The sequence below is a fragment of the Gigantopelta aegis genome, chromosome 10, assembly GCF_016097555.1.
Source record: "Gigantopelta aegis isolate Gae_Host chromosome 10, Gae_host_genome, whole genome shotgun sequence".
Taxonomy (NCBI): domain Eukaryota; kingdom Metazoa; phylum Mollusca; class Gastropoda; order Neomphalida; family Peltospiridae; genus Gigantopelta; species Gigantopelta aegis.
The window spans coordinates 78187690-78259778 of NC_054708.1; the positions used below are offsets into that span (position 1 = coordinate 78187690).

Genomic DNA, 72089 nt, shown 5'->3' on the forward strand with positions numbered 1-72089 from the left:
AACTTGCGTGCGTGTGCGTGTGCGTGTGCGTGTGTGTGTGTGTATATGTATGTATGTCTATATAATACCAAACGAGCTTGCCTGTTCTACAATGTTTATGAAACGATTGAACAGTTTTAGAATCACATGCAAGCTGGTTCAGTATTGTATTTATTACAAACCAACTACAAGCAAGCCGCAAGCAGATGTCAAGAACTACTACAGGTTATTTTTCTGCGAATTGGGTCAGCAAATCATCTACGTCACACGTAAACTTTAACAACGTCACAATAAGCAACGAGACATCAGCAATGTAGTTTAGATTTTGGTGCGAAGCTTGCATTAATTGTCAGTTAATGAGGTCGAGTCGAGTTGAGTAAAGTATTAACGTGCACATATGCCACTAGAGCTTCGTGCACGCCTGTTTCGGGCTTAACCTCTGACTTTCGCCAGTGACTAAGTCCGGGTCGGGGGGGGGGGGGGGGGGTAAGTTTGAGGTGGGCAGAATTTGGAATAAAAACATTTAGCGGTCACTCAAAGACCTAAGTCCTAAAGCGAATAGCTGCATTCTACACATGACTGGACTAAGAAATTAAAATCAAAAGTAGTTTTGAGTGCTCGGCCTAAAAGGTTTTAAGGTGATTTGAGCAATTGAGCGGGCGCCAAAGTAAAGTGCGTTGGACTATTTATAAAAAAATAAACATAATTTTTTTTTAAAGTCCAACTAAGCCCAAAAAAGGAGGTTACCTGTCCTAGGTAAGGTTGCGCCTCGGGACTCATGGCGAAGTGATGGTCTGCTCAGGTCTGAAGTTAGTGAGTGCTTCAGTCAGGATATCTTGGTTTCGTTCTACGACTCCTTGGTAGATGTCTTGAAGCACCAGCTTGAGAATACGATGTAGAGTCGTATTATCCATGACTGGGTTCAGAAGTCCCTGCCTGAACAGTCCGTCCCGTTCCGCGGTCACGTAGAGCTGGTCTGAGTGCTTGGCTCCCTGAATCTAGTACTTCCCTTGTCCATTTGGAAGTTGGCGCCAAAGTTGATCGCTCCACGGACCCCTGCAGGTGATGTCGCCCTCTACTGCCTGTCGGTACGTCGCTGGCAGCTTGTCACAGACGAGAGTCCACTCGGGTCGGTCGGGTGTCTTCGGTATGGTGGCCGCTGACACCTTCCTCCTCTTGGACTCCCGCTGGACCGCCGCTGGGGCAACAACAACCGGAGGCGCTGGTGGGCTCGCAGGCGGGTCACTAATGACAACGTGCCCGGTGTCCATCCGCGCTGGAACTGATGCAAGAGGGGCCGCCACTGTCAGTGGAGCTGACAGCTTTGGCCCCTACCCCCGGGCCGCTCCTGGCGAGTGCTTCGGTCGAGTAGATGGGGGCGGCGACGCAGAAGGAACCGTCACCGGTGGTTGAGCCACCGGTTTTGGATCCCCCCCTGAACCGCTCCTGTCGGTCTCGTCCTCCTCTTCGGAACAGGTGGGACCGCCCCTGGCGGTTGAGCCGCCAGGTTAGCCCCCCCCCCCCCCCCCCGGGTAGCCTTAGGTCGCCTCCTTCTTCTTCCGTTCGCTGAACGTCGCGTTGTCTCCATTGTGCTCAATGCGGTACTTGGACAAAGGACCAAGTACACGCAGCACAGCCCCTAGGGTGGGAGAGAAATCAGCACGTTCTCACAACACAACTGCATCGTTAGAGAGTCAGCCTAGAAGTGGTTAATGAGGTGTTTAAATCCAAAGTAATGACTAAATTGTTGATCGGACCAGCAAAAATTGAGCTGAGTTAAAGGGACATTCCTGAGTTTGCTGTAATTTTAAAGATGTTTTCGACTAACAGAGACTTTTTAACGATTGTAATTACATATCAAATATATTTTCTGCATAAAATATTAGTGGATGTATATTAAACGTGTTTCTGATCGTTCTTATATTTATACTAGGTTAAATTTCATTTTATTTCCTAAAATAAAAAATTTCGTACATACGAAATTATTTGAAGACAAAATCCAGTTTGGGCTTCTTACAAATATTAAAACAACCAGAAACACATTGTATATACAGATACTGATATTCTAAACAAGAAAATATATTTAATATGTAAGTTTAATCGTAGAAATATTTTAGTTTTCGGAAACATCTTACAATGCAGCAAACTCAGGAATGTCCCTTTAATGGGATTGATTAGATGTGACGCTGACATTTTGTGTATGGGGCCGTAAAAAAAAAAAAAAAAAAAAAAGAGTAGCAGTTTGATGACAGCCTATCCTATCGCAATTTAAATTACACTGTTTTGTACAAACATGGTTAGATACGTTAATAATCTCTGAAAAAAACATTATCCACAGCAATTTGGCATTTAATGTTTTCTTTTGTTCGTAAAAAGGACGCGTCATGCACCGTTTAGGTTGCCTTTCCATTGGTGCGGTTTTACCTATACGGTTATTTCTGCCGCTTAGCGGTCAAAATCGAATGCGTTGATTTACATTGACGTTTTTCCATTGACACGGTGCTAGCCGTGCGGGAAAAAAAAGTCGATAATGTGTCGATTTTTATGCAGCCGTGCGGGTCGAACAAAGGGGAATCCATAAAATGACGTCATTTTGGGGGTATTATCTATGATTACCCATCTTCCGCACATGAATGTTTTAGTTAATTTAATTTAATTTAATTTTCAAGTTTTCGGAGTAGCCATTTTTAGCACTCTTCGTACAATCGGCGAACAAACGTTCACACATGAGCAAATTGAAATTTAAACTGACTTTTACTTTTTACGATGCGGTGAGTTGTTCGGTCCCTTTTACCCATTGCTGCCTGCGGATCTGTGATGGCAGTGAAATATAATCGGTTCTGTGTGACTGTTGTATGCAAGGGGCTAATAAATGTAGGCTGCTTAATATTAAAGGCGCTCAATCACAGATTTAGTGGGATTATTTCTCTAAATATGGATTATAAATGACAATTACATTAATTTGGAATACCACGCCTTGCTATTGTATCACCCAGAACATTTTAATTGAACCATGATTGAGGGAATCCCATGACAACCTGTAAGCAGCTGCATTTTAAAAAATTGGAACTCTTTTATTAGGAATCTGAAACGTACGACAAAACCGAGTATTGATGTGGCTATATATACGACAACCTTTGAATTGTATATACAGTACACGACCGCCGTAGAGACTTCAAAACAATTTAAAATATATTATTTCTTGACAACCCCCTCCCCCCCCCCCCCAAAAAAAAAAAAAAAAAAAAAAACCATACACACACACACACACACACAAACAAACAAACAAAACAAAACAAAACAAAAACGGCGAATACGCTGAAATAAAATAATAAATAGCTGGAATATAAACTCACGATTTGTTTATTATTATTATTATTTGGTTTATTTATTTGGTTTTTTGGGAGGGTTTTGGTGTTTTTACGGAGCTATCGTACACAGGACCACTGCGTGGCGCGTGTCCAGGAATTTTAAGCAGGGGATTGAGCAAGCGATTATTATTATTTGATTTTATTTTTTTTAATTTATTTTGGGGAAATGAGGGGGAGCGAGGGTTATTTTGTTGTTTAATTTGTTTGTTGTTTGTTTTTTGTTTGTTTGTTTGTTTTTGTTCTGGGGTTTTTACGGAGCTCCTTACACAGTACCACTGCAGACGCGTGTGCAGGGATTTTAACATGGGGGGGGGGGTCTACACGAAGGCGAGCGAAGTTTACAAAGCTATGAGACGGCCCCTGTAACTGCTGCACAAGGCGGAATCGCCCAGTGAGCGATCACGTGATCTACGTCTCGAACTAGATCGCCGAGCTTTGTAATTATGGCGACGGAGTGTCACGAAGCGTAGCTGAATGTGGGTGCTGTCGGATTTCTTTCTGTAGTATGTGTATTAGTGATTAATATGTGGATTTTTTTTTTATCAGTTAACTCGAAAAGTATCGATGTAAAGGTATTTGACGTCAAACATAGGATTGGTGTGGTATTAGAGCGGGAATCTTTGCCAACTTTTTGGTTGTCAGGAATTGCCAAAAAAATACATAGGTTGGTCTCTGACTGCAATGAGAGCGTATAACTGTCCAAATGTCTGTCTAGCTCTCTTACAGTCAGAGTACTCGGGCTAGGTGAGGGGTCGAGACATGTTCCACGAAAAATGTATCACAAAAAAAAATTGCTTGTACAAGGAAATGGGTATGTCCCTGCACAGACAAATAAACATTGTGGCACAATCATTGTTGCTTAATACACAACATAATGTCCTCTAACCGTACCGATCTGCGAAACTATCTAAACTGTTAGTACTGTTACCGAATCATAGTTATTAATTATGCTTATCTGTAACAATAATGGTACATTGACGGTTCGAAAACAGATAACACGTTTCCTTCCGACTGTTTCCAGTTACAAGTCCCCGCTGTTAGTTTGTGTACTGTCCGTAGTTGGTGTGTATTTATTTTCTTTTTCAGATAATCTCAGAAGCTGGTAATGTTATTTATTTATACGTATTCATTCATTCATATATAATAATAATAATAATTATTATTATTATAGTACTGCATGGGCAATATTACGCTATCCATATACGGTAGCAGGGTAAAATGAATATGGCGCCATACCCAAATTTTATTGCAGATTTAATTTTTTTAAGTTAACCTTGACAAAATTAATGACTTTATTATTACTGTGTGATTTTCATAACCCTAACCCCACACCTAACCCATATTATTTCTGGGGGATCCCCCCCCCCCCCCCCCCCCCAATACCCCCTATCGACTGCTGTTGCATTCAGCAAACACATTGTAAATATTTAATTTCATAGCGTCATACCCCAAAAAATTCTTTCCGGCAGAAACACTGGGTACGTGTCTATGGAAAACGTACACAAAAAGGATCCGCTAGATTCATATTAAACCCCCATTCCCCTGTTTGTACTTAAAGTAATGTCGGAAATAGAATAAAACTGATTTTCGTCGATTATGTCTTTATGTGTTATAGTCTGTTCCAATAAAGTGCTCAAATCACCTGTTTACTGACATCTTTCTTTTAATTTCAAGAGTAAACACCACCTTGTACATCAGTGAGAGCCAAAACAAGTAAATGCTAAATTATTACTAATATTTACATGTCAGTTTAATATGAAAGAAATAATCGATGAAAATCAGTTTTATTCTATTTCCGACACTACTTCAGTATGTATTCCTCTTGTTCCAAATGGTTCGGCAATATGGATCAATCAAATACTTATTTAATGCCTATATACATTTTTGCTGTGTTTATAGGCAGCCCTCGTTTGTGGAGGCCATATACACGGCCGTCGTATATATAGCCACTTCGTATATGAACACCGTCTAGTTCACAGTATTCTTTAAAGGGACATTCCTGAGTTTGCTGCAATTTTTAAGATGTTATCGACTAACAAAGACTTTTTGACGACTGTAATTACATATCAAATATATTTTTCTGCATAAAATATTAGTGGCTGTATATTAAACGTGTTTCTGATCGTTCTAATATTTGTACTAGGTTAAATTTCATCTTATTTCCTAAAAAAGGATGTTTTCGTACGTACGAAATTATTTGAAGACAAAATCCAGTTTGGGCTTCTTACAAATATTAAAACGACCAGAAACACATTGAATATATAGACCCTGATATTCTAAACAAGAAAATATATTTAATATGTAAGTTTAATCGTAGAAATATTTTATTAGTCCGAAACATCTTACAATGCAGCAAACTCGGGAATGTCCCTTTAAAAATGTAGTAATTCCTATTCCAAGCCATTTGTAATTACCCATGGGGTTATGGCATATTTTATACAATAATAAATTTGACAAACTGAAAAATTAATGCGATGTTTAGGTGTTTAGATTTTTCCGCGAACAACAAACGATAAATTTATCTGTACATGCAAAGGCCTAACTAGTCGAATCGTCGTCGTTTAAAATGCTTCTGTTGCTAAAATAAATTAATGTATAAGCTTATTATCATTCAGTACACGTTTATATATCTTTTTATAACTTATTTTCATTGTTTTATCTTTCGATTTACCCTACGTCGCATAGGACAGTCAAGCGTTCTCGTTACACGAGCATGGCAAATTGTTTTGACATTGCAGTTATTCGGGGGTTGCCCATCACGTGACTACAAAAATAATACGTCATACCTTTTCGCTCCAAATAGCCGTTATGTTTTCCAGAATTATGGACTGTTGACATAATTCAATTATTTTTACAAAATATCTGAAATTAGTGGGTTATGGTAGTTATGTAGATGGTTAATAAAGTACTTTTAGCGACAAATCAAATGTATATATTTTAAGATAATACTTTGTTAGGTCATTAATTAGGTCAACCATCCGTGACTGAACTGTAATGAACTGAACTTTATTTACACTCAGGCCGTAGTCTACGGCATATGAGGATATATATACATACAGCAGTCAATATAATTGTAACAAGATGGTGGGTGTACATAAATGTACATAAATACAATAAATAGGCCTACATATTAATAAATACAAAAAATACACAGAATATCAGCCAGAGGATTTGAAAGTATTCATAATTAGATTACAAAATATAGAAAGTTTTCTAAGGACACCAGCTTTCTTAGAATTGAATAATTTATAAAATTTATATATATTTGGTTTAGACTGACAGAAAGATGGTAAGTAACGCTTTCTTTCATTCTTAAAAAACAAACATGTAAATATCTGATGAAACTCATCTCCGATATCGTAATTATTACACAATGGACATATTCTATTTTGTAGTGGTACATTTTTCCATCTGCCCGTTTCAATTGGAAGATTATGGTTTGATAATCTGAAGCGTAATAATGGACACCAATGTTTTCTCTCTATAATTGTGATGTATGTCTCAAATTCAACAGTATTTTTAAATAATTTATAATTTGAAGCTTTGGATGAGTTATCAATATAAGTATACCATGATTGTAAGTATTGATCCGTAAGCTTTGTATTAATATACGTTGTTTTTACACCTACTTATAACTAACGCCTTGTATGAGCAATACTATTTGCCGCCAGCTGAAGTCTAAACTAAACAATAACTCAATCGCGGTTTATTTCCTTCTAGGCTACCTATGAAAATTGTCAGATTATTGTTTACAAAATTAACATCTATTATTATGTTAAAGAAATGTATAAATTGACGAATGTTTTCAATGTTAAAAATCTTGCCAGATTTTGCCACGTGACAACACAAACGCACATGGCGATCGACATTTAAAAGTTTATTGTCGTCAATAAAAACTTCTATTGTTTTTTGGAATATAGGCAAGTTTTGTTAATATTCTTCAAAATGACACCTATTGAAGATAGTTACAGCCATTTTAAGTATTAAACTATTCAATATTGATCTTCAAAATTGTACGATTAGCAGACAGTTCTACACGTGAAAACCGTACGAAGTGTTTCAATAATATAGTTTAAGCCTTCATTACGAGATGAGGCCTAAACAAATTTAATAATAATAATAATAATACTGATAAGGCATGAGTTTGAACCGTATCCCCCCCCCCCCCCCCCCCTACAATGGTTAGGGTAGTTTTAGGTATAGGGTTAGGATTAGTCTTTAGAGTCTTTGATATAGTGGGGTACTGGTCGAACTCTTTTCCCTTTCTCTTCTTTTTTTTTAAAGTTATGGGGCTACCAATTTGTACTGAGGACTACTAGATTTTATAACCTGGTAGCCCGGTGGGCTACCACTAAAAAAACTTAAGGTCAAGGCCTGAAGACATCGTCTTGTTATGAAAATACAGATATAATTTGTAGTAACATATGACGCTGATTATTTGTACTAGTATGTACTATGTTAATATAATTTTATGACTGGGTGAGTCCACTGAATTTACCAGTCATTTTTCAGTTTTATATACCAGTGGTATTTGCCCTTAGGATTGATCCCCGTCGTTGGGTTCATTTGGGCTAGTTCTTTCCAGCCAGTGTACCACAACTGGTCCGTGAAGTCGGCGAGTTTTCTCTTTCATCATTTGCGACGCCATATAACCCCCATTAGAATGTGCTGCTTTCGTCGTTAAATGAAATAGTTCTGTTTTCCTCATTCCCAGTCTGGAGCGCGATGCGGTGTTTGTTTCGCTTGTGCACGCTGCACGCTTCTCGTTTCGACAGTCTGCACCACCAGGTTGGATTCCTTTTAGCGATATCCCTTGCCTCAACGTCATTTCTCCGGCTGACTATGTTGACTTGTTTTTTTCGTGACTCGTATGACGGTCATTCTGCAGAACGCCACGGTTGTTCGCGTTTAGTCTCTACATGTCCGAGCCTGTCCTAGCAGCACTGGAAGATAGACCGCCCCACTCTTAACAAGAAATAGGAAGCGGGGTCTGCCCCTACTACTCTTTTCTAGACTACTTTGTTTTATTGTGATACCATCTCGTATCCTCCGGAGTCGGGCCCGTCCGCACTACTATACCAACCCATGACGACTGGACTATACCCTAGTCTGATTCTCTCTCTCGTTCGACGGATCCGGCTTCTCAAGATCTTTATTTCAGCACAGCACTACACGTTCAACGTCTATTGGCTGTCAATCTAGGGGTATTCCTGATGCAACCCACCTCGTCCTTACAAGCTGTGCACCCTAACGACCTTAACGAGGCCACTCACATGAATATATAGATCGGACTTTAAACTTTTAGGCCTTCGTTCAAAAGTTTATGTCGAAATTACTTTCTTTAAAAAAATATATATATTAAATAGTCCGATTCTCTCTTCTTTCTCTTATTTATTTTTGGACTGTCCTTCTAAAATGCTCCAAATTATATAAATATTCGACCGAGCAGTCAATTATTTTTATTTTTGGCTTGTAACTTTTTTTCTTTTCTTTTTTTAAATTCTATTAACTTGTTTACTAATTGCTATTTTTCAAATTCTGCCCATTTTCAACTCTACACCCACCACCATGCTCGAAACTCTAGTGGTATATGAGCATGTAAAATTATTCGCACTCGCACTCTTCTTTCCTTCAGTTAGGTCTCGCTTGGTTACCTCTGGACAGTGGAGTCACCAAAGGTAGATGCACAGGATATGAATACGAGTAAATTTAGATGGAAACTTTAGCTAACTGTACTCCCAGTTGTAATTTCCGCCAGCTGATTCCTTTGTTACAGAAACAGCGCTCGCTCGATGCGCAGTCGGTTTGGGATTGGTCCCCGTCGGTGGGCCCATTGGGCTATTTTTCGTCACAGCCAGTGCACCACGACTGGTATATCAAAGGCCGTGGTATGTGCTATCCTGTCTGTGGGATGGTGTATATAAACGATCCCTTGCTGCTAATCGGAAAGAGTTGCCCATGAAGTGGCGACAGCGGGTTTTCTCTCAATATCTGTGTGGTCCTTAACCATATGTCTGACGCCATATAACCGTAATTAAAATGTGTTGAGTGCGTCGTTAAATAAAGCATTTCTTTCTTTCTTTCCTTTGTCACAGCTAACTAGCCTGTCAGACAACATTCTGGTTTCCACAAAGTATAGTTATATTAGGTTACTAGCACGCCTGTGACGGAGACAGACATTTGAAAAGGTTTGTTTGAACGGTTATTGGGCTACGCCTTAAATGTCGACAGTACATGACAAATACTCTAGGGTGTATACTACCAAATCAAATCCCATAGGCCACAATAGTAACATATGTGGCTAAACCTCATACCTGCAGCGTATCAACCGAAATAAATACCACGGATATAAATACTACCACCCCTCACCTTTGAAGTGCATGAGGTGGTGGTATTATTTTCGTTACCGATTTGATCAGGACATTGTGTCGCCAAATACTTTGCGAAATAATGCCATATCTGCAGAAATGAAAGTTGCTTGTACTTTGCGGTACCTGGCAACAGGTAAAATGCAACTTTGCAATGCAGACGATTTTGGACTTTCTCAGCCAAGTATCAGCAGGATCATCACCGAAACGTTAAATGCCATGACGACACCAATTATCATTCAACGTTTTATAAACTTTCCTCTGAACCGTCATGATGTGCGACGAAATCAAGCTGCATTCATGCAAGTTGCAGGATTTCTAGGTGTTATTGGAGCGATAGACGGAACTCGCATCCGTATCCAGGCTCCACATACAGACGAGCCTGAGTTTGGAAGTCGTCTACAAACTATTGGATGTGGTTGCCAAATGGCCCGGTTCGACGCACGATGCACGGATTCTGGATGAGAGTGGATTAAACCAACTCTTTTACCGAAATCTCGTTCCTGGAGGATGCCATCTCCTAGACGACAGTGGTTACCCGGTTAAACCATGGCTGCTTATACCATACTTGAGACCTCAACCTGGTGCCCAGTCACGTTATAACAGGTATTACAAATACTAAATTTTTGATAATTCAAGGGTTAAACCACTATTAATTTATGAAGTATAACAAAAATTACCTGCTTTGTCTATCGATTTTATTTCTTCCCTAAATTCCTCCCAAGTAATAAAGAGCACTGTATACATTGCATTAAACTGGAGCGGGTCCAGGCGTTTATAAAAGGGAGATGCCAGTTTGAAGGCGAACTATAAAAACTTAATTAAGTTACTAACGGTGCAGACAATAAAACAGGTAATGAAGTGTCATACAGGTATTGTCAACAACTGTTTTAACATGCCGCTGCAATTCATGTAGTGTTTACTTATCTACTAAAAATAAATTAATCGGCACATGTAACAAAAAATATGCACCATTTATAAAAGCAGTGCAAAGTTTAGCATTACTAAACAGCCGATGGATCAAGGTATTATTCACAACCTCAAAGTTCATTACCGCAGGCTGGTAATTATGCGTCAACTGAAAGCCTATGATGAAAAACAAGACCCGAAGATAAGTGTGCTCGATGATTTACGCATGGTCAATCAGGCATGGGGAAATGTAACGCCGACCACAATTAAGAACTGTTTCCGACACGCAGAGTTTGCAAAACCCGATGGCCATCCAGAACCAGAGAGTAAAAATGACTCAGACGACAACATTCCATTAAGCAGACTGTATGTACCAATTGCCACTTACACCAGCTTGGACGACTATTTGGACACGTGTGAGACCGCGACCGATGACAGCATTATTGACACAATAATCAGTGCAAGAAACACAACACCTGATGATGACGATGATGATGCTAGTCATAACGACGACACCACTGCCCCTCCAAAACGACCTACTACGACGGAGACGTTATATGCACTTGATGTTGTGAGAAACAGGATTGAAACAACAGAAACAACCGACCATCTACTAGCCGGGTTAGCCCAGATCACAAGTCAGGTTATGACAGAGAACTTTCTTTGAGTATTGATATTAAAACAAACCATAATGTGTTCTTAATAAAATCATGATTTTGTGTTGAATAAATGTAACAAATAACATTATTTTAGTTTTATTTTGTTTTAATATGCTAGGTATTGTTAAACATTTAAAGGAATAACGTTTGCGACTCTCGTCCAACACAACCCGGTAATAACCGTAAAACTGATTACCTCTGCTTAGTCTACCCGAAACATACCTCTCCATAAAAATTAATATCCAACATCTAATTAAATATGTAATGTGTTGCATTTGCAGAGCACACAAGAGAACGAGAAGTGTGGTGGAACGTGGAATTGGGCAGATGAAGAGGCGATTCCATGTCCTCCATGGAGAAATCCGCTTAACACCTGCTAAGACAAGCAGGGTTTTTATGGCATGCGCAGTTCTACATCCAAATGCCACCAGGTGAGGCAGATGATAACAGTGATGTCGAGGAAGATGAGGGGAGGAAGAAACAAATGCTGCAAGAGCAGTCACTCCACAAGTACATGGACTGCGACATCGTCTTCAATTTACTAACATTCACTTTTAAGGTAAATAATCAATACATGCAGAAATAACATAAATTATTTCTTTAAACCAGCAAAACATTTCTTCTTCTTCTTTTTTTTTTAAATCTATGAATGCACCTCCTCCAGCACACACATTATATTAAAAAAAAAAAACATTATTTTCAGGATAACACATTTTTATTCTTCAGTTTTAATATTTTTAATTTTTAGTGAACAATATTCTTTTTGTAACTGTAAAACATCTATTTGTAACTGCTGGATTCTTCTCGTCATTACCCTATCCCCTGCATCGTCGTCTCTTCCACAGGGAACTGATTCCGACGTGACGGTTGCAGGTGCACGGTGGAACTCTGCATCGCCGTCTCTTCCACAGGGAACTGATTCCGACGTGACGGTTGCAGGTGCACGGTGGAACTCTGCATCGCCGTCTCTTCCACAGGGAACTGATTCCGACGTCGCGGTTGCCGGTGCACGGTGGAACTCTGCATCGTCGTCTCTTCCACAGGGAACTGATTCCGATGTGGCGGTTGCAGGTGCACGGTGGAACTCTGCATCGCCGTCTTTTCTACAGGGAACTGATTCCGATGTGGCGGTTGCAGGTGCACGGTGGAACTCTGCATCGTCGTCTCTTCCACAGGGAACTAATTCCGACGTGACGGTTGCAGGTGCACAGTGGAACTCTGCATCGCCGTCTCTTCCACAGGGAATTGATTCTGACGTGACGGTTGCCAGTGCATGGTGGAACTCTAAGGCTGCTGCAACACACTGAAACAGAGACAGATATTTTATATTATTCAAAATTATTTTAATAAAACTTGTCGTGTACGTATTTTCAAACTGTTTAGGTTATAGTTTTGTTTTCATTATTTCTTTTCTTAGTTCTGTGTAAACATTGCCGTTTCACTTTTAATTATAGTTTCTCTTAATGTTAGACCTAAGGTAGTACTAAACCAAATAACTTCCGACTGGCTCAAAGTTCGAGGGGCACCCAACTTTTGATAGAGAAGTGACCAGCCGAAAATGTTTGTAATGACGTGTTACGGCTTGTATGGAGGCGCATAAAGGCCACATAATATTAACATAAAACTGTAACGTCAGACATTGTTGGTTGATTGAATCATGTAGAGAATGAGCGAGATCGTCAAAATATTTGTCACTTTAAACATATTATTATTTTTTTAAGTATAAGCACAACTATAAATAATAAGGGGTACTGATATTTAAAAAAAAAAATAATAATAATAAAATAAAAGTAAACAAAGCACTGAAAAGATGATAATTGGAAAGAACACAAAAACTTACCTTCATCACCCCAGCCTGGACCATCCACCTCATTGAAAATAATTCAATTTCCCATGAGAAAAGTGAAGGGTCTGATTTGGAGGAATCAAAATGCTGTGGAATTTGTAAAGTTTTCTCTTCCGGCACACAGAGTGTGTAAATCTTGTGAGTGTCAAGTGGGTACAACGTGATAAAGGTGATCACTAGAAACGTTTCATATTCTCTAGCGATACCAAGGTTGTAAGGGCGGACAGCACGTTTCTGTGCCTTCGTTGCATGCATAATATACTCAGCAAGTTTCTACAGTGTTACTGTTCTGTATATTGAAGTTTATGATTTGTTCCAGTTTAAAATATCTTGCATTCCAGGATTTGTTCAGATTATTTGTAACGAGAATGTTTAAGTTATTGCTTTTAGGTACCTTTAACCATGATAATAGGACGTTAAAAGGACAAATTCTGGAGATATTCACACCAGGACTTGCTTGATGTTCACGCTCAATAATACAGTAACATTTATTAACATTTTGTCCATAACGGGCCTCCATACTAAACAATCACAACACCCGCGGTAACTGAGAGTTCCTTCCCTTTGCGTATGTACGTCACCGCATCAAAACTGGTACATGTTTCTTACTGAAAATTAATGACTTGGGTGGGATTTTTTTTATTTCACTATATGCATGAAAGCATGAATAACAAAACGGCCAAAAAAATCGTTAGTTTAGACAAATGTTTTTATTCAGAATCCCATTTTCCGATAAGCCACGCGGTAATAGGGCGTGCTACGCTACATGTGCTGTGTTTACCGCCATTTTCCACTTTCAATGGAAATGGTTCGTGACCTATGTGCCTATTTTTGGAATTACTTAGATCTATTTGTTGGCGTCACTGAACAGCATGAGTTCACCCTTATCGTTGTTGGGGAAAAAAAAAATAAAAAAAAATAAACCCACATGTGCATATGTGGGAAAATATATATGGATGAAAATAGGCCTATGTCTTTCAGTTTCAAGGAATTGTGCGTTTCATTGTTGGCTATTGCCAAATCAGTTTCGTAGGCCTGCTAATATAAGCACTTTCTGACGTCATTGGATGTTTTCCATTTATTGTTAATGATTTAGTTCTTAAAATAGAAGTTTCATACTTAGGCCTATTTAACCTTACTGATTGTGGCTGTATTTACTATGTATTTCCATAATCCTACTCCCTCCGCACCACCACCACCCCATCTGAGATCAATATTCTGGCGTCGTTGAGTGGAGCGAAACGTATCCGGGTCGATGTTGATTGAGGAAGAGCCTCGCTGTAATCCCGAGAAACAAAAGGTGACGTAACTCACGTACGCTGTCACCCTTGATTAAACACCACGTACATTGGCGTAGCGTGATCTGGACCTGGGGGATTCGAATATGAACCATGTGGACCTTTTTCTATTTTGTTTTTGCACCACCTGAAACTCCATATTTATAAACCTGTATGTTTTAGTTCTGAAAGCGGACCATTTGCTTCAGCGGGGGGGGTGGGGGGGGGTGTCGTCCGAATCCCCCGACCCCCCCCCCCCCCCCCCCAGCCTACGCCCCTGAGATAGCAGCAATCGTGGTAAAAAGGTAACAAAATGCCAAGCTGCTAACAGTGGTACAGGACGGTGTAAGCCAGAGCTCTCGATGTCGGTAGCCAAATTAGTCATTGGCTAATTTTTTAAAAAAAATGGCTAATAAAATTTGCAAGATGCTAAAATTTTGACTAAACTATTTTCTATCTTCTGATGTGAACAAACGGTTACATAATCTATCCGACATCTCAAACAATAATAATACCAAATATTCAGTTAGCGTAATAGCAATCTCGCGATGTGTAACGAAATGCGGTGTCATCCAGAATACAGCGTAATGATGTTTGCTTATTTTAATAATCACGGTTATTAATTTTAACGGCATGCATTTAGCATGTATTGGAAGCAAAGTCTGAAATATCTGTAGCTTGTTATTTTAACTTTGTAAAGTCTTTGAACCAAAATCATTTCGATTCCATCCAGAATTTGTATTACAATTTTTACGTGATACCGATTTTTACTCTAAATTTTAATTTTATATATCTGTGATATTTGTATTTTTGCACAGTTCTTTACACTGTGTTTTAATTTAACTGTTGAATTTTTATATTGATGTTAATCATCAAATTTGTTTTGCATTTACCATAGTTTGACACCCAATAGCCGATGTATTTTTCGTGCTGGGGTGTCGTTAAACATTCATTCATTCATTCATTCATTCATTCTTTGAACCAAAGTAATAAAAACAGACCCGACAATACGTGTCAATTTGAATACACATGCTTGTTAGGGCTGAAAGGCATGTAGGTTCTTCCAATGGCTGAGTTCAGCCAGACCGAGCGAAAACAAAACGTTCGCTAGACTGGTTTATGCGCTTCACGTTAAACCAAATGGACACGTCGGGAACCAATCAAATAGCGAACGTTAGGAAGAACGTTCGTTGGCTAAACTGAGGACTGCTCTCAGCGCGAATTTATGTCACGCTTCAGAGTCAGCTGAGATCCACGTGTCAATTGACGAAGGTGTGGACAGTAAACAATACAATTACACACAAGTAAACCTTGATGTAAATTTGTAAAAAAAAACAAAAAAAAAAAAACCCACAAGTTGTTCGCATCACCCTGTTCAATTTTTATTGGTATTATTAAAAGAATAATATAATAAATCACATAATATTATTAAAATACAGAGCACTCTTGTAAACATTTAAACATTTGAATTTAAATTAAAAAAGACATTAATATATATATATATATATATATATATATATATATATATATATATATATATATATATATATAAGCCAAGCCAGAGAGCGGGGGAAAGCTTTACTGCAAGATAAAACAACCCACCTGCGCCGACCTTGCACACACTATCATACAACAACACCGACACCATATATATCAAAAAATATATACATTTATATAATATAATAATATTGAAATATAAAATTTTATAAAATATTTACACTAATTAAAAAAAAGTATAATTTAAAATCCGGAGAAAGCGTTACGACGACCACCAATGTTTTGTAGGAACTGAAGATGAGTTTATGTGTGGAAAATTAAGTGGCATCACTAACTGCATACGACTCTTAAGTGATAGCTTGGGCCTTTCACCAGACCTAATTTAATAGTCCCTAATTAACAGTGTGTCTTATATTCTGTGGTTCGGTAGGGAAAACGCCATAAAATATAAAAGTAGTTAGGTGTAAACCAGTTAATAAACAATAAAATGCCAAGGGAGCCCAACCTGTACAGCTTAACCATACAACTAGATTCCCAAACAAATAAGAGCAGCTATATGGTGCCCTTAGTCTCAAACACATAGGCTATTAATAACCTATCTATGGTGTTTTTTTAATTCCTTTTTGGGATTTAATAAATTAATAAATATAATATTGTTATTAGAAAAATAAGTAATTAATTTTTGTCTATTTTTAGTGTGTATATATATATATATATATATATATATATATATATATATGTGTGTGTGTGTGTGTGTGTGTGTGTATAGTATAGTATAGTATAGTATAGTATAGTATAGTATAGTATAGTATAGTATAGTATAGTATAGTATAGTATAGTATAGTATAGTGCAATCAAATAAAAAATGTTTTACGTCTTCAGGGACGTTACAATAATTGCAGTTGTGGGAATCAATCTATCTAATTTTAAATTTATTATTATTTAAGGCGATTGAAACTCCCATTCTTAATCTTGCAATAATTTTTGTTTCTTTATTATTAAAAGATATAGGTCCCGGTGAAGAGACCTTGGGCTTAATATTTGCGTGCCACGCCCTGGTCCTGTGATCTCGGTGAACGTGCCACAGGACATCAAGGCGGGGCACTGCCATCGAGCAGATCTCATTATAGTTGTGGCCAGCAGACAAGCCAACAGTCGCGTCAACAAGGCCGCGCTTTGAGCAGGTATCGGCTGTCTCATTTCCCTGAATACCAACATGGGCGGGGCCCATTCCAGAATGACCTCAATATTATTCATTAATAATTTATTATAAAATGTATATATATATTATTTTCTTTTGACAATCTCTGGTAGAATACTATGGGATCCCCCTATGGCCTGCAGCGCACTCAGGCTATCTGAGAAGATGACATATCTAACAGGGCTATTGTTGTTTTTGCTATGGTTTAAAACCCACATGAAAGAGTAAAGTATGGCCATTAATTCAGTAGTATAGACCGAAATATTATCCAATAACCTAGCCCAAACGGTGATCGGTTTATCTAACATATTTATTTCAAAGGTCATACCAGCTTTCCCTGTAGTGGGGTCCTTGGACCCATCAGTATACACCTGTGTGTATTCCGGGTACAATTCCCCCAATATTACTTTAAAAACAAATTAAAATAGGAAGCTGAATTTTAGAAATCTCGGACTTTAAACCTGACGTCGGGAGTGGTGACTTGCCAAGTGAATTCAAATCTAAGGCTAGCATTACTGTTTGGCAGTCCAACAATCCCGAAGTTATTAGAAAATTTATTTATATAAGAAATGATAGATATGTCTCTATCTCGTACACTATCAACCTTGACAGGTTTCAAAGAATTTATAGGGGAATCATGGACAAGGTTTTTACCTTGTTTGATTCTCCTAGGGGTTAACAGTAAAATACCAAGCTCAGCAAGAACGCTATCATGGGGCATACATATAGATGCACCCACAATCACCGTGAGTGCTCTATTGTATATGCTCTCTAGCTTCTTGGGCCTGCTATCAGTGGCACAACCAAAAGCCTGCGCTTCATATTGCAAACGTGAGACAATGAATGCCTCAAAAATTATGAGCAGCATTTTCCAATCGGAGCCCCATGGCATAGGTGACAGTATTTGAATTAAATTAATATATTTGGTGAAACTGGCAGCTACTTTAGCAATGTGGTCTCCAAAGCTCAGGGCATGGTCAAAGATCACACCCAGAAACTTGACTGATTGTACCTGCTTAATAATTGTATTGTTATATAATAAATTAAGATTAATAACTGATTTAAATTTTCTAGATTTTTGAAAAACAATACAATTGGTAACGCCCCAGCCTTTTGATCATCTTTTCAAATTATTTAAATGCTTTTTTATATGGTCAGCTGAATTTCCTGTTCTCCAGAAGGTAGTATCATCAGCAAAAAGTCCGATACTTAATTTAGAATAACTACTTTTATTATTGTTCAATAAATGCACAAAGTACTCCTCTCATTCCAATTTTGTAAATCTTAATCAACAATCCACGGCACCAGACCATGTCATACGCCTTTTCTATATCCACAAAAACACCGGCCTTCCTTCCGAAAGGCATCTTTAAATTCGGTCTGAAGACGTACAAGGTGGTCGGTAGTGGAATGATGTATCCTAAACCCACTTTGAAAAACCGACAATAATTTGTTGGTTTCCAGGACGTGGGAAAGGCGATTGTTCACCATACATGCCATGGTCGTGCACACGCTGGATGTTAAAGATAAAGGCCGGTAATTAGTAGGGTTAGTGAGATCTTTCGCTCTCTTGGGCAGGACAAAAACCTCTGCATGTTTTCAAGCAAGAGGGATATAGCCCTCACTTCAAATTAAATTAAACAACTCTAAGAAAAGCCTACGGGTTCTAGTCGGCATATTATTTTTTTTTTTAATAATAAACAAATTTATCAGGCCCAGGAGCTGAGTCCTCAAGCCTTTCTTGGATAGTAAAAGGTGCATCATAATTATTGTCAGGTTTCTGAGTTTTAATTTGGGGGGAACAGGACTATCTCTTTCAATTTTTAGTTTTTTAATCTGAAAATATTTAGCATAATTGTTAGTACCTGAGTTTTTCTAAAATGTTGCTCCTAAAATATTAACTTTTTCTTGTGTAGTCATATAGACTTTACTAATTTTCAAAATTACATTACTTCTTGATGGTTTCCTCTGAATTCTTTTGATTCTCGACCATACCTCTTTCGAATTAGATTCAGAGCTAATGGAGCCACAGAACTGATCCGATGAGGCTTTTTCAGCTTTACATATACTACTTGTTAAATTGAATTTGCTTTCTTTAAAATGTTTAATATTAATATTATTTTTTGTTTTTCTTAATATTTTTCTATATTTATTTCTTTAACTTTTTAATTTACTGAGTTCATCAGTCCACCAAGGGACTGATTTCTTTTTAAAATTATTATTATTTAATGGTATCGTTAAATTGGCTATTTCAATAACACTATTAATTAAAATTTCTTTAAATTTATCCAAATTAGTAGATTTAATCCACTCATGATCTAGCTGATTTTTCACATTTGGACCAGTTTGCTTTATTGAAATTCCATTTTTTTAAAACTTTAGTGGGTTCTTGCCAATCATTATGAACATTAAAGGTATTTTAATAGGTAAATGGTCGCTACCCAGCTCATCAACGACCTTCCACTCACATTTGGCTGCCATGCTACGTGAAACGCAAGTTACGTCAAGACAAGACCAAGTATTGTGGATATCCGACAGAAAGGTGGTAGTGCCATTATTTAAACAGACCAGATCTACCTTTTACATAAAATTTTCTAATGTCTCGCCTTGTTTATTGGTAATCGGAGATCCCCAAAGAATATTATTACTGTTAAAATCGCCTAAAATAATCAAAATAGAAGTATGGTTACCAATAATTTTAGAAAAATCATTTACACTAACTCTACCAATAGTGGCACCTGGATGTAAATAAAAATTAAAAAATATTAATATTATCTTTTTTACCATGAATGGATATCCCCAATGACTCAATACTGTCATGACTAACTACATCGGCAATGAGTGAATGGGAGATTTCATTACTGATTTTTAAAAAAGAGACCAGTATAGCCTGGAATTTTAAAATTAGTAAATAATTTATCTTTGAGCTGCTTATCTGTATATTTTGGAATCCAGGTCTCTTGAATGGCAATAACATCAATATTTTTTATTTAAATCTAAAAATTGCTTAAGCTCTGGTCCATTGAAGCGCAAACTCTTGGCATTCCACTGTAAAATTGTTAACCCATTTTAAAAATCTATTTTAAATTGTTTATTATTACTGTTATTATTCAATACATTATTATTATTATTATTACATCGGCAATTGGGTGTCCAACTATGGTAAAAGCAAACAGTAAGTGATGATAAACATCAATATAAAAATTCAACAGTTAAATTAAAACACATTGTAAAGAACTGTGCAAAAATACAAATATCACAAACAGATAATATTAAGACGTACAATAAAAGTCAGTATCACGTAGAAACTGTAAAATAAGTTCTTGGTGCAATCGAAAGGATTCCATCACATTTCTTTGTCCAAATATATCTTTTCTAGTTTCTTTAATATGAGGACACTCCACCAAAATGTGGCATACCGTCAGAGTGCACTGACAGCGCTCACCCTGAGGTGGAGCATAACCTTGCGGTCCCCCCCACTGCCCCCGCCCCCCCCCCCCCCCCCCCCAATTCTATAATACCAATAACCTTTAAAATATTGAGAGCTTTTAAGCCCTTCTTTTTAACATATTTAAGATGGGGAACAAAAGATAGCTTCCTGTCAAATATAACCCCCAGAAATTTGGTCTCCTCCACAACTGGAATTGGATTTTTGTCCAGAAACAACTGTGGATCCAAGTGGAGACCTCTTTTGTCGCAGATATGCATACAAACCGTTTTTGCCTTTGAGAATCTAAACCCATTGTCAGTTTTCCATTGATGAAGTTTATTCACACAAAGCTGCAACTTACGTTCAATGATACTCATAATGGACGATCTATAGCATATCTGACATATAACGAGTAATCCACACCAGGTGTTAAACATTGGGTGATGCTGATAATTTTCACAGAAAATAAAGTTACAGACAGGATACTACCTTGAGGCACACCCACTTCCTGTGGGTGAATGTCGGACAAAGTCGACCTCACCCGGACTTTAAAAGATTGAAGATACCAAGCAAGTCTACGATTGATCATTTGCTCCATGGTTTTACAAATGCAACTTGTCAAATTGATAAGGCGACAATTAGTAGGATTAGTTGGATTACCAGGCTTGGGAACATGAATAATAATTGCTTTCCTCCAATCAGAAGGAAAGTCACCAGAAATCCAGATGTTATTAAAAATATTCAAAAGAACCATTAAAGATACTTCAGGTAAATGTTTCAATAACTGATAATGAATTTCATCTGGTCCTACTGAAGTATCATGTGCTCTACGAAGAGCATCCTGTATTTCCTCCATAGAGAAAATAGCCTTTTGTATACTTCAGCATTTCAGATGAAAAATTAATGGACAGCTTTTCAGCTTTAATTCTGACAGATGTAAAAGCATCTGTACTGAAAGCAGAACATGAATTTTGAGAAAAGTTGTCTGCCAAGACATTGGCAATGTCATGATGAGACGTGACATCCGTAAATTTGTGTTACAGTGTGAATTGTTCGCTGAGATTTTCTGCCATTCCAAATGCCAAAGTTATCCCAGTAATTGCAGAGATGTTCTGATATTGCAGAGCATTCGCAGCAATTATCTGGCATTCCACATGCTAGTGTTGGACCAATTATCTACAGAGATTTTCTGACATTCCGGATACTAGTATAATAATGATTAGAAAAACTGATATTCAGTAGCCATCTAAAACTAATTCCCCCTAAACAATGTATTACAGATGTCGCTAGTTTTGAAAATGCAATGTTCACATCATATTCAGAAACATTAACATCAATATACAATTACATATCAAACGTAACATAATACACCCTCCCGTTCACTGTACGCCGGTAGGGGTAAATAAGGGCCAGTATGCTCGTAAATTCATATCGTGTCTCCCCGGATCTCGCCGATCAAATTTGCGAGACAGGAAGTAACTAAAAGGCTTCATTAATGTCACATTTGGCAAGTAATGCTCCTTGTCCAAGTCCCTGTATCATTAAAACTGCATCATCGATTTTTATATATTTTATCGAACATGTTTCTGGGTCGATCAAGTCATTCACGCAAAAATTGTCTGGGTAAGAAAGGTGATGAATTACCTGGAAATCTGTTTTGTTTGGGGTTTTTTGACGCCAACCCTCAGGGAGAAATTCTTATGTTTGGAAGTATTTTATAAGAGAAAGGTCCAGCAACTCTGCCAGCATGTATGTTTTTTTTATTATTTATTTTTTATTTATTACTTTTTTTTTCTTCTTTTTTTATTAGCTAATAGTCTGGGTGCTTGTTTGACACTGACAGGATTTTTTGCCTTAGTAGATTCCCTGGGACCATTAGGAAGGAAAGAAGGAACTGGTTTATTTAACGACGCACTCAACACATTTTATTTACGGTTTTATGGCGTCGGACATATGGTTATGGACCACACAGATATTGAGAGAGCAAACCCGCTGTCGCCACTTCATGAGCTACTCTTTTCAATTAGCAGCAAGAGATATTTTATATGCACCATCCCATTAGAGTAATGGAGAGAAAAACCAAACTTAAAGCCATTTAACAAATCTAACTTAGAATGCTAGTTGGGATATTTGCGTAAATGTGATTCTAATACAGTGTATTTGATTGGCGTGTATTCCAGAGAAGTTGGTTCGCTGTTGCATTAGCCGCGACTGTTGCTGGGAATTAACGAAAACATTGGAAACTGGGATGGGCTTCCCCACAATTGTCGCAAGAATGACTAAATCAGCAACGGGAATTAAACATGCATTTGCCCCAGCAAGAGTTTGTTGTGTTGCGTGTCATTAATGTCGACCTTCCAGTTTGATTAATAGCCGTAGCACGACTCCGATATGAGGTCATCTGGCTGATACCAGTATTAGCGGTAAAAGCGCTTGTCTCATGTGTTATTTCCGTTAGTACGTACATTGCCCACTTTTCACAGTCAGTTATCCCCCATGAAGAATTTGGATAATGTGCTCTTTTTTTCTCTTTTTTTGCCCTTTTTTTCATTTCTTTTTCTTTTTTTATAAAGACGAAACTGTACACAATAATTAACCAAACCGTTTGCCATATTTCAACAGTTCTTGTGCCTTATTTGGAAAATCTTCAAGCATTATGCTTATGTATACGATAAAAACCGTTGTCCAAGTGAGAATGTTTGGAATGGGTTTGTTGGGAGAGTTGATAATTGCGAGATAAACACTATTTTGTGCTACCAAACTCCGTTGCAGACTTGAGAAGTAAGGGCATTTCGATATACTCTCCTTTAACTGTAGTGGAATGTGGTCTGCTACACTATCAAAACTACTCTCCTCTAGTATAGGAATGGTATCATTTACAATCTGGGGAGGCGCCGACAGGGGAGGACGAGGGTGCGGATTATTGAAACAGAATGGGTGTGCTGTAAAATACTATCACAATTTATTGTCGTCGGTACCTGCCACTACTACCGTGTATACACTCACCGATTACATTCTCCGTGACAGGAACTGTGCTTGGTCCCTCCCTAGTAGAAGTCGATTCTTCAACTTGATTAGAAAAGGTTGTTTCCTTTCTCTTCTGGCGAACACCCTGTGCTCTGGCTGATCCCATCCGTGACCGCACGGACATGTCACTCAATAAAGAAATAATACAAATAGTCCTAGAAAAATAAGTTATAAACAATTTTGCCTTTCATTAAAACAAGTCTTAAAAATCAGAAGAGACCAATTTGAATTACAGATGATGAAAAAGTACTATGATATTTATAGGATAATTCTCTGTTAATTTTCCAAACACAAAATAATTTAAATGATGACGTTTTTATAGCATTACAAAATCCTGTTCTTCCATATAACTTAAAGGTTTTGTTCAAAGATCAGAAAGGTTGCAAACATATATATGATTTATTGAACACTCAAACCACCAATCCAAAATCACAAATAAAATATTCTAAGGAAGGATATATCTATGATATATATGATTGGGAAAAATATTACATTCTACCCTTTAGATCTGTCAAAAGCACAACATTATCTTGGTTTCAGTATAAAATCATACACCGAATTCTTACAACTAACAAATTTCTAAATATGATTAATTATATTGATTCCAATGCCTGTAGTTTTTGCAACAAATCACCTGAAACCATACAACACCTTCTATTTGAATATAGTTTAGTACATTCTCTGTGGAAAGCAATAGAAGAATGGATAAGAAATGAAACTGGAATTAATATCACTCTAAGCAGAGACATAGTTATGTTAGGCATGATAAACAACGAAAAAGGTGATTTTGTAAATTGGCTGACTATCAACATAAAATATTATATTTACAGTATGAAAATACAAAAAAGAAATTTACATGTCAATGCCGCGAAAAATATTATACAAAATAATTTTGAAATAGAAAAATATATTTATTACAAAAATTGCAACTATGAAGCATTTCATAAGCAATGAAAGAATGTTTTAATTAAAAATAATGCTTTGAAAGTTCACTTGGAAATAGAGTACTAATTAAAATGTCATTCTCTAATACTCTCTCAATATCCCCACAACTTCTTTACACTTATCTACTGCTGTTGCACCCTCTCTCTCTCTCTCTCTCTCTCTCTCTCTCTCTCTCTCTCTCTCTCTCTCTCTCTCTCTCTCTCTCTCTCTCTCTCTCCCTTTCCGTCTTATAAATACCACAGAAAGCATTAACGTATTTAAATAGCATATTTTGTTTAGATACTATTGTTTAAATATGTACTTTGTAAGGCAGTGACCACGGCTCCCCAACCTGTTCACTATCTATGTTCTGGGGGCAATAAATCTTTAAAAAAAACACAAAAAAACACAACAAAAAAACATTCCAAACACGTCTATCTGACTCAAGCTACAAACAAAGAGAGGAAGTGGCGTATTTTTAAATGACTAATTGTATTATTGTTACGCTGTACCACATATAATTAATTAATATATACTATACAATGGAACTGATCACAACACAAAACTATCTCAAAACTTCATTAAATACAATTATCGGGTATTACCGATAATTATTATTAAATAATGTCTATCTGCATATGTGACTCAATGCAGTGTGCACCATTTCTTTATCGATCTCTTCTGAATTGTGATATCTTTCATTTTCAGAACAAACAGTTATATCCCAGCCGTTAAGATAGATAACTTTGTCTTGTATTGTAGCAAATTCTCGTTTAACAATTAATTCATACACGGATGCCCAGTAATCATCTAGAAACAATGATTCGTCGCGAAATGCATGGAATCCTTTGAATGCGATAGTCACATTTGGAGAACGCTTCAACAGACTTTTAACTGACTTCACCAGAGCGTGTGTCTGACGTTTCAGAATGTCAGGGTTATATGGATTAAAATGAAGATATAAACTGACAATGATGATATCGTTGCATCCTCTTGGAAGTTTATCCAAATACACATGGGGTGGTTTGCTGAACGCTTTGTTATTGGAAAAAGTTGGATGCAAGAAAGGATACCCATGTGTGAACCAGGACATTGTTATGTTATGAGTTTTCTGGACAGTCACTATTGGTCTGTGTTGCCTAAACATATCTAGACGATCGAAATGAAGCATCTGTTCTAGAAACATTAGCCACTGCCGCGAGGTTGAATCTCCTATTATCTGAATACGATGGTTTTGAAGACATTTTGTATAAGCGGCTACCGAGTCTTCAATAGTGCTAGTACAGTACGTAGACAACCATTTGCCCTGGAAGAAAAATCCTACTGGGGATCTTAAAGACCAGGTCTCTATGTTGGGAATTCTGTTGCATGCGACTGGTGGCGGGGATACATGTAGCACTTTACCTAAAATAAATAAGACAGAAATCGCATATTATTCCATAAACTATGTATCAATACCGTTTTATCACCACAATCATGTACCAAACGGTTGGATCTTATTAAATAAATTCTTACATTGAGCAACATTAAAGTCCAATTAAAATAGGATTAGTATCATAAATATTAAATGGAACTGTGTAGTGTTGTTGTGTCTACTTCTCAAATTCTTGCTAGATAAAGGTGGACTCAGAATGCATTTAACTTCTTCACAGCTAGTCGTCGGATATATAGAGCATGCTACATGAGTGGCCGTTAGATACCATTTATCTTACAACGAATTGTTTTAAAACGTATCTAACGAGCAAAAGCGAGTTGGATACGTTTTTAAACAACGAGTTGTAAGAAATGGTATTTAACGGACAAAAATGTTGTATTCTATTTCTTACATATGAAAAAAGAATGTTTTAAAATAAATTTAAATGACTTTTCTAACAAAAACCTATTTACTGCCCTTTTGCTTATAGTTAATTTCTGCGTTACAGACAAGTCAATTTAAGGTTAACTTGTACGTCGACCGTTTTGGTTTTGTTTTGGGGGTTTTTTCATTGGATGGTATGGCATTGGTGACCTGGTCATCACCTAGGAGCAGCCAGTCGTATGTCTCTAACATGTTATCGCACGTATATGTGTTAACACATATGTGTTATCTAGAAAAATAATGGTGTTTTCACCAGTGGGTGTGTAAGAAAATTACGTTAATGTTTGTAATCACCAACACATTTGACGGTGATTTTCCAAGCCAAAATGTTGAAATACTATTTGGAGACGAATAAACGCGTGTGTTCCTTACCACCAGGAGTCTCTTGCATTTCCTAACGTCTTGGTGACTTAGTAGGATTTATTTCTAAAGATATTTACACAAAAAACGGCATCGATGGTGTCGTGGTTAAGCCATCGGACATAAGGCTGGTAGGTACAGGGTTCGGAGCCTGGTACCGGCTCCCAACCAGAGCGAATTTTAACAACTCAATGAGTAAGTGTAAGATCAGTACACTCTCTTCTATCTCACTAACTACTAACAACTAACCCACTGTTCTGGACAGACAGTTCAGACAGCTGAGGTGTGTGTGCCCGGGAAATCGTGCTTGAACCTTAATTGGATATAAGCACGAAAATAACTTGAAATGAAATGAAATACACAAAAAAAACCTCTTTATCATCAGAAATGTGGGGCACGACAAAAGGTCAGGTGACGACATTATTTGTATGGTCTATAGAATTGTTATTCAGACTAGGTCATTATTTATAACCAGACTGTGGTTATAGTACACGAGGCTCTGGTCTCCATGAGTAATTTTGGGTATATTCTTAGAAGGTTTTGGGTGTTATTGTCAGGCCATCAGTGTAATGAAAAACATATGTTGATTGTTAGTTCTTTCGCCCCTGAGAACGTCTATCTTAGATTTACAAATGGTGGTAATGTCTCACCAAATGTGATCAACAGCTCTGCTTCTAATTGATATAAAGTCATTGTTTCAACTGCTGAATTCGCATGTGAATATTAATGCTTTCTTTATTCGGGCTGTACTAGAAATGATCACGGAGGGAGGAGGCCAGTTCGTTATAATCCACGAAAAATAGGAGACCACCCTGATTTTTTTTTAAAGTGAAGATATCCGGTTCAAGTTGTCGACCTTCAATATGTTCAAAATGCTGTAATTAATCTGGAGATACAAACAACGCCATAACTACCAGACAATGGTTTGATTTGGCAAAATTAATCATTTGAGCAACATCGATATCTCGTAGGTAATGTGAAAGTTAACGATAAAACGCTCTAACAGCCGAAACGTATTTTACACTGATAGTCTAGAAGCGAAAAGCTAAACCCAAACTTTTGGTATTACGTGTGGGGGTTTTGCCGATTATACATGGTAAGGGCATACGTATTACAGATCCAAAGGATGACAAAAATTATCTCTTGTTTTTATTAATTGTTGAGGTGTTTTTTTACATACATCATCATAATGAAAACAGATTTAATGAGAACATCAACCCACAGCTGTGTAGTTTTACTTCTAGTGGAAAGATTTTCAAGACGGTGTATTAACTCATCACCATGATTTCTAACCCACTAACTGCTGTCCGCTCAGTGGATGCAACCGGCATCTCTGTGACTACTCGGTAACTGTTTCTCTCGTGTCATCTTCACAAGCCAACGTACCATTCCGTATGGCATGTAACACAGCATGTCGTAATGCAGCATGCTGTACGGAGTGGTACCGTGGCATGTAACACAGCATGTCGTAATGCAGCATGCTGTACGGAGTGGTACCGTGGCTTGTGAAGATGCTCTCAAGTATTCTTCACAAGCCAACGTACCATTCCGTATGGCATGTAACACAGCATGTCGTAATGCAGCATGCTGTACGGAGTGGTACCGTGGCATGTAACACATCATGTCGTAATGCAGCATGCTGTACGGAGTGCTACCGTGGCATGTAACACAGCATGTCGTAATGCAGCATGCTGTACGGAGTGCTACCGTGGCATGTAACACAGCATGTCGTAATGCAGCATGCTGTACGGAGTGGTACCGTGGCTTGTGAAGATGGTCTCAAGTATTCTTCACAAGCCAACGTACCATTCCGTATGGCATGTAACACAGCATGTCGTAATGCAGCATGCTGTACGGAGTGGTACCGTGGCTTGTGAAGATGGTCTCAAGTATTCTTCACATGGCTGTAGCCCCATGGTGGTAGAGCGCTCGCTTGAGATGCGATGAGTCGCAGGATCGATTCCTCTAGAAGGACTCGGGGTTTTCGCTCTCCAAGCCATTACGGTTACCCTAATACTGGTATATCAAAGGCCGTGGCATGTACTGCCCTTCCTATACTGCCCTTCGCATACTGCCCTTCCTATGAGAAAGTACATATAAAAGATTAATTGCATCTTTTTAGGTAAAAGTAACATATGTGGCGGAAGAAGATTTCCTTTCTCACGATTAAGAGTTGATATAATCATATATTAGATACCAAATAGCCGTAGTTTAACTTGTATTGATTTTTGTTTTTGTGCTTGGGTGTCGTTAAACAATAATCAATAATAATAATAATGATAATAATATAACCATTAATAATTTATTGTAGACATATTTCCGTACTAATAACGGACATAGCCAAACATTAAATAGTGTTCATAGAAGCCGAATACGGGTCTCGACTTTAACATGCGTAATACGATTGATTAATTACGTATATAAAATTGATCAACAGAAATGTAGAAATAGGGGTTTTAACCGCCAAATAGAAGGAATGTATTTCCTTAACATATGTGTTCTTCTTATATTCTTATTTAGCGGGACAAAATAAGAAAAAGTGATTTAAAAACTCTTTTTTGATACACGTTCTTTAACATGAAATATTTAAGAATGCCCAAAGGTGAAAGAGTGTCATCCGCCAGATATTGGTTCGAGGATATGTCCTTAAACAGAATCAACAATACAAAACACTTAATACCAAACTTTTGGGTTAGGCCCAAAAGCCCCATTTCGTCGCCGGACTATGATCAAAAACATTTAATAAAACTAAATTCCTTACACACCCGTTGTGAGAACGTCATTCGTTACTTTTGATAACACATACTTGTTAACACATTTACTTGTGATAACAATTTAAAGACGTACGACTGGCTGCTCCTAGGTGATGACCGTGTCACCAATGCCATACCATCCAATGAAAAATCATGACCGAAATCTATTACACTATAAGCTAACCTGAAATTTATTTGTCTGTGACAAGCAAAATAGCTACAATCGCAAGAACTGTAAATACGTTATTGTCAGAAAAGACGTTTAGATTTGCTTAAAACCTAACTTTTGGGGATGTGTAAGAAATGAAGATATGTTAGAAATAGAATACTACATTCGTGTCCGTTAGATACCATTTGTTTCGTTGTTGAAAAACCCATCCAAGTTGTTTCGCTCGATTAAATACGTTTTAAAACAACTCTTTGTAAAATAAATAAGATATAACGGCCACTCATGTAGTATAATGTAAATAATGTTTACAATGATAAAAGTGTAACATAATTTGAAATGATGTTTAGAATATGTAAATCCTAAATAAATACAAAACTCTACCCGTTACATAATGCATCTAGAATAAGACACAGGTGAGGAAAATATTGATTATACTTTAGTCATAGTATTTTGTACTTTATCTATTGCTATGACGATATCATAGGTGTGTCTTGTACTCTTGACATTATCTGTTGGTATGACGATATCATTGCTGTATCTTGTATTATTACATTTTATGTTATTAATACGATATCAATAGGTGCATCTTATACTGTTTCATTATCTATTGTTATGGCGATATCAATAGGTGCATCTTGTACCATTATATTATATGTTGTTATGACGATATCATAGGTGTATCTTGTACCATTATATTATCTATTGTTATGATGATATCATAGGTGTATCTTATACTATTACAATATCTACTATTATGACGATATTATTACATTATCTATTGTTATGACGATGTCGTTATAATATCTATTGTTATAAAGATATCATTTTATTATCTATTGTTATGACGATATCAAATGTTGTACCATTACATTATCTATTGTCATTATGATATAATAGGTGTATTTTGTACTATTACATTACCTATTGTTACGATGTCTTGTAATATTCATTATCTAATTGTTATGGCAATCTGATTTGGGAATACAACACAAAAATGAACATGATACAACAAAATGTGAAGCCGACTGGTGTTGTGCTCTCTTTCAAAAAGACTTGAACAGACCATGTAATCTTCACAATCTTGCCTACTTTGACAGATGTGACACGAGATACTGTCTGAGGAGCAATCGCCCTCTTTGGTATCAGTGTTTTCTTGCGTCCAAACCAGAGCATCAAAGACCATGGTATGTCATGCACTGTCTATTGAAAATTGCATATAAAAGATGTTTTGCTACTTTATCAGTAGGGATAGCCCATTTGTCAACAGCGGATATTTTCTGTGACTTTCTCTCGACCAAGTGTTGGAATAATGGTATGTTAAATGCTAAATAATTTTAAAGTGTGCTGAAAACATGTTCCTTTTCTTCCATTGGTGTTGTCTTCGTAGCACGATTATCGATTGTAAATGCCTAATTCGGTTATATTAGTCAGCTCCGTAGTTTAGTGCATAAGCTGCTGGACAACCACGATAACGAAAGTGGTTCAAATCCCATCAAATCTGGCTCACTTTCATTCATTTGTCCTATCTATCACCCTCTGACTATATTCTCATTATCTTAAAATATATTACATAAACATTCCTATTTCTCCCACGAGTTCAATCTGTATCTACCCTTTCTGACTGTCTACTGGGCTTTCCACACCATCGCCTACCTGTCTCAACTTCATCTACGGGTGCAGTCTATGTGTATTTACCCGCACTCCCGTGGCATACTCGTCCTCTACCGCTAATAAAGCTGGTCTGACCCACGGCACTAACTAACGACCCCCGGTAGTGGGGGGGGGGGGGGGTATAGGAGGTGGTTACAAGTCCTTCTTAACAGTGCCAGAAGTAACTACTGAACACTTTCAGAAGTAGTCATTCTACACCTATAGATAAAAGCTGATGGGGGTGACAGGTGTGTGGCACGGATAGTCACATGAAACAAGCACCTGTCGCGATTGGAGAGGCAAGGACTCAGATGTGGAGGTGGAAAGCGAAAGAAGTTGAAAGATAGGAGAAGTTTCTAGATCGGGAAGAAATGAGATAGAACTCAAAAGACAGAAAGGAAAGGGACAGTAGGATTAAAAATAAATAAATAAATAAATAAATAATAATAATAATAATAATAATAATAATAATAAATAATAATAATAATAATAATAATAATAATAATAATAATAATTGTTTTATATTACCTTTTGTGGTGACGTTTATCTTAATGTCTGGCTTCAGTAACTTGTGTCTGAAACAAATAGAATTAACTTCATATATATATATATATATATATATATACAGTACAACCTGTCTTAGCGGCCACCTGTTATCAGCGGTCACCTGTGTTTTTCCCTCCCAAACGATTTTTAATGTAAATGCACCTATAATAAACGGTCACCTGTCAAACGCTGCTAGCAGCTATCTAAATCGGATCCCAAATCGCTAAAATACAAATACCTGTATTAAGCGGCCACAGTAAATGTTTACTGTTTATTTATATATATATATATATATATATATATATATATATATATATATATATATATATATATATATATATATATATATATATATATATACATGTATACAGTTTACAAAAACACGTTGTATTAAGATTGAGATTATATGATAAAGAAATTATCACCCTCGTGTTTTTCGGTATCGTTAATATCATATAATGCTCGTCAGAGGCTCGCATAATACAATTTTTATTCCTAATGTATGATATTGAACATACCGAAAAACACTGTAATAACATATATATATATATATATATATATATATATATATATATATATATATATATATATATATATATATATATATATATATATATATATATATAGTGATAATTTCTTTATCATATAATCTCAATCTTAATACAACGTCTTTTTGTAAACTGTACACGCAACTTTAATTCCAAATAGTGATGTCACTGAATAAACACAGGTATCGCTGCCTTCTTTGTCAATTAACGACTAGTTAACCGATCAAGACACATTAATCCTACTTTTACCCGTCCACAAATTCTCAAAGCCACAAGTAGCATGACTAGCACTTTCAAGCTAACTTGCGATGAGGATAGATGTCTCGCCATGTACTCTCGAGTTACCCCCCCCCCCCCAACCTGGGGGGACTCTTACTGAGTTACGGGAAGCCACTTGAGTATCGCGTCACGTACACCGGGTCACGGGCTTCTGTGACTTTGATGTACGGCGACGCGATCGTACAGAAGAAGAGGAGGAGATGGAGGAAGAGGAAAAGCGCGCCAGGAACGGCACGGGGGGGGGGGGGGACCAACACTGGCGGCTCAACCGCCAGCGGCGGTCCCTTCTGCGACACCGCCTCCAGCCCAGCCTGAGTCGAGGAAACCAGCTACGCCGGAACCGTCGACCACCGAGAGGAACAGAATCAACACCGCGGTGTGTGAGACGCCCCGTAAAGGCCCTCCATCGCTGACCACTACGTGGCCCAGACAAAACTGGCCGTTATCCCCGGTACTGCCAGTCGTCAAGCCACCGGCCCGATCAGCCGCCGTTGGAAAGAGGAAGGCCGTCGCTCAGCCGAGCGACCAACCTGACAAGGCCCGGCCTCCCTCAACACCCGCACCATCCCCTTCCGACTCAGAAGCCATCTGGAAAGTTCAGATCGGGAAAATCAGGTCCGGCTTCCTGAAGTTCGTGCAGGGGGACACCTCGGATCCGGCATCACTGATGGGCGGACTAGTGAAACCAGAGTTAAAACAACTGCCTGATGGAAGCGCTTACGAGCTACACACCATCAAATCTACAGCCGGCAAGACGGGGTTGGTACTAACTCAGCGCCGAGAAGGAGTCTACCGACAAGCGGTCCTGGTTAGAGAGATGGATAGCCATACCATCCACAGGATCGTCAAGGCCCTTTTCGGCAATGACTACCGGAGTGTCATAACCATCCTCGCCAACCAGAGATGGAAGCACTTCATCCCCGCCTTTGCCGGTTCTCCGCTCATCGGTTCGCCGTACGCCAACCTCCATCGGCCTTAACGAGGCCACTCACGTGGACATATAGATCGGACTTTAAACATTTAGACCTTCGCTCAAAATTTTATGTCGAAATTACTTCTTTTTTTTAAATATTATTAAATAGTCCGATCCTCTCTTCTTTCTCTTCTTTATTTTTGGACTGTCCTTCTAAAATGCTCCAAGTTATATAAATTTTCGGCCGAGCAGTCAATTCTTTTTATTTTTGGCTTGTAATTTTTTATATATTTTTTTTTTATTCTATTCACTTTTTACTAATTGCTACTTTCAAAATTCTGCCCATTTTCAACACTACCCCCCCCCCCCCACATCCCGAGTCAGGCCACCGATCTTATCGGAGGTCGGACTCGGGATGGGCGTGTTCGAAACCCTAGTGGTATATGGGCACGTTAAACCACTTATCATCATCATCACATGACTAGTTGCATTCTGTAACAATCGTCGTCTGCTGGCGTTTTCTTTTCAGCTCGATACATTCCAGTTTGCGATCACGATTAAGCTAGACGTGTTGTCATGTACTCTCGACTTAATCCTCCCTCCCACCTGGGGGAACTGATAGCCAGCTATGGAACACTACTTGAGTATCGCGAGGAAGAGGAACCGCGCGCCAGGGGCGGCACAGGGGGGAGGGGGACAAGCCGGACCTGCCGACTGTCACTAAAAATATTAGTTTTATGTATTTTATGATGTTAGAGGGGGTTTATACCATAAATGTCTCCAATATTTTGTCATATCTGGTAGAGCATGAACATACTGGGTAAGTTGTGAAAACGTTATGTCATAACTTTTTATGAGCAGTATTTTGAGTTTCTTCAGTGGGAAAGTAAGCTGCACGTAAAAAGCTTGTAAGCTGTGGTAAAGGTACGCGTAATCTGTCTGTTCATTAGTCAATCTAATTAAAATTAGCTCCACTATTACATGTGGATCTAACAGCAGCCCGTTGGAGCTCATGTCCAGTTGACCTTTCATTCGACCAATCAAAACCTTACTTGCAAAATCATGCCAGTGATTTGAAAAGAATTTGAAACATTCGGGATTATGCCGAGGGTATACGAAATGATTCGAGTGAATTACGAAGTATGCCGGAAACTAATTTCAATATAAAATTTTATATAAAATTCGTTTCAAGACGGAAAAAAAACCCGTGATGCTATAGCCATAAAATCTGTTTATACTAGTATACAATTCAGAGTTTATACTGCACATTTCCTCTTGTTGTTTTCAATGTTGAAATAGACCAACAAGTTCGCCTATTGCATAAATAGTCTCGACAGATATTTTTAGAATTTGTATGCTCCCGAATAACGTTATAAAAGGCGAAGTGTAATTGGTCGATATTTAAATTGCTATTTATAGATGAAATGTCACCTGGATATGGGAGTCCACGCAATGCTGTTAGATCTACTGGTGAGACCAGTAGAGCTAATTTTAATCAGACTGTTCATTAGTGCATTTGCCAAGAAGGTTTCCAGCAGGCAAGTTGGCTAGGAAAACGGCTATTAGGAGGTATGTGGTTTAGTCTTTTGAACAGATAGTTTGACTATATTTTTTTCCCAAGACTCAAATACAGGGCAATGTAGTTATTTGTAATTTGTTTGTGGTGATTATTAATAGGGTTGTTTATTTGTTTGTATTTAGTTATACATGTAAGTAGTGTTGTATATTAGTGCATAATATCAGGTGCTATAACTTAGGTAGTGTTACTTTGTTATAGAATAATTGGGTGTGTGTGTAGTGTATGTTTGCGGTTGTGTAACTGACCGTATTAGAGGGTTAAGCGTAATTTTGTGTTGTTGTGCGCCAGGAGTAAATATGATACAACATAAGGCGTTACGGTTAATTTGTTTTATAGTGTTACGATAGTTTTTATAAGTGTCATAGAGTGGCCTGATAATGAGGTGGTAGTTTATTGCCATAATTATATTAATTGAGCCTTATTTGTAGCCATTTTTGTTTCAGCCTTTGGGTTGGAGTTATGCGAACCAGAACCATCAGAAGAATGTGTGCTACGAGAGCTATGTGAACTATGTGATCTATAACTGGGTGTGAGGGATACACAGATGTAACCAGCAGAACTGTATGAGAGCCATCTGCAAGAGATGTCTACAGATTAGCATGGTGGCGGACTGTTATTAGGATGCCTGCAAGACATGTCAACAGCCAACCAACCAAGATGTGCTAGTGTCTGGTCGTCATCAAGATTTTTACTGACTATTCACGATGACAGTGAATTTCAGATGAGTTAATACTGATACAAATTGAACTGGTTTAGAATGATTATTGTACTAAGGTTCGGACATTGAATAGAAGCTAACTGGCTCAAACTGGCCAACCATGGACACCGGATTACAGTTTTGGGGTGGTTAATTTAAGGCTGGGGTAGTGTTGTGTCGAAGTGATATCATTATTTTGTATATTCATGTTTTGTACATACATTTGTTAAAATGTTTTGTTCTTGGACAATATGTCTTACTGATAGTCAGTCTCTCGTCCATCTGTGACACCGACCACTCCGATGGACGAGTTGAACGCGGCGATGTACGAGACGCCCTGCGACGGCCCACCATCACCTTCTACTATACCGCCTGCTAGAAACTGGCCACTGTCACCAGTCTTGCCAGTTCGCAAGGCGGCGGTCCGAATAGGAGCCGTTGGGAAGAGGAAGGCCGTCACTCAGTCGAGCGACTAGCATGACAAGGCCCGGTTTCCTCCAACACCAACATCACCAGCACCGTCCCTCTCCGACTCGGAAGCCGTCTGGAAGTTGCAGATCGGAAAAATCAGGTCCGGCTTCCTGAAGTTTGTGCAGGGGGACACGACGGACAAGACGACGCTGGTGGGTAGTCAACGCCGAGGAGATGTCTACCGCCAAGCGATCCTGATCAGCGAGATTGATAGCCAGAGGCCATTCATCGGATCGTCAAGGTTCTGTTCGGCACCGACTACGGAAGTGTCATCACCTTTCTACAAGATCAGGAATAGAAGCTCTTCATCCCCCGACTGGCCGAGACTACTCTCACCAGCTCGCCGTAGTCCTTCTCTAAGAACTTTCGCCTTCAGGTAAGGGCTTGGATGGAATTTAAATGTTTTGGCCGGTGTTAAAATTTTATGTTTATGTCTTTTTTGTAAATAGTGCAACACATTTTATTTTGGAAGCCTGTCTAAATTACTCAAATCAACATAAAACATTTTCGGCCGAGCACTCTAATTTTATTTTTGGACATTTAACTTTTTTGACAGACATGTTAGTATGGATCAGCTATCTCAGTTTGACTCACTTGGAATTCATATTCCAAATTCCGCTCACCTCAAACTTACCCCCCCCCCCCCCCCGCGATGTCAGAGGCTAAGCCCAAGACAGGTGTGTTCGAAACCTCTGTGGTGTATGAACACGTTAAACGAGTTACTTATTAATCTCGATATGACCATTTTAGTACCTTGTTCCATCGTTTAGATAATTTTATTCGTTCATCTTACACGTGAACTGTTACAGTAACTACATGTATAAATCGTGTGTTCACAGTCAAATGTGAGCATCTCTTTTGATGGTTGGTTACAATACCGGTATGGCATTGATATCAGATCGCGCAATTCATATTTATCTTTTTAAATATTTTATTTATTGTAACACATAATATTATTATTGACACATAGAGATATTTTTCAATATAAAAGTCTACGTTGGGACCAAAACTATATCGACTGAAACGTAACGACTCAACCGAGATAAAAACATGATAGTTAATACACGTTTTGGCCTGGAACGGCCAGTCATATCGACTCTAAGACTAACATCAAGCGAAAGCAGAAGGAAGTATGGAAATCATTACATGGAGTGACAAACCACGACCCATGGGAGAAACTTGAAAGACGAGGCCAGACTACAATCTTTAGGCTTCGCACAGGCCACTGCCGCCTAAACTTCCATCTCGACAAGCTTAATATATGTCACACAAGCGACTGTCAATGTGGCACAGGCCTGCAAACACCAGAACATATCCGACAACAATGTCCACTACATAACTCGGAGAGAAGCCACTGCTGGCCGCATGGAACAGACCTACATCAGAAGCTCTGGGGATCCAGGGAGGACTTGCAAACAACTGCCCAATTCATCACTGAGATCGGAATATCTGTATGAGACAATTTTCACAAATTTGAACGAAGAAGAAGATATCGACTCAAGCAAGTTCGACACAACGGTGTTCGACTACACACACTGGTGGTAACTAAGCATTTGTGCTATATTTTAAAATTAAAATCTTTTTTTTTTAATATTTGTTTCACCTCCACAGTACAATGGAACAATAAACGTATTACTACTTAAAGTTATTTTAATTTACTGTTTTTTAAACTCAAGTAATGACCACATTATTAGTTCCCTGTATTTACTGACCTGCATGACGGCACATAAGTTTGCGCAGCAAACATTAAAACAACCACTTTTGTCGCTAATGTTCACAGAAACAACAACAGATAATGGATCCGACGTTTTGTAAGTTCAAGACAACAAACACGTCCCGTTATAGTCTGTTTCAGGAAATTTTGATTATGCAAATGAGATAAATGGTGTTCCACTCTCCTTTATTTGGATAACACAAAATAATAATATTAAAAAAGTCAATTTATGATCCTCATTCAACAAATGTTGTCTGTTATTAACTGTGCAAATGAGCACAAATAGTGTTCGTTAGAAATATAAGACAATCTATGATAATTTTGAAACAGACTATAGCTAAAAATAGGCCATGCTGTAACTTGTAAGCTTTATATCGTCTGGGCAGCCATATTTTTTATGTTGTGTCACTAGGAGGGAAATTCAAAATATGCGTGGATGTTTACGTTAACAGATAAAATAAAAAATGTATTTCATTTATGGATTCATAAATTACAATAAGGTATGTATTGAAGCTTCCATGTAAACTTGTGTAAGTTAATATACAAGGTTGGTCATTACAGCGGTGACAGATATGTGTTGACAGGTGATACAAAAACACGTTGATCGAGGCTGGCAAAAGCATACTTTTAGTGCATTAATTCAGGGTTTTTTCAATCCAATTGTTATCTTCCAGTTTTATACATATATTCACGATCACGATGAAATACTATAGTTTAAACATATGAAAATAATATATCAATACATCAAGGGTCGGGATTTAGCTCAGTCTATTGAGTGTTCGCTTGAGGTGCTTGCATCGCAGGATCGAACCACCTCGGCCGTTTGAGGTGACGTTAATCCATCAAAGGGTTGTGTCAGAACATGATTTGATAATACTTCTATGATAAAACAAATAAATAATGATACATTTGCATTGACAAAATACTTGAAAATAAATTTCAGTTCTCTACGTTCTAAAATACTATGTAAATTAATATATAATTATTTAACATCTGTATAGAATAAGTATAACGTTACCCTCTCATTATTGCCGTCTCCTGTCCTGTGTATGAAAACTGATAAATTCCACGCACTTTAACCCAGTCATGGCACAGCAGCTTAAGGTTTTTTGGTCGGGCGCAGAACCAAGGAAGACCAAAATTCTCAGCCGTAAAATTGCAGAACTCTCCTTTGAAGTCAGGACTAGGTGCGCAGACTGTTTCTTCGGATATTTGTTGAGACTTGAAAACACCGACAAGCCCTTTCAATTTTCCTGGCACCTTCAACGCATGATATCTGACACCAATACCTTCACACGTGATAGCTATTGCAGATCTTATAACGGGATTTCCTACCCACAATGCTTTCAGATGACCCGTGTATGTACCATTCCCATGGTCAATGACATATCCCGTTGAATTGGCTTTCTTGGCTGGTTCTACCATCCACACTCTGACCTGGTCTCCACCGACTGATTTGGCTTTACCATTCCCATCACTAAGTGTTATTCGCACTGTTATCTTCTCCCCAAGTTCAAATAATTTGCGTTCATTTCCTAGCATGACTATCTTTGACATAGAAGCTGCGGCTGGTTTCTTTGGATCCAGATCATAACTGTCGACACAGTGCTTTGGTGTATTGGTTTTGTCATGCGGTTTCACATACACTGATTCATCAAGCTGTCCCGTTTTAATACTAATCATTTCTTCTAGAATCTCTGGTGGCTTCGTAACCGTTGTGCTGTGGAGAAAATGGCAAACTGTTAACAAAGCTATGTACAATGGCAGCTTTGAGGTTGTCTAATTTTATTTATTACATACCAGTGTAAGATATTGCTCATGTCATAATAGTCACTCAATATCTAACTAGTGTAATATTGGCGTGATGTGAACGTGACGTAGATCACTTGCTGACCCAGTTCGCAGAACAATAACGTGCAGTAGGTCCATATCTGCGTTGCGGCTTGTTTCCAAATGGTGTGTAATAAATAAAATACTAAATGTGTTGTCGTGGATGGGTTATTTGCTTACTAGCCATCAAGACTCGTATAGTTGAGCGTAACGTTTTTAAAGATTTATTTAAAATGCGTGACCTCAAACTAATCTGTGCTAATCGTGATGACGTCATATCATCGATGGTGGCGACTTTAGGACTGTGATTTACTAAAACATTAATTAAATTGTTATTTTAGAAGTGTTATAGGATAAATAGAATTCGCTGCTCGTCTAGTTAATCGGTATTTGTCGAGGCTCTGCCGAATAACATAGACTCGGTTGATGTTTTCCATATTAAAAAATACTTTGACGAATCCTCTATGTACAACATTGTCTTGAATGGAAATCTTAAACTAATATACTCTTGACAAAACTACGTATAATGACATGACTGAGTTATGTACAGCACTATCAAGGTCGAACATCTTAAACGAATTTAGTGCTAACAGAGTATTAATTGTGGTCCTAAGATGATGTACTACTACTGTTAGACAGAATACTACATATATAGCAATAATGTTACGCTAATGTAGTGCTGTGGAAAAAACCTATGAGTAATAGAAGAACTGAATCGATGTATTGTTATACACGTACAGAACTATCTAGAAGGAAAAAACCCAAATGTAGTTCTAGTAGGACTGGGGGAAGAGTGGACTGGAAGTTGCTACCTTTCCAGCATCTTAGATTAAACATAGCAACGCTGTATGTGTGTGTGTGTGTGGGGGGGGGGGTAGACCCTGTGTAGAATGGGAGAACCGAGTCCATACATTATGTACAGAGCTATATATATAGTGAACATCTTAAGCTAATGTAATGTAGTGCTAACTCGACCGTTGATGTACTGATGATTACAATACATACAGTTTTGTTTTTTTAAATGGTGGAGTTAAGCTGCTTCTTTCAGATATAGCGGGAAGTGTCTTTGACTACCCCAGCTGCACACAGCAAATGACATCCACTTTTAGTAGGACCTCGAACATATTTCAAGCACAATAGTTGCTAAGCAGCTTGTTCAAACTAAATTACTTTAACAACAAGCAGTCGCATTATCACCGATGGCAGGAAAGGTAGAATTAACTCTGAAATGAAATGTTGGGTACACTTCGAACTTTAACACGGTGACATACGATTTGGAATGCTTCTACCTATAATAAGTGGTGTTTGATTGGAATATTTTATTGCATTATCATATATATATATATATATATATATATATATATATATATGCACTGGCGCAGAGGGTAATTAAATCCTTTCTTGCCTCACATATTGTCCCATGCCGTTGCTGGGACTCGAACCGGTGGCACCGAATCGCCCGCAAATTGCAAAATAACCAAGATGAGCTCTGAGCTATTGAGGCTTTCATAAAAGGATGCTGTTTAACTCAACGACATGCATGGGGCCAACAATCCACGTGGTCGGTCGCGCTTACGTCCATGACACAGTGGGCAGATCTGGTACTGCCTAGTATGTATTGATGTATGAATATCTATATATTGTATGTATGTCGAGGTTGACTGTTATATACATAGAAATTAACGCACTGGCGCAAGGGATAATTAAATCCTTTCTGGCCTCACACATTGTCTCATGTCGTTCCTGGGACTCGAACCTATGACACAGAATCGCTCTCAAATTGCTGACTAACCACGATGCATTCTGAGCAATCCAGGCGTCCATAAAAAGGATGCTGTTTAGCTCAGCCACAATGGCAAACTATGAATGAGAGAACAAAGGAAATGAAAATAATTCATTTTCTGCTAAGATGGCCCGACATTAAAGGGACACTCCCGAGTTTGCTGCATTGTAAGATGATTCCGATTAATAAAATATTGCTACGATTAAACTTACATATTAAATATATTTTCTTATTTAGAATACCAGTGTCTGTATATTCAATGTGTTTCTCATCGTCTTAATATTTGTAAGAGGCCCAAACTGGATTTTGTTTTCAAATAATTTCGTACGTACGAAAAAAAAATATTTTAGGAAATAAAATGAAATTTAACCTAGTACAAATATTAGAACGATCAGAAACATGTTTAATATACAGCCACTAATATTTTATGCAGAAAAATATATTTTATATGTTATTACAATCGTTAAATGTGTGTGTGTGTGTGTATTACAAACTTTCCGTGTTTATACAATATACTATATTCTGGATGTCGAAGAAAAACTAAAGATTATCCTTCGACAAACCTCAGAAAATCATTTTAATGACGTCATTACGCCAGTTTGGACATCTTTATGTAAAACAGGCCATGGAAAGGACGCTAGAAGCTGATTTATGTGTATTTTAACTAAATATGGTGTGTTCATGTACTTGTACATAAATATTACAAGAGGGTGGGGGCTAAACTGTGGCAAGAGACATTTATTAGGGGTTAAGACATGCTTCCCCGGAAAAAGTATTGACAAATTATATTCCTATGACTCAAATATTTAGGTACACACACAACCATTGTAGTCACACATCAAAATACAAAACCCAAAGAATAATAGTTGTGAACATTCATTAGATTCCGAGCCCGAGGACGCCTTCAGCTTTTATATACTCATATATGATATATTAAACGAGGGACAATAAAAGTTTGTTTTGGGGGAAAAGTACTGGAATAAAAAAGAAAACGCATATATACTACTCTTACTCCTACTCCTACTCCTACTCCTACTCCTACTCCTACTCATAATAATAAATAAATAAAATAAAATAAGCACATACATTTAAAACAAAACACGTTAAGTAAGTAAATATATCAATTAATAGCAATAATAACAAGTAATAATAATAATACAATCATAATTATGATTAGAATTAAAATGATAATTATTGTAATAATAATAATAATAATAATAATAATAATCAAGATGGAGATGTTGATAATGATATTTAGTTTAGTAAAAGTATTTAATATTTGTTATCTAAAAATAAAAAATAAATAAAAATAAATAAATGAAGGAATTAATTAATTTAATAAATGGGTCGAAAAGCAATAAATAAATAAATACTAGTAAACCATTTTTTTTATTACATTAGTCATTATTGCACAAAAGATTTAAGAAATACAATAATAATAATAATAATAATAATAATAATAATAGTGATATTGATAATAATAATAATAATAATAATAATAGTTATGCAGTACTGATGTCTCTAGTACACCAGGAACCCCACTAGCAGTATAGCACTAGTATTATTTTTAAAGGTGTAGCCTCAGCAAAAGAAAAACCCCAGTACAAGCACTGATATAATATAAACATTATCTTGTTGGGATGTTGGATTTTACTATTATGACAACCACAATAGCCATCACTATCAATACTATTACTACTGTCGTTGCTACATTTCAGTTACACTACCACTACTGCTGTTACTGATGATGATGATGAGTGATGGTGATATAACCAAACAACAGATATAGTATCATTGCAAAGATATGTGTAGTTCCGTATACAAATCGGCCCAGGTTGTAAAACGACTGCTAACATACTTTGCTATCTGGATACACTACCGACGCCATATAACCATAAATAAAATGTGTTGAGTGCGTCGTTAAATAAACAATTTCCTGGATACACTTATGAGAACATATTTACAGGCATTAACAAACAAAACAAACACACACGCACGCGCACGCAGGCGCGCACACAAGCACGCACGCACACACACAACAACAACAACAAACACAACACACAACACAAACATCTATATACTTCAGACATTCTATTTTAAAAAAGCAAATGTTCGAAGTGAATACTTGACTTAACATGCTCATATACCACGAAGGTTTCGAGCATGTCTATCCCGAGTCCCGCCTCTGGATAGCCAGGGGCCTGACACGGGGCAGAAAAATTTACCGGGCAATTTAGAATTTTTAATCTAAAATAAAAAATTTAATTTTTAATGCGCGTTCCAAAAAATAAAATAAATATAATACAGAACTCTTTAAATTTAATTTTAATATTTTTTGGTCACAGAAACCATTGGGCGGTCTAAAACATAAAATTTATTATTATATTAATTCTTACAATTAATGCCCAATTGAGAGAAAAAAAAGAGGGGTATATAAATACACACACATATACATCAACGTAGTGCTTTTCCAGCATAGACATCTAATATAATGATTGTACTGCGTATGGTGTATTTCACTGCGTTAATGATAACATCTTGCTGCACAATCACTCATCCGTAAAACTTTAACTATTTTCCCATTCGACTTGAGCTTTGTGTAAGTTAAACCATCACGTGTCCAGGCCGACTCAACATTTGGTTCGTTTTTAACTTTAATGGGTTTACTGGAGCGCATACACAGACCTACTTTTACACACACACACCATCTAAATGTTCCCTAAATAAAATAGTTATAGCTGAATTTTGACTTACAGTACACAAATTAATAAAAACTTTACCTTTAAAATCTTTTAAAATGTTTTTAACATTATCATTATTATTTAAGCGTGTTTCTTGTAGATATAACTATATATAATATATTAATAATGTGAATGAAGATAAGGAACCGCTTTATGGCACAACAGATAGCGTGTCAACTTTCATGATTGGGTAGGATAAAGATATTTATATTTATGTGTGCAATAATATTTATTAAAGTTATTAATTATAGTCACAACAAACATAGAATGTCTTAACACACAGGCCACATACATACATACATACACTGACTGAAACGAGAAATATCCCAATGGGCCCACCAACGGGGGTCGATCCTGGACCGACAGCGCATCAAGCAAGCATTTAACCACGCTCCACATATAAACAGTAAGAAAAACTCAGATATTGTTAAAAGAAATAAAATAATAATACGTCTTGTATCAACACATTCTAGAGTTGGTGGAGTTGTGCCCCACGACTTGAATGTTGTGAGATTATTGCCATACCAGCCACAGAGTTGGACATATACCTAGGTACTTTAATGTTGTCACTGAACAAAAGATTATGGTTTCCGATCAACCGAACACACTGACCAGTTTCCATGGGCGCAATGAACGGCATTCTTGGTGTATATGTCGATTGATACACTGCAGGTAGGAGTTCTAGCCACATATGTTACTATTGCCTATGGGATTTGATCTGGTGATATACACCTTCTAGCACACATTCAGTGCATACTAAAATTATTATGATTTTGTCATTTCATTTAGTTAAACTATACTGAACATTTTAAAATAACCAAGACGGCATCCAAGATGGCTGCCAAAACAATATGAAAACTACATGACTTACTCAGTTACCGAATACATTTTGAACTGACCATGTTAATAACGACATTATTTCACCATTTAATTCCAAGATAGCCACCAATAGGGCACCCAGAATATAACACATTGTTGGGGGGGGGGGGGGGGGGGGGGGGGGTGTCTTTTTTTTCGTCTTTTTTCTTAGCTTTTTATTTTCTTTCTTTTTTTGTGTGAGGTGGGGGTTTTTGGGGGGTTTTTTGTTTGTTTTTTTGTTGTTGTTTTTTTTTTCTTGCATTCTACATCATCTAGTTCGAGTAAAAGTAATGTTGTTAGTGTCGGGGATTTAAGTGTTTAGGAAATTCATTGATAGCAACTACATCCTAATTGGCATATTACACTGTTACTAAAAATCCAAGATGGCTATTAAAATGGACACCAAAACATATATGGGATTTTAAGTGTGGGACGAATTTAATAATCTGTTCGTTTGCTAATGCAGAAACATACTGGCATTCCTTGAATGGCCACCATTGTAATGACCAGAACATAAGGTTCAATTTATCACCTTGAGCAAGAGTTTGATGTCAGTTACTCAGATTGGTGGTAAAGGAATCCATTTATAAAACCTCTTCATAACTCGAATATTACACTGTAGTTTTAATCTAAGATGACTACAAAAAGTGGCATCCAAAACAAAGAAATGGCCATATCTTGTATTCTGTTTTACCTTAAAGAGTAACAATTTTAATTATTGTGTAACAGAGGGCAAGTATTAAATTATTATATCAAATTCCTTATGCAAGCATATTTTATTACTGCTTGAATCCATAATGGCTGCAAAAACAAAGGCATTGTCATGGCATATCCTTTGAATCAATTAATGTTTCAATGCATGGAAGGAAATTTGCATCATGTAAACTACGTAGTCCACAATACGAAATTTGGTCTGGAGAATGAATGGTGTCTAGTTAAAACGGTGGAATCAGTTTTTATAATCCCCAGGTATATATACTTTATCACTGCATTTTGTTGACAATTTTTCTTACAAGCAGGAATTACTCTTCTGATACAAATGGCGAAATGTTTCTGATAATCCTGGTTTTTCTAATACCATAGAATTGTTTAAGTTTTTGGGTGTTTTAAAGTACATATCTCTTTTAACTAACAGCGAGACTAGTCTATATTTAAGGTATGGACGGAATTTAGCTCAGTTGGTTGAATGCTCGTTTAAGGTGCTTGCTTCGCTGGATCGGACCACCTAGGTGGATCCATTCAGCTGACTGTTTTTTCCGTTCCAAGCAGTGCACCATAACTGGACAAAGGCCGTGATATGTGCTTTCCTGTCTGTGGGAAAGTGCATATAAAAGACTCCTTGCTGCATCAGAAAAAAATGTAGCGGGTTTCCTCTAATGATTATTAAATGTTTTACATCCAATAGTCGATGATTAATTAATCAATATGCTCCAGTGGTGTCATTAAACAATACAAACTATTTGTAAGGTCATTTCCCATTTCATTGTCACAGGGTTTTCTTTCGCTTGTTTTAAATTTGTGGATTAACCAAACTTAGTGTCTGCAACTTTAATAGGGAAGGGCAAGACTTTTGGGCCGCTATTTATATTTAACGATATTTAATTAACATTATTGCTTAATATGAACAAGAGTATTGGTATATTCATTTGATAAAATAGGGAACATGTGAAGATTTTATCACGGGCGCAGCTATTTTTATTCATTCTACTGAATTCGCCCCCTACTGAGCAGGTACTTAAGTAATATCTAATGCATTATTTCAAGTCGTAGTCTTAGAACTGAAGAAGGATTAGCGTACTAATCACTAGCCCCGTTTTACGAAGCAAACAAACATAAGAAGCACAATTCATCAACACGCAGTCCCCATACGTGACCTGTGGATATGTCAGTGTTTTTCAATATACACTCTTAAAAAAGTAGGGGAACCTGAAATATTAATGTCAGACCGAATATATGTTTTGACCACAGGCATCCTAGTAAACAACGTTCAGATCTGTTTATCAACACACCCAAACACATTTCATAGTTTGCACATGCATCACGCAGTTGCCCCGTACACGTGCCTGGGATGTCATTCTCGATTTTGACAATTTCCAGGAAGGTCCATTAATTACTGTGGAACATTATTTCTGTCAATCTTTTTCATTCTCTTCATCATGCAGTTGTTATTGTTTTATTTTTAGTCATTTTTATTGTTTGAAGTGGCGATTTACTGATTAAAAAACGACAACTTTCAAATTTCACTTCTGACCCCAATCGTCCTTCAAGATCTTTGGTTGTCATTAAAGCAACTGTAATACTGAACTACTGGTTGTAATGTTTACCCAATTAATTCACTATTATCATATAACCATTCCCCACAGCTAATATACCTTACAATTTTGGCAACTGTAAATTCGTATTAGAGTTCCCCTACTTTTTTGAAGAGTATAGATATAGATGTTCACACACACACACACACAAACACACACACACACACACACACACACACACACACACACACACACATAGATGCACATACATACACACACACACACACACACACACACACATATATATATATATATATATATATATACATACATACATACATACATACATACATACACACACAGGCATGCATACATACATACATAAAACTGGGTTAACAGAACTACTGAACATATTATGATCGTTGGTCACTATTCTATCTTATATAAAAATATCTAAATTAACTTCTGAATAGTTATTTAGTACATGTTTTATTACAAGCTACAACGTGCTATATATATGTAACAACATCAGAAACACAAAACGTGAAGAGAGTACCGCCTGGTTACTAGCTGTATTGTAAGAGCTACACTGTGCTATGTTTATGTAACAACATCAGAAACACAAAACATGAAGAGAGTACCTTCTGATCGACATTAATTACATATTCTTACCTGTAAACAATATACTCCCGAATCAGCAGGTAGAAAACCACCACGAGTAGGAAGGTAAATATAGTTTTCTTTGAGAAAGGAATCTCCATTTTGATGGTAGTGTTCTGACTACAAACTAAATAATGCATAAATGTTGATATCTCCGTACGGCGTAACTGACAACCGTTTCGCACTAATAATCGCAGGACGGGATAATGATATCGCGCCCACCTTTCGACGGTAGGTCCATTATGCTATTGTTCGTTCTAGCCAGGGTACGACAATTCGTCTTGTTAAATATTGGATATTTTTGTTGAATACCAATAACTGTATTTTGAAAGAGTATATAACGAGCGCACAAGAAAACCACATTCTGTTAACTAGGTCAGTCAAATACGAGACCTGCTTCTACCTTTAGAAACCTACTGCCCTGAAATACAAACATATTTTGAGTAAATATAGATTATCTTCCGATAATCTCTTTATAGAAACGGATAGATACCACAGTATTGACAGGAATAATATAATTGTAGGCTGTGCAATAAGAATGTGGTGGAAGACGAATATCACTTTGTTCTAGGTTGTCCTTTCTACAGTACCATACGAGATAAATATATTAAACCTTATTATAATAAACCATCAACATTTAAATTAACGCAACTGTTGTACAGCGACAATTCAAAACAACTAATTAAATTGAGTAAGTATTTGACCACTGCTACCACGCATATACTTACCTGGTACGGGCTTCTCGGCCTTTTTTCGGGTACAGTCGTTTTAGGTTTAGGTGCTCTACACTAAATCTAAAGTATTAAAAAAAATTAGTTATTAGACCCCCAGCTTATCCCGTTCCAACCAGTGGAAATGCTGTTCGCCGAATCGACGGAAAGAGAGACAACTCCTGCCAGCTCCAGTCCTAGTACCAGCGGTGGTGAGTACGCCAAGCCTCTTTACCTGAACGCTCCGGGTTTCACCCCACCCCTTTCAGGGGAGGAGATTTGCCGAGCACTAGGCCCCATCGTTCGTCACCTTTTGGCTGTTGACTCGCAGGAGATCAGGGACAGGCTAGAACTACAGGGACTTAGCATAAGAGACAGGTGTTTAGACGTAGGCCCACGCTTCCCAGGAGGCACGTGGGTGCGGATCAGGGGTCTGCCACTTACTGTGGCCAACATTTACGTTGACCAAATTTTGCAGAGCTACGGCTCCATAGTTGTTAAAACGGACCACGCCACGTGGAGAAATACACACGTAAAAACCGGCGAACGTATCCTTAAAATAGAGCTCGTGAGAGACATACCCAGCCGGCTGAGGACAGCAGCCCACGAGTGGTTCACTGTCAAGTACAGAAACCAACTGGAGCTCTGCTTTAGTTGCGGCAAACCCGACCACCACCAGTGGGACTGCCCTGACAGACGGGTATCTTTTTCGGACATTGTAAGAGGAGGGGACCTAGGGAAGGTCGTAGTAGGTGAGTCAGACCCTACCCCAACCCCAGACGCCGACGAGGAAAGCGCTGATTTAATCATCAACACCAACCCTCAAGAAGAAATAGAGAAGGTGGAGAGAGAGAGATCAAAGAGAGGATAGAAAGGTTGAGAAAAGAGAAGAAGAAGGAAAGAAAAGAGGAAGAGAGGAAGGAAAGGGAAAAGGAAACAAAGATAGATCTTTCTTCGTCGGAAGGCATTACGCCGGAGAAGGCATGTCATGCGCTCCCCCAGGCCCCTCCCTCCAGATCCAAGGGCCAGAAGGCCTCCAAAACTTAGGTTTTGGGGACCTCCCCCCCCCCCCTTTTCTGTCCTCAACAAATGCGGACCCCAAGACAGGAACGGCTCACAAATATTATGTATATATGTTTGACTGTGTTAATTTGTTTAATGTGCTTGACTATGTTAACTTGTTTTATGTGTTTTCTTGCTTTGTGGTAACTGTATGTGGTGTCGTGTTGTGTGAAACTGTGTGCGTCTCGTCAAACGTATGTACAACGTACAAACTCACACAAACTGCGTTTACCATATTGTCTGTGCTAGGCATGTACGACTATTCTAACAACTGTATATATCATTACAACAGAGACCCAGGCCACCACCCCATCCTGCGACCTGTTAGGCCAGGGCGAGCCATAGACTTGGTGTGTCCAGGGTCAATGACTGCTTCAGCTGTGTATAAACGTTGTGTATATATGTATAACCATGTTTTACGTCTCCATGTAATTGTCTACCACTTTAATTATTTATTTTATTTTGTTCTTTACATGTTAATAGCTGGCAGTTAACAGCACACACTTGAAAATTGGCACGTGAACGGCTTTGTAAATAGTAATACAAAGAGAACCCTTATTTTAAATTTATTAGATACAGAAAATACAGATATAATTTGCTTACAGGAAACCCACTTTAATGACAAAGATAACATAAAAGAATTATTAAAAGATTTCAAAGGGACTTATTTCATAAACTCATATAATTTTGGGCGCAAATGGGGTGTTCAATTTTATTCACAAAAGGGCTAGATATTAAAGTAATTAAAACAAATAAAGACGCAGAAGGGCGAGTTCTAAGTTTACTTTGCCAATTTAATAGCCAAACATTTAACATAGTTAATATGTATTGTCCAGTGAACCCCTGCCAAAGGGCTGAGTTCATCGCAAGCTGTGCATCATACAAGTGTATCCCGGTAGCACCTCAAGTATTTAAAATTTTCTCTTATGTAATAACGACCTATATCTTTATGTGATATAAGTCAGCAGTACTGTGATATTTTGTATTATATATGTCTATAATGTTAAATCACTCTCCAACATTATCCTGTACATTATTGTGTACATATCTGTATAATATATGCTATATTGTTTGTATGATGCTGATGAGTTGTAAAACTTAAGGCAATAAAAGGAACTTGAACTTGTCAATTACTTTATTTCGACAGATGACCGACGAACCGTGACGAGCCGTAGAGGACGTAGAGGACGTAACGCTTGATCGGACAGGCTCTAAGAAGCAAGAGCTCAGGGGTTACTGTTGGGGTTACAGAATTAAACAATATCATGAACGAGCATGCATTACAAGACGCATACAGATACATATACTCAGACAGAACCTCCTATACATACCACAGTAAATCTCACAGAACAGACTCGCGTACTGACCGTATTTTAATGTCAGGGCAGTTTCTAGCTGGCCTGAAAGAAGCTGGTGTCACTCAGTGCCTTTACACTCATCACAAGCTTGCTTGGGCAGACTTTACTTTTGACAAGAACAATAAAGGACCAGAACTGTGGGCTTTTAACAATAGTGTCTTAAAGGATAAAAACTACGTTAATCTAATTAATGACTTTTGGCAGACGTGGAAAACAAAAAAGGGGAATCGTACTGATTTTTTATTATGGTGGGATATGGGAAAAAATAAAATAAAGAATTTGACCACGGACTATTGTAAACAAAAACGAAAGACTGAAAGGACATACGGCCTCAGACTAGAGTTATCCACCCATTTGGTTGTCCAAAATACGGAAGCTAATGCGAGAAAATATAGTTTTCTTGTGATGTGATTAATGGCTGGGGAGCTGCTTAGTATACTGGATTGTTACACTGGGTTTGACAGGTAAGAGGATGCAGTTAGTGAATATGTGCACTTGGTTTACACTGGATACTGCATAATGTCCCCCAGAGCACATTGAAGTCATGCAAAATTTGTGTAAAATGCAGAGAAATGGGTGTGATTCGGTCCCTTAGCCCACGTGTGTTTGTTTACATTGATATAACGCGGAAAAGAGCTGGACAACAGATGTCATCCTTTCGAGTGTTCAATGGGCCCAGGCAGGTAATGTTTCCCGTGAAATGCTAATGGCCTGGTGAAATTAATAAAAGTGCTACAGCCACTGGGGCTACATGAGAATACATAGTGAAATTAATTGTGGTCTGAGGCCTGATATAGTAGGATGTTTGACACAGGGTGACACACTTTGATACCTAATTGTGAGGTAACTATGTCAGTTACAGCACTCAAAATGTACATGCTAATTGTCCAGATAGGTGGAAATCTGAAACTAATCAGTTTGGGTGGTGAATATTTTATTTTGTTTAATTAAATTAAATTTTATTATATTTATATTTTCAAAATTTGTAATTTCACAAATTATGACATGATTCAGCATGCATTGTACCCCTATCAGGTCATAGGTCATTCGTTTCAATCAGGCTGTATCCCTACACCCTATGAGAGCCTCACTTTGAAGGTTAAGGTCAAATAAGTCAATATGGAGGATTTCTTCAATGATGTTTGACACAGGGTGACACACTTTGATACCAAATTGTGAGGTAATTATGCCAGTTACAGCACTCAAAATGTACATGATAATTGTGCAGATAGGTGGAAATCTGAAAGTTATCAGTTTGGGTGATGAATATTTTATTTCTTTAAATTAAATTAAATTTTATTATATTTATATTTTCAAAATTTGTAATTTCACAAATTATGACATAATTCAGCATGCATTGTACCCCTATCAGGTCATAGGTCATTCTTTTCAATCAGAATGTATCCCTGCACCCTGTGAGGGCCTCACTTTGAGTAATTGAGCTAATTGAACAAGTGAAAATGGAGGCTTTTTATAAAAAATACCAGAGAGTAATTTTTTCAAAATGTGATCCTGGGCCAAATGGTGAATGTATAATGTGGAATGGGCCTCCCAGACCAAATGGATATGGTGCTATTAAGTTCAAATCACCAATCACAGGCCAGTATCGTACAGTAAATGCTCACAGATTAAGTTTCATGGTCTTTAATAAGGAGATGGACATAGATGGCAGTGACATCAGTCACCTGTGCCATAACCGTCTTTGTATGTTTAAAGTTCACTTATCTGCTGAGCCACATGCAATTAACAGCTCGCGCATACAATGTGTGAACCGGGATGTCTGTCAGGGACATGGACAATACCCTCCCTGCCTCTTGCATCTCAGAATGCATAACATATAAGAATGTAAAACAATAACAAAGTAATTTAAAGAAATATTTTATGTCATAAAATCACATATAAATCACATATAAATATCACATGATACATTTATTCAAAAGCATACATTTATTCACATTACTATTTTTTATTGTTTAAAGTCAGTCTTCAATGTCTAGGGTTCATATCCACAGCAGAAATGCTATCATGCAAACTGATAGTTCCTATATTATATGTATCACTTGAAGGTTTGTGACAAAAATTGCTTTGAATAACTGTGGTCACAGGAGTTGTCTGTTCTTTGACTGTCAATATCTAATAATCCTTTCTTGTAGTCAGCTTGTTGATCTCTGTGCAAATGTTTATATCGTAAGTGATCTCTAATTTTACTTCCTTGCTGGACTAAGTGCCTTTTAATCACCTGTGGATTGTTTTGATATCTTTTTTGATAGTCCGACTCTTTGTCCATCTGTCGCAGTGAACGCCTCACCCGAGCTGACAGTTCGATGCCACAGTACTTGCACTTTTCTATCATCGATGTTCCCGGGGCGTTGTTCAGCCTGTGGATGGTGGATGCAGCTCTCCCAGTCATCGTTCGTGAATAGTTCACATTCTTAGGTAAGGAAACACTGAGAGAACGGTTCGCAGCCTCACATTTCTATGTGTCTGTATACAGTTTCATTTGCTCTACAGCTGAAATACTTAGTTTAATCTTCAGAAGTTCCAGTACTAACATTTTGTCATTTTCATTCATATTCAGCTCTGTGATTCTGTGTGTACCCAGGAACATGGATCGGTGCCACCAGTTGTTCGTTATTCCTCCACTGCAGACGACCGAGTACCGCGAACACTTTGAACAGTCACCACCGTAGCACGAAAGTGTCGATTGCAGGACCTTTGGTAAGTTTCGTTTCAGTACACCGATATTACCAGTGTGTAGTTTCATCAGTTCTTTAAGAATTAAACTGCACCTTGCTTTCATATCCTGGCTGAATACCTTCTGTGCTTCACGCTTTTGTTCACGGGTGGACCCAGTAAACATGTCGGGACTGAAGTTAGCTTTGTAACACTTACGAAACTGACTCTGACCTAAGTGGGTTGGATCAGCTAGCCGCTGCACTTTCCACATTGGATGTAGAAGTTTCAAAGCACTATCAACTCCAGCAGATGATCTGGAATCTCCATCTGTTGTGACGTATTTTATGAGAATACCTTGTAGAGCCAAGTCTGTTCCGATATCTTTTCCCATCTCGTATTCCGACAGCGGAGCAAATGGCGGCAAGTTTGCTGTGCAGTCAGGATGACCACCGGGACACGTCACACGAATACCTTTGTTTCTTAACCAGGCTCCGGTCCAACAAAGTTTATTCTGGAAGCAGGCACTTACAATGAATTTTCTTTCAGTCATTGTTTCACACGCAAGTCCTATAGCTTGTGATGCATTCTGGCCCGGTTTCTTCCGACTTGTTATTGTCGTGGAGTTGTATCTCCCATCCATGGCTATGTTAATTTCATCACGTTCATTTCCACGTTTCATGTTAATGTCTTTCAGTAGCTCAACTTTTTGTGCCATATCTTTTTCATTTAGATCTGTTACAGCCGTTGATACCTTGTATGATATTCTCTGCATGCTGCTCCGACACGGCGGTGGAATGTCCATGCCTGCCAATAGCACTCTCGCTCTCGTATTGCCGACGGGAGTATCTTGGAGACCGATAGCAAGACCCACATTAGTGTTTGCTGCATTTGGGCCAGGTTTATTTGTCTTCACCTCATTGTACAATTTGCTTTCAGGAGCAGTGAAGTCACAATTCACACAGTGTAGTGTGATTTTCCAACAAAGACCCCACTTAACCTCTTTTAATATTTGCATTTCAGGCTCGTCGCACTCAGGGGAAGCTGTTGAGTGGTATCTGAAAGCTGCATTCCATGCATCTACCATTCTGTCATTGTCCATTATTCTCATGCCTTCTTTGTCTTTACACTGTTGTTCTTCTTTCATTTCAGACGCAGTACATGTACTCGTAATGGGACGTAGCAGGCGGACTGGCTGTGACGCACCTTCGCAATCTGGAGTGGATATGGTGGCTGAAGTGGAACTCGACTTCGTGACCAAGGCAAACTCGTCTATATTCATCCGGACTACTGGTCGCAACTTCTCAGTGTGAGATTCTGGACTTGCATGTTCATGCAGCAGAGTTGCACCCTTATTCCAAGGTGCATGTCCCTTCTTGAACTGTGTCTTTCGTCTTGTATTGCCTTCCATGGATGTGACTCGTAGTGTATAAAACAGTGAAATACTTATTGTGGTATGCATGTCCACCCTTATATATATATGTTCATGTGTGATGTCACTTTCAGTTCTGATGCATTAAAACATTTCAGTGCAGTGGCAGTTGACAGCTTTTGTTTGTTCACTGTGTATTCGGTACTGCATCTTTGCAGACTGGTGCCCTGTCCTCTGCATTCAGGTGTGACCTGTTACGGTGTGCAGACACCTTGCTAATTACCCTCACCAGAATGACACTCGAGCAGTCCTAATTTGTAATTGGCATATATTGACTGTGTGCAGTATCCAAAATTTTACAGTTTTAAAGATTAAATTTTGTTTAAAAAGAGAACTTTGTGGGAATTTTTTTTTTTAAATGTATCAATTTAAATTAAATTGAATTTGTTTTGGAAAAAATCATATTCCTGCCAACTGCTATATTTCAATTGCAGAGAACACAATAAGGAGCAAGTTTCTTTTTGTTGTTCAGAAAAATGTCTGTAACTTTTAAAGTTATTGCATAATTACTAGTCCACTATTGGGAATAATTTGACGCAGATTGCCGCCTTTTGCGGCACAGGCAGTCCCCCATTTCACAGGCTCCAATAGCCATATTTGGTATCAAATATTCTTTTTATTGCCTGTATGCAACTTGACATATGTATTTAAATGCCATATGTGAGTTTGAGTGTCATGGTGAAAACAATTTGGGTCTGATAGGCCTCAGACTAGAGTTATCCACCCATTTGGTTGTCCAAAATACGGAAGCTAATGCGAGAAAATATAGTTTTCTTGTGATGTGATTAATGGCTGGGGAGCTGCTTAGTATACTGGATTGTTACACTGGGTTTGACAGGTAAGAGGATGCAGTTAGTGAATATGTGCACTTGGTTTACACTGGATACTGCATAATGTCCCCCAGAGCACATTGAAGTCATGCAAAATTTGTGTAAAATGCAGAGAAATGGGTGTGATTCGGTCCCTTAGCCCACGTGTGTTTGTTTACATTGATATAACGCGGAAAAGAGCTGGACAACAGATGTCGTCCTTTCGAGTGTTCAATGGGCCCAGGCAGGTAATGTTTCCCGTGAAATGCTAATGGCCTGGTGAAATTAATAAAAGTGCTACAGCCACTGGGGCTACATGAGAATACATAGTGAAATTAATTGTGGTCTGAGGCCTGATATATATACAACTTAAAACAAGAAGAAATTTTCCTAACACAACTCGACGAACTCCGACACTTAGACGATTACTCGGAATTAATTAACGTCCAAAATAAAATTAAAAATTATGAACAAATACAATTACAGGGTGCTACAATTAGGGCCAAAGTGGATGGAATTGAACAAGGTGAAAGATGTACGGCTTATTTTGTAAACTTGCAAAAACAAAAAGCTAATAATAAATTTATGAACTCTCTAATAACCGAAGATGGTAAATTAATTGAAACACCAAATGAAATTTTAAAAGAAACTACAAAATTCTATAAAACTCTATATACAACAGAAAAGACAGACGTTTTGGCTCAAGATTATTTATTAAATAAAATGACAAAGACTTTAGGTGACGAAGACAGAGATGCTTGTGAAGGGGAAATAACTCTTGACGAAGTATCATCAGCTATTAAATCTTTTGCCAATGACAAGTCACCTGGCTGTGATGGCTTGACTGCCGAATTCTACCGGAATTTTTTTGGTCTAATTGGTAGTGATCTGGTAGAAGTAATTAACGATGCCTTTAAACAGGAAAAATTAACTTTTACCATGCGCCGTGGTGTTATTGTTTTAATTTGGAAAGGCTACGAAAAACAACTTCTAAAAAACTGGCGACCAGTTTCATTACTAAATTGCGATTACAAAATTATTACAAAGATTTTGGCTAGCAGAATTAGAGATCTTTTACCTAAAATTATACATCCGAATCAAAAATGCTCAGTAAAAGGCAGATCAATTCATGACGGAGCTTCATTGATAAGAGACTTAATAGAATATGTTAACCGTAATGAACTACCGGGATTAATTTTATCATTAGATCAAATAAAAGCATATGATAGGGTGAAATGGGATTTCTTATTCAAAGTACTTAAAAAATTCAATTTTGGACCAAACTTCATTAAAATGATAAAAACTTGTTACACGGATATCCAATCCGCTGTTAAAGTAAATGGGTATGTTTCAAATTATTTCAATCTTTCCAGGGGTATTAGACAGGGCTGCCCGATCAGCACAGTTTTATATATCATGGTATCAGAAACTTTGGCAGAAGCTGTTCGGGAAGATTCAAAAATTAATGGGATAACTTTACCAGATGGCTTCGTCAGTAAGTGGGTAGGGTACTCAGATGACGGCAACGCGACATTATCTGACCTAGACTCCGCTAAACAACTCTTCAAAATTCTCAATATTTATGAACGTGCATCGGGTGCCAAAGTCAATCTTCAGAAAACTAATGGCTTCCTAATGGGTAAACTTAGGTACGAGAAGGACACGCCTCTTGATATAAAATGGACAAACGAAAAAATTAAAATTTTGGGCTTCTATTTTGGAAATGTCGATGTCTCAGATGACAATTGGAAACCTAAAATTCAAAAAATTAAAACTATCTTAAATATATGGAGTAATCGAAATTTAACTTTACATGGTAAAGTAGTTGCAGTTAATTCACTAGCAACGAGCGGCATTTGGTACTTATCAAACGTTTTGGAACTTCCGGAAAAATATGCCAAACAAATTGATAAAATGATTTTTGACTTTATTTGGAGCTATAGAAAACATTTTATATCAAAGGAACAAATTCAACTACCCAAGGAATTAGGTGGGTTGGGAGTAGTAAATATTCGGCTGAAAATAAAAGCACAAAGAACTAAGTTTGTAAGTAGACTTTTAAGTCTAGATGGAGAAGGTAATTGGAAATCATTAGCTGACTATTTTCTAGGCCTATACACAAATTTAAATATCGAAAGACACATATTAAAGTGCAATATTATAATTAATAAAGCAAATTTCGTTTCAATGCCGAATATCTACAGGGAAATACTATTAATATGGAACGACCTTCACCTGATGAGAGACACGGTCAGTTATCAACAAATAATCTATGAACCGTTACATGACAACCCTACTATATCAAACAAACAACACAATAATATACGTAGCGAAGGACTAAATTTAGTCAAAGACATTTGGGACATGGGTAAGAACGACTTCTTGGACTTCGCTGGTTGTTCGACTAGCGCGGCATTTTATCGCCAACTAAAAGACCTACAAGATGGACTCTACAAAACGAAGACCCCTATGATGGTGACTTAGACGCCATCTTTCGTATCAACGTAGGTTATACGAAAAAGGACATGACAGTCGCGAAAACTAAGGACATATACGCAGTTTTGCTACTAAGAACTTACAAAGATGCATCGTTTAAAACCAGGTGGGAAATAGCCTTTAATGAAACCATAAACTGGCAAAACATTTGGAAAACACTTAATTCCAGCCTTATTAAAAATCCCGATTACGATTTAATTTATAAAATGATAAGAAATGTAATTGCAGTGAGGAAACACCTATATGACTGGAAGATTGAGCCCACCCCGGAGTGCCTTGTGTGTGACGAGGTAGACTCAGTCTTGCATGCCTTTTTTCACTGTAAAAAAACTAGACTATTCATTAAACAACTTCAACCAATTTTCAAAAAACTTTTAGGCAATAAATTTCTGTTGAATCCGTATGCCATGATTTTTGGCATCAAACATAAGCCTGGGGACTATGCATCGCATCTAGGAATCTTTCTGTGGAGTAAAGCTATAAGGGTAATTTGGACAACGCGTAAATTATTAGAGGGCGACAAGCCATGTAATGAAATGGCATTATTTAAGCATCTAGTTTATTCAAGGGTCGAAACTGAGTATTTCGCCGCCTTAGATAAGAGCGGCCCAACAGAAAAGAAACATTCCTGAAACGCTGGTGTATCGGAGGGGTCATTGCCAAGTGCAATGAAGCCCTCGACATTACATATAAGTTATGATAAAGAATGGCAATGCACAAAAATGTAGAAAACATAGACCGGGACCCCCCGGCTTGTAGCTTTGGGGGCCAGGTTCGACAACCAGACTTATTTTCTTGTAAATAACTTTCAACGCAATAAACACGAAATAAATAGTAAATAAACAAGAACACAAGCATGCACTAAATAAACTGTATTTATTATTATCAATATACAAGCACAAACACAATTATGTATATCAGTATCTTTTATTAGTCAATGAGAGTCTGGTATTTGTAAATAGGTAGGAAATTTATTGAATAAATGGGGTACCCGGCATGTTCGGGATCTGCCTGAAATTAAAAAAAAAAAAAAAAACCACGCATAGAACAGATAACATTAATACATGACGTATGTTGTTATACTGTATATTATTACTATGCATATATTACCCATTTATTAGTGACTTTATCCATTGTGGGGCTCGACGTAGCCCAGTGTTAAAGCGTTCGCTTGGAGCGCGGTCCGATTGAGATCGGTTTTGTACGAGCTACAAGGTGCTATATTTATGTAACAACATCAGAAACACAAAACGTGGAGAGTACCGCCTGTTTACTATCTGTTTTGTACGAGCTACAAGGTGCTATATTTATGTAACAACATCAGAAACACAAAACGTGGAGAGTACCACCAGGTTACTATCTGTTTTGTACGAGCTACAAGGTGCTATATTTATGTAACAACATCAGAAACACAAAACGTGGAGAGTACCGACAGGTTACTATCTGTTTTGTACGAGCTACAAGGTGCTATATTTATGTAACAATATCAGAAACACAAAACGTGGAGAGAGTACCGCCTGGTTACTATCTGTTTTGTAAGAGCTACAAGGTGCTATATTTATGTAACAACATCAGAAACACAAAACGTGGAGAGTACCGCCAGGTTACTATCTGTTTTGTACGAGCTACAAGGTGCTATATTTATGTAACAACATCAGAAACACAAAACGTGGAGACAGTACCGCCTGGTTACTATCTGTTTTGTACGAGCTACAAGGTGCTATATCTATGTAACAACATCAGAAACATAAAACGTGGAGACAGTACCGCCTGGTTACTATCTGTTTTGTACGATCTACAAGGTGCTATATCTATGTAACAACATCAGAAACACAAAACGTGGAGAGTACCGCCTGGTTACTGTCTATATTGTAAGAGCTACAAGGTGCTATATTTATGTAACAACATGAGAAACACAAAACGTGGAGACAGTACCGCCTGGTTACTATCTGTTTTGTACGAGCTACAAGGTGCTATATTTATGTAACAACATCAGAAACACAAAACGTGGAGAGTACCGCTAGGTTACTATCTGTTTTGTATGAGCTACAAGGTGCTATATTTATGTAACAACATCAGAAACACAAAACGTGGAGAGTACCGCCAGGTTACTATCTGTTTTGTAAGTGCTACAAGGTGCTATATTTATGTAACAACATTAGAAACACAAAACGTGGAGAGAGTACCGCCTGTTTACTATCTGTTTTATAAGAGCTACTAGGTGCTATATTTATGTAACAACATCAGAAACACAAAACATGAAGAGAGTACCTTCTGATCGACATTAAAGCCGCACACCCTAGTTCCATCCAGCGAAAATAAATTATAATTTTGTTAATCTACAAACCTGTAACACACTTAGATCACGTTTTTATCAAATGGAGTGAAAAAGCAGGTTTTATATCGATAAATACCATGGGAATTCCCATGTCCCAATTGCTTGAAATAATTTTGAAAGTTAGTATTCTGATGTCACCGGTAGATGTCGCTCGAAGCACAACAATGCCTACGTCACGACAAATTTCACAGACTTGGGGTGCGTTCCTTTCACCTCTCCTGGACATGTTCCAACTGTTCTGTCCTGGTTGTATCCCCTCTCCAGATATCGTAAGACTTAGCAAAATTATTGGTTTTAAGGGTTTGTAACGTTTTGTATTGAGACACTTACTTGTCTGAACTTTATTGTTACTGAAAATGTTCACGAACTGTGAAGAAATATCTCACAAATGAACAACAAGCAAACGACAACAAATCGGATGTTCATTGCGTGAACCATGCACGAGAAAACAAACCGAACCAAAATGATAACGGTCACGTGGTATACCAACGTCTGTGACGTTTACACAGAAAGATTCCCTCTAAAAATAGATTGGACCTCGCTTGCTTAACGGTTTTTTCTCGAGTGCGCGCGGCATTTTAAGAAATACAAAAAATGCATTTCGTGGTTTTATAAACATCAGGATTACCAGGATTACCAAATATGAAACAGCACTTCAGGTGAATGGAAATGTGTATTCTAAATAATAAAATGTAAGTAAAGTGCAATTTTATTTGTGAAAAAAATGGGTTTAATAGCGAAAAACAACGCCGTAATGGTTAACAACTAGCCGTAACTAGGGCGTGTCCCTTTAGTTATTTATTCTTACCTGTAAACAATATACTCCCGAATCAGCAGGTAGAAAACCACCACGAGTAGGAAGGTAAATATAGTTTTCTTTGTGAAAGGAATCTCCATTTTGATGGTAGTGTTGTGTACACTCACAAACTATATGCCACAACACTATTGATGTCTCTGTACGACGTGATTGTCAACCATTTCGCATCAATAATAGCAGAATTGGACGTAAGACAATGGTAACGCGCTCACCTAGCATACCTGGTCGTCAGATCAATATATTATTGTGCTATTTTTCATAATAGCTAGGGCACCACAAAGGCCGTTGTATGTGCTATACTGTTTGTGTGTTGGTATACATAAAAGATCCCTTGCTACTAATAGACACATTTCCTGTCCTATGACAGGCGTGTTCTACAACTACTTGCTCTGAATCTGCACGTTAAAACCTATCACCTGACCTGACATAATGGACAAATGCAGCGGGTTTCTGCTCTAAGACTATATATTAAACTTGCCTAATGTGTGGCATCTAATAGCCGGTGAATAATAAAGCAATGTGCTCTCGTGGTGTCGTTAAACAAAAACAAAAACCTTTAAACTATTGAACCAATTATAATCGATTGCGTTTCATAAGCCAAGGACGCATTTTGTTTGGCTGCCATAACCTTTAAAGGCTCACAATCACGGATTTAATATCCTTATTTTATTTTTATTGCTCTAAATATGGATTATAAATTAAACTTACATTTATTTTAAACACCAAACGTCACTTTTATATCATCAAAGATGTTTTAATTAAAGCACAGTGGAGGGGATTCCCTGTCACCCTGTCGTCAAATAAAAAATTTAAATTTCAGAGCTCTTCACAAAAAGTACAGAAGTTACTAGTATATCATCGGAACATATCGTATCTTTTCGGCGAAAATATTTCCGCTGCCGGAAATAGTCGAAGTGTTCCGATTAAAATGGGATATGTGCCTCGCTGTCGAAAGAATTCGTCCCCAGTTCAAGATTGGACCGAGACGTTTTGCATGATGGAAGAAGAGGTTTGTTTTAATCTATTCCCATTTATTATCTTGTCACCAATATTGCGTTTTATTAATATCATGATATATTGTTATTAATATCATGATATATTAGCATGTTTGCACATCATGTAGTCTTACTGCAGATATGGAATTATTATTGTATACATTGGTGTCCGTTTTCTCGATTTTAATTATTACACATGAATGATCGAATCGCTGTTTTTACTTTTTTTCTTCAAAAAATGTTTACATAGTTAATAAATTGGTTCTATTCATTTGGAAACTGTTTAAGTTTTTTATTATATATTAAGTTATTATATATTAATGTTTTTTTCCCAAAGGTCAGAATAATACATTACAAATAATAATAAATAAATAAAAAGTTGCAATATTCTATATTCTAGGGCAATCGAAAATCGTGGTATTTGTCGTGAAAGGGTTACATAATATACTATATACTCCCCCCCCCCCCCCCCCGTCATTTTTTTTATTTTTTTATTTTTTTTTAAAGAGATTTACGTGCACATTCAGAGCAAGCTGTTGTAGCACACGCCTATCCTGGCCACAGGGACCGGCCTTGGCCGGTTCCCTCTTTCCAGGACAGGAAAGGGTTGGGGGAGGGTTGTAGAGAGGGAACGCCTGCCCTGGCAAGTGCAAGGGAGCACCAGCAGTCCAATGTTGGTGGCAGGCGGGGGGTATTTGGTGCTATGGAATTTTGAAAGTCCCGTAGGATTATGTCAAAGAGGAAGAGGTGCGCGTTTTACATGAAGGAAATTTGGCGCAATTTTGATGGTCGTTCTAATTGAAATAGTGAAGAGAGCCAATAGGTTTTGCTTTTAGTATTCCGAAAGTGGCTCTTTATTATGACCGTCTTGGTGCTGTAGGGTGTCTCCCTAGGTTGCCCATAGGGCCCTTAGAAAGGGCCTGATCTCTTCTGATCGTGACATGACAACCCAGGGTAGACTCGAGCAATTTGTACATGTTGGACGAGGTAGAGGCGTTGGTGGAGAGCTTGATGTTGGAAGCTTGTTGCCGATGCTGTTGCCGTGGAGGTGGAGTAGGTTCGTCCGTTTTGCCCAAGGTCCTGCCAGCGCCAAGGAAAGTTTTGTTTTGGGTTTGGGGGAAGGGGCTGGTATTCTTTTGTCCAGTCCCTTCTGGGTGCAGTGCAGTGGTGTACTCGGAGCCGGTTTCTTTTGTCCGACTCCTTATTGGAGTACGTGCTGGGCCATTATTTGGTTTTGCGTATGGACGGGTGCATTGTTATCATTAGTCAATGCACCCTATGATATGCTGAGAGTGCCGTGTTCATGTTTACCTATTTTTTGTGTTATGGTTCTTCTTATTGTATTGAGTCCTTATTCTATGTTTCCAACGGCTGATCAAAGCCACCCATCCCCTCCCCCCTCTCCTTGAATTGCATAGTGAATGCAAGGAGGTGGGGGGGGGGGGGTATTGGTTACTCTAGCTATCTAATTTGAAGGGGATTTCCCTTATAGTGTGAGTGTAGTTTTTAAAAAAGCCTAGTGCTTTGCATATGATAATTTTTAGCTAGTAGGTACCATTCATTCACAACAGTCATACGAGTATCGATAGGTATGCTTCCCGGTCCCACCCTGGGCCCCCTGGGGGAGTATGAATATCTAGTTATTTAGGTAAGTGGTTAGCTAATCTTACTTGTATCTTGTTTTCTATTGGCGATCGTCTGGTCTGTTTGTAGCGACTATTACTCACCTTTGTCTGCTGTGAAAGGAATTATATTTACTACCTTACATACATAAAGTGCATAATAACATTTGATAATTGTTTAATGAACAGTCCTCAGTTATGTACAGTTTTCCGGTCGTTGATTGGTTATATCGTTCAGTTGATGTTTCTGGAAGAGAGATGGTGTAATTAGTGAGTTCTATTCTGGTTGGGAGCTTTGGTGACCCTGATTGGTCCTGTGGTTGACCAATTAGTGGAACGTATTTTTTAATCCTGTCTGGTTGTAATAAATAGGCGGGCTATTGCTAATATTCCATTACTTGTTTTACATTCTATACTTTCATTCGATTCTTGCATTTTATACTTTCATTTTCCAGTTATGCAGCCTATCCAGCAACACGTTGTCGAGTGCGCTGTGCAATTACACCCCCCCCCCCCCCACCTGGGGGGATTAATTGCCACATACGGAAGCCTGTTAGAATATCGAGTCACGTACACCGGGTCACGGGCAACCGTGACCTTGGTGTACCGTGATAGAGTCCCGAAGAAAGGAAGGTGGAGGAAGAGGAGACGTGCGCCAGCGGCGGCGCAGGGGGAGTCAAAACCGGCGGCTAAACCGCCGGCAGCGACTCCGTCTGCTGGACCGCCCAACGCCGACCCCCCGAAGAAGACTGGAGCAGAAGAGGCGACAGCCCCGGACATCCCGTCTTCTATGATGGAATCTGGACCTACTCCACAGGCCTTGACTTCAGCACCTCCGGTTGTGCCGCCGACTATACAGGCGACACCCGTTGAGGCGCAGGCCCGGAAGGTGCCTGTTGTAAAGAGGAAGGCGACCACTCCCCCGAGTGCCATACCAGCCAAGCCAAGTCGCCCCTCTCAACCGCCGAAGCCAGACGAACAACCAGTAGAGTCGTGGTCACTGCAGGCCAGCCGGCTCTCACAGCGTTTCCAACAACTGGTTAGACTCAACATCAAAGACGAACGCCATCTCATCAGCACGCCCAAGGCACTTGCATACCAACCTTTGCCAGACAATCCGGATGAGGGGGAATTCGCTGTACATCGACTCAAGATGCGGGAGGGACTCAACGCAGTTTGCGTCACCATCTGCCGGAGAGGAATATTCAGCCAAGGACTGCTACTATTGGAGATGGACAACCCGACAATACATCGCGTTCTGAAAACCGTCGCGGGGTCTCATTACCGCACCATCACCAAGGCTTTACCAGACTCCGACTACCGGCAGTTCCTCCCGCAGCTTGAGACCACCGGGTACATCGGATCCCCCTAGACGCCAACCTTTCCTAGGACAGGTATCAACCTCCTTTTTGGGCTAGTTAGACTTTAAAAGTTTTAGAAGCAGTTCAAAATTCTTATGTATATTTTTTTATAAATAGTCTAACGCATTTTATTTTGGCGCCCGATCAATTGCTCAAAATTACCTTAAAACCTTTTGGCCGAGCAGTCTTAACTATTTTGGGTCAAATTTTAGAGTCCAGACATGTTTTTGGAGGCAGTTACTCTTTGTAGACTTAGGTAAAAAACAGGCTTCACCACTCGGTGTTACTTCAAGTTTGCGAAGTGTCTGCTATTTGGTCCGCGCTCCCCCGCTCCGGAGTTGGTCACTGACGAAGTCAGAGGCTAAATCCGTGGTGGGCGTGCCTGAACCTTCGTGGATAGGGGCACGTTAAATCCAGTTTCCTTCCTTCCTTACTTGTTTTACATTCTATACTTTCATTCGATTCTTGCATTCTATACTTTCATTTTCCAGTTATGCAGCCTATCCAACAAGACGTTGTCGAGTGCGCTGTGCAATTAACCCCCCCCCCCCCCCCCCCACCTGGGGATTAATTGCCACGTATGGAAGCTTACTAGAGTATCGAGTCTCGTACACCGGGTCACGGGCAACCGTGACCTTGGTGTACAGAGATAGAGTTCCGAAGAAAGGAAGGTGGAGGAAGAGGAGACGTGCGCCAGCGGCGGCGCAGGGGGAGTCAAAACCGTCGGCTAAACCGCCGGCAGCGACTCCGTCTGCTGGACCGCCCAACGCCGATCCCCCAAAGAAGAAGACGAAGAAGGAAGTGGCCCCGGCTCCATCCATCGCAGTCTCTTCGACGGAGAATGAGGATCTGAACGAGTTTGACACAGCGATCTGTGTCACACCCTACAACAGACCCGATCCACCGGCCTTTTCTTCTGGACCTCCGGATGTGTCGCCAATTCAACCGACGACGCCCGTAGAGGTCCAGGCCCGGAAGACGGCAGTGGTGAAGAGGAAGGCGACCACTCCCCCGAGTTCTACCCCAGCCAGGCCATGTCGCCCCACTCAACCGCCAAAGCCAGAGCAACAACCAACCAGACAATGGACACTTAAGGCCAGCAAATTACATCCGCGATTCCATCAACTCATCAAATCCAACCTGGAGGACGTTACAGGCTTCACCGAGGAATCGAAATTCAGCCAATCAGAGCACGGCTCCCACTCGGTGTTACTTGAGGTCTGCGAAGTGTCTGCTATTTGGTCCGCGCTCGCGTTGACTTTACTAAATGGCTTTTTTCCAAATTCCGCCCACCTCAAACTCATCAAATCCAACCTGGAGGACGTTCGCCAACTCATCAGTGAGCCCAAACACAAAGCTTACCACCCTCTGCCAGCCAATCCCGATGAAGGGGACTTCGCCGTCCACCGAGTCCAAGTTGATGTGGATATCAACGCAGTTTGTGTCACCATCCGCCGGAGGGGGGAGATACAACCAAGCGCTGCTACTCAAGGAGATGGACAACCCCACCCTACACCACGTCCTCAAAACCATAGCGGGGGATGACTACCGATTCATCACCAAGAGTTTAGCAGCCTCCCCCTACCGGCCTGATCTTCCACATCTGGACACCACCGACTTCATCGGATCGCCTTAGACGCCAACCTTTGCTAGGACAGGTATCAACCTCCTTTTTGGGCTAGTTGGACTTTAAACGTTTTCGAAGCAGTTCAACATTCTTATGTTTATTTTTTTATAAATAGTCTGACGCATTTTATTTTGGCGCCCGATCAATTGCTCAAAATCACCTTAAAACCTTTTCGGCCGAGCAGTCATAAACTTTTGGGTCTAAATTTAGAGTCCAGACATGTTTTTGGATGCAGTTACTCTTTGTAGACTTAGGTAAATTACAGGCTTCACCGAGGAATCGAAATTCAGCCAATCAGAGCACGGCTCCCACTCGGTGTTACTTGAGGTCTGCGAAGTGTCTGCTATTTGGTCCGCGCTCGCGTTGACTTTACTAAATGGCTGATTCCGCTGTTAGATCGCTATGAAGCTGGACGTTTCGTCGTGTGCTCTTAACTTGGCCCCCCCCCCTCCCCCCCACCCCCCACCTGGGGGGACTAATGGCAAGCTTCGGAATGCTTGTAGAGTTCCGCGTCGCGTACACCGGGTCACGGGCGACCGTGACTTTGGTTTACAGCGACGCGGACTCCAGAAAGAAGACAAGAAGAGGAGGAAGGAGGAAGGAACGTGCGCCAGGGGCGGCTCAGGAGGGAACAATGCCGGCGGCTCAACCGCCAGCGGCGGTCGCGTCTGCGTCGCCGCCCCCCACTACAACTTCGCCGAAGAGGAGGACGATGCCACCAGCGGAGACCACCTTGGACGCTACGGCAGGCCTACTGAACACCGCCATGGCTCAGTCACCACCACCGCCTCCTGCGTCGACTTCCACGCCTGCTCCGGTGCAGCGGTCAACTTTACCGACCGCTCCCGTTGAGCAGGCAAGGGACCCTGTTGTTGTTGCGGCGGCGAAGCGCAAGGCCACTACACCTGCCATCCAGCCAGACACGGACAAGCCGCCGAGCCGACAACGTACCCCCCCCCCCCCAGCCCAGCCGGAAGACGCATGGAAGCTTCAAGTCAAGAAGATCAAGCCAGCGTTCCGGCATTGCGTGCAGGGGGACACCACCGACCCCGGCAAGCTGATGGGGAAGTTCCTCAACCAGGCCTGGAGACCACTGCAGGATGGTACCGAGTACGAACTACACCATCTCCGGACCAAGGAAGGCCACTCGGGACTCGTTGTGACCCATCGGCGCCGAGACTGCTACCGACAAGCGATCCTGCTACGAGAGATGGATAGCCAGACCATCCACAGGATCGTCAAGGCTATCTTCGGCGCCGGCTACCACCAGGTCATACCAGCTATTATGGACAGGAAGTACGAAGTCCCGAACTTGACCACCGGACCCCTCATCAGCTCGCCGTAGGCGTCAACCTTTTTCAGGACACATAGATTGGACTTTAAACTTTTAGACCTCCTTTCAAAATTTTATGTCGAAATTACTCTTCTTTTTTGTTTAAATATTATTAAATAGTCCGATCCTCTCTTCTTTCTCTTATTTATTTTTGAACTGTCCGTCTAAAATGCTCCAAATTATATAAATATTCGGCCGAGCAGTCAATTCTTATTTTTGGCTCATAACGTTTTTTTATTTTTTATTATTCTACTAACTTTTTTTTTCTTTTTTTTCTCTCTACTAATTGCTATTTTCAAAATTCTGCCCATTTTCAACACTAACCCCCCCCCCCCCCCCCCCCCCCCCCCACCCACCCCGAGTCAGGCCACCGATCTTGTCGGAGGTTACTCGGGATGAGCGTGTTCGAGGCCCTAGTTATCTCATTTCTTTTTGACCGCCCGATCTAATCTAGCGACCAAATTTCATGAGTAGAATTATTATTTTTAATTAGAGACGCGCATAAAATTTTTAAAGGCCCACTATTTAATTTTTGGATGTAAATTTCAAAATTGACCCTATTTGTTAGGTTATCCCTGTCCCGAGTCAGACCCCCGATCCTATCGGATGCCGGACTCGGGACAGGCGTGTTCGAAACCCTAGTGGTATATGGACATTATCGCTTGGGCCATTGTCCAAGTATCGGATCGAGCACAATGGCGACTCGACGACCGTCACGCTACTATACGGCAGTGACAGGAAGCAACCTACACCCAGCAGAAGACGGAGGAGGCGATCTAAGACTTCGCAGGGGGGACCTAACTTGGCGGCTCAACCGCCAAGGGCGGTCCCACCTGTCCCGAAGAGGAGGGCGAGACTAGGAGCGGCGCAGGGTGATCCAAACCCGGTGGCTCAACCACCGGGGGCGGTTCATTCTGCTCAACCGAGTTTACCTGCTCGACCGAAGCACTTGCCAGGGAAGACCCAGGGGGGACCAAAGCTGTCAGCTCCACTGACAGTGGCGGCCCCTTCTGTTGATCTACCGACTACCATGGACACGGGCCACGTGGTCATCGATGAGCCACCGGCAAGTCCACCACTACCTCCGGTAGTTGTTGTTGAACCAACGGCGGTCCAGCGAGAATCCAAGAGGAGGAAGATGTCATCAGTCACCGCACCGAAGATGTCCGACGATTGGATTCTCGTCTGTGACAAACTCCCGGCAAAATATAGAGGAGCTGTAATCGGTGACTTTACCGACCCTAAACATCTTAAGGGACCCTGGTCAGACAAACATTGGCGCCAACTTCCAACAGGACAAGGGAAGTACCAGCTACAGGAGTCCCCTCACGCAAACCAAACCTATGTGACAGCGCAGCAGGACGGGCTGTACAGACAAGGACTCCTGATGCCTACGATGTCCAACGCGACCATTCATCGCATCTTAAAGATGGTACTGCGGGACATCTACACAGGAGCCCTTGAACGTAACACACAGTTTTTGATGGAAGGACTACCCAACTTCTGTCCTGATCAGCCCATCAATTCGCCATGAGTCCTGCTGCGTCAACCTTAACTAGGACAGGTAACCTCCTTTTTGGGCTTAGTTGGACTTTAAACATTTTTCGATCGAGCTTCCAAATTCTTATGTTTATTTTTTTATAAATAGTCCAACGCACTTTACTTTGGCGCCCGTTCAATTGCTCAAATCACCTTAAAACCTTTTCGGCCGAGCAGTCAAACTTATTTTTGGGTTTAAATTCTTAGTCCGGACATGATGTTAGGTGCAGTTATTCTTCGTAGACTTAGGTTTTTCTAGTTAGATCCGAAGGAATCGAAATTCAGCCAGTCAGAACACGGCCCATTTTCGGTGTCTACTAGTCGGTCCGCGCAGTCGCTGGACGCTACTAAATACTTATTCCAAATTCTGCCCACTTCAAACTCAATCCCCCCCCCCCCCCCCCCCCCCCTGTCCTGGACTTGGTCACTGGCAAAGGCCAGAGATTATGCCCAGGACAGACATGCTTGAAACCTTAGTGGTATATGAGCATGTAAATAAATATTGGAATGGAATGGCTATCTCAGGCGGTTAGGACAGCACACGCGTGGTGACGTGTGTGTCAGCCGAATGTCGATTTTTTGGTCAAGGTGGTATGCGGTCGGACCGTATCTCGGAGGAGTTATATAAGGCAGTGGTGGATTACCAGCCGTCCCTGGTGATAATACACCTGGGCGGCAATGACATTGCCCCCGGGACAGTCCCGAAGGAGATAGTTGACCGCCTTTTAAGGTTGCGTCAACGTTTTTTGACTGAGGGGGTGGCTCGAGTGTGTATCCTAGAGATTTGCCGCCGTGGGGTATTTAGAAGTCCCCTGAAATGACTATAGCCCGTTTTAATATCCTTCGGAATGCCGTCAACCGTGGGTTGAAGAAGCTGATCCGGCGGGACTCGGTGCCGATGACTACGAATTATCTTGAAGATTTTCTGGATGATGGGGTCCACTTTAATCCCCGGGGAATGCGAAAGTACTTCTTTCGCATTCGCAATACTATCAGACCACGATAGTATTGCAGTGTTGGCCCTTTTAAGGGCCCCTAATTATTATTATGAAAGTGAGGATACCAATTGCAATTAGAACTTATATACAGCATGCACATTTAATAAATTCTATAACATAACAATCTCCTATTGGTTGAGTATGTGGTAACTTAGCTTAATATGTTATACTTTAACTATTAGTTAGCTATTCTGTCACACGAGCCACCCTCCGATTTGAAGCGCTAATCAGGTCGAGTGCAACAGGGGGGCAACATCTCTTCAGAGGGCGGTTGGTGGCAGTATGTTTATTTTAGTTGAGTGGTTAATATTTTCTTATTTATTATTCCTATTTTTATTTATATAACTCCTGTCCGGTATTCAACCACTAGTTTGGAATGCTAATCGTGGTCGAGTGCGGCATGGTGGCAATTCCGTTCCCAGTGGCTAAAGGGGTGACGGTTGTTATAACTTAGGTTAGGTATTATGGTGGCAGGGTTGCTAATGTTAAGTATTTTTAGTAGTTGCATTCTGTGGTTATTATGCAATGGGCAGTCCAGGAGATAGTGTTTCATATCTTCTGGCGTGCCACATTGACAGTTAGGTGAGCTTTTGTTTACAATAGCCAGACTGTTGTTGAGTGCCATTGAGTTTCCTATTCTTAGTTTGATTATTGTTTTATCGATTAGAGAGTTTTTATGTTTAGGTCTAACTGAGTTAACAATAGGTTTGATGTTATAATGCCAGAAGTTTTTTGTTTGGTCCCAGCTTTCCTGCCATAGATTAATGTAA

The 72089-nt window shown here is 39.0% G+C and overlaps 3 protein-coding genes across 3 annotated transcripts; 2 read left to right on the top strand and 1 right to left on the bottom strand.

Annotated features, from left to right (window-relative positions):
• Positions 1-10787: 10787 nt before the first annotated feature.
• On the top strand, positions 10788-11666 carry LOC121383825 (tigger transposable element-derived protein 4-like). The gene is made up of 2 exons (XM_041513924.1): positions 10788-11270; positions 11568-11666. The coding sequence occupies exons 1-2, from the start codon at positions 10788-10790 to the stop codon at positions 11664-11666; spliced, it is 582 nt and encodes a 193-aa protein (XP_041369858.1).
• Positions 11667-11707: 41 nt separating this feature from the next.
• LOC121383827 lies at positions 11708-12903 on the top strand. The gene is made up of 2 exons (XM_041513925.1): positions 11708-11845; positions 12132-12903. Exons 1-2 carry the CDS (start codon positions 11708-11710, stop codon positions 12591-12593), a joined length of 600 nt encoding a protein of 199 aa, XP_041369859.1. The 3' UTR covers positions 12594-12903.
• An 11583-nt stretch (positions 12904-24486) lies between these two features.
• Positions 24487-48413, bottom strand: LOC121383381 (NXPE family member 3-like). The gene is made up of 4 exons (XM_041513378.1): positions 48162-48413; positions 39044-39745; positions 31807-31853; positions 24487-25892 (listed from the first exon to the last, which is right to left on the bottom strand). Exons 1-4 carry the CDS (start codon positions 48287-48289, stop codon positions 25117-25119), a joined length of 1653 nt encoding a protein of 550 aa, XP_041369312.1. The 5' UTR covers positions 48290-48413; the 3' UTR covers positions 24487-25116.
• Between the last annotated feature and the right edge of the window lie 23676 nt (positions 48414-72089).

What these genes read in the sequence shown, in the direction of transcription:
- LOC121383825 (XM_041513924.1), top strand. Translation starts at nt 10,788, where the DNA reads ATGCGTCAACTGAAAGCCTATGATGAAAAACAAGACCCGAAGATAAGT. An exon ending in TAGCCCAGATCACAAGTCAG is followed by an intron (nt 11,271 to 11,567) that starts GTTATGACAGAG and finishes TTGCATTTGCAG; the next exon opens with AGCACACAAGAGAACGAGAA.
- LOC121383827 (XM_041513925.1), top strand. Translation starts at nt 11,708, where the DNA reads ATGCCACCAGGTGAGGCAGATGATAACAGTGATGTCGAGGAAGATGAG. An exon ending in TACTAACATTCACTTTTAAG is followed by an intron (nt 11,846 to 12,131) that starts GTAAATAATCAA and finishes TCTCTTCCACAG; the next exon opens with GGAACTGATTCCGACGTGAC.
- LOC121383381 (XM_041513378.1), bottom strand. Translation starts at nt 48,289, where the DNA reads ATGCATTATTTAGTTTGTAGTCAGAACACTACCATCAAAATGGAGATT. An exon ending in CGGGAGTATATTGTTTACAG is followed by an intron (nt 39,746 to 48,161) that starts GTAAGAATATGT and finishes TTTTCTCCACAG; the next exon opens with CACAACGGTTACGAAGCCAC. An exon ending in GATAAACGTCACCACAAAAG is followed by an intron (nt 25,893 to 31,806) that starts GTAATATAAAAC and finishes TATTTATTTTAG; the next exon opens with GTAAAGTGCTACATGTATCC.